At 47.1% G+C, this 71,779-nt stretch overlaps 1 long non-coding RNA gene across 1 annotated transcript; it reads left to right on the plus strand.

The window, feature by feature from the left end:
• The first annotated feature begins 876 nt into the window (after positions 1-876).
• On the plus strand, positions 877-42,106 carry LOC116949607 (uncharacterized). Its single transcript, XR_012942657.1, has 3 exons — positions 877-1,551; positions 32,733-32,906; positions 38,234-42,106. It is a non-coding gene; the product is annotated as an uncharacterized LOC116949607 (long non-coding RNA).
• The last annotated feature ends 29,673 nt before the right edge of the window (positions 42,107-71,779 follow it).

Raw genomic sequence — 71,779 nt, forward strand, 5'->3', positions numbered from 1 at the left:
CAGCCCTGCTTGAACATAAATTATGACAGCAAAGAATGGATGTCGAGGGGCTGCCGAGAGCCAAGACATGCAATGTAACGCCAAGACCACTTTCAAGTAGCTCGTTGAATAGCCCATCGCGAATAACGTTGACCCCATTATCCGCACGGTTATCCACAGAAAAAAGTATAGCAGATGAAAGAACAGGACCCCTGGATAATAGGAGTATTTGCACATCTAACGGGTTCCTGTCGTCGAAACTGCTTTCTGTGTTAAGCTTTACTGTGGTTATGTTTGTTGTCCTTATCCTACACCTCCGATTAGCGCGGTTGGCTGCGTACGGCGTGACAGAAAGTTCAACATGCACACACAACAACGCACGAGACCGCGATAGCCCCTGATTATCATGGTTGGCTACGTACGGTGCGAAAGACGTTCAGCACACGGAGCACACGTACGAGTGGCGGCTAATAGATGTGAGAAGTTCGGGCAAGGGGAGTTTACCCCGTTCGTTGGAGCCATTCGACACACACGTGTGACTTCGAGGCTGTACCCTGCGTCACGTTCATACAAAGAGGCCAGAGCCTTTTGCTTCGGTAACGTCGTCTGGTGGCGAGCAGTATTCAGTGTTTCCTTATCCTGCAGCGGGGGGGGGGAGGACACACACACACTGCTGTGACTGCCACCACTCGTCACAGAGTCGCATTTCAGAAGAACAGCGCGTCTCTCCCTGTTTTGCTCCGCATTCTTGGGTCCGGCGTTTTACCATTACCTGCCTTCGAAATTTCGGCAACTGTGCATAATAATTGTGTGAACCGCCAAGTGCTTTTGCGTGACAGTGGCACGCTGCTAAAGCTAATATAATTTAGTCTGCAGGCGTGGGGGCCAGACGGCGTTCGAGCAGACGCGTGCATACATTCGGATTCTTTTTTTTTTCCACACGGCACCCGTTGGGAGTCTTCCCATTGTATTCATACAAAATGGCTTTAGTGCTGCCCTTTGTCAAAAGGACAATTTTTCTTTCAAAAAAAAAACACCTGCTTAATCAATTTAGGATAGCCTCAGTGTCCTCCCCCAAAATAACAAATAATGGCAAAACCTGTAATCAAATTAGTTGACCGTGAGTCTTGAGCACCATGATCAGGCAGTGACACCGTTAACAATGTCTGCTGCACAGCAGCTGTTTTGAAGGGGTGATTAAGCGAACACATTTCTATAGGCATAAAAGCCACGGATTAGTTAATCAAATCAATTAATTCTCACTGCCCTTGTTATCCAAGTTTCATCGCCTTTCTTATTTAAAACTTGCCGCCAGCGTGTGGTGTTTCTCAGGTGATGTCATGGACCGTGAGCAGAATTGCCGCGGCGGGATTTTGGCCGGAACAGATGGTGACAAAAGGCTGTTGCCAAGCCTTGGCGGGAGGAATCTGGGAGGGTTAATGCCGGATTGTTTGTTCCAGGTTTTGCTGGGGGTAAAAACGTGGCCCAAGAAAACCGCCCACAGAGCCATGCGGTGCCTGCCCGCTGATTCTTTTGTTCGGCAAGCGGCCGTTCGTTGAGGCGCGGAGAAAGGTGGGTTTGGCGCTGGGTTTAATCTCCAAGCGTGGAGACTTTGTTTTTAAAAATGATGGCATACTGGGTATTAGCCTCTCCATTGCACACGGAACATAAGAGACAGTGTGCTGCATTTGGACGAGACTTCTACTCGGCGTCCGCTGCCTCCTGCTACGGCAGATTTTATTTACACGGTACTTTTATAAATTACAAATGGAACCATTATGCTTGTCATATATATTATTAAACTGCATTCGGCGCGAGCGCATTTATCAAGTGCAATTTACGGCATGGTCAGTTTCCCAACCAGAGCCCTCGCTTAAGAGGCGATATTGACGGCTACTTGTACCGAAGTTTGTACAGCACACCAGGCAAGATGATTTGGCATCACCGGTGAAGAAGCAGCTTGAAGTGTAAACATTCCGCAGGGCAGGCCATCTGCCATGGCCACAGTCAGCTGTCGCATGCCCCGATGCTCGCCAACCTGGTGGTCTTCAAGGCCTCCAAACCGAAACAGGTGGCCCCAGATTACTCGTCCTCAAGGTCTTCCAGCGCGAGCGTGGCTTCCTTGCCAGATTTCGTGCCACGTGTTCACTCGTAGACGACGCCGTCCATCTCGCGAGTGCTCCCTTCGATAGGGTGGAGCGTATTTACTTTTTTTTTTACACGAGAGCTGGCAGACTCCGAATCCATAATTCCTAAGCTTACGATTGCTCCACTTGCGTAGTAAGTATGATATTTTCACCTCTCGGTGTTTTTTTTTGACAATACAATTGTGACGCTCACTTCTAAGTTTGCTTCCATTCACTTGGTTCCCTCTAAGTATGACACGTGCTGTTTCAGCGGCTAATAATAACGCAGGCACTTATGCACGCTTTATTTATGCACGTATGAGTGTACGTGGCCATTTTAAATGAAATATATTTTAATCAGCAGGGATGTAGGACAAATCAAAACTTATTTGCCCACGGAACATCCAATTGAGCGAAAGTAGCTTGTGACTCTTTGCGCCAAAATATTCCATCGATGTTCATTGTTTTGCAGATGACCTAATTACTGTGGAGCATTGTTGAATTCCGCGTGTCGGGGTGCTTTCACTTCGTAACGGTGCAATGTATTGCCCTCCTCTTTCAACACAAAGTTATATACGCGGCGGAGGACATTCTTACGGTGATTTGCGTCATAAGGCGTCGCAATAACGCGTCAAGTGATTGCCTGTTTCGGTGATGACCGGGCCGTGTAAATGTGGGATGCTAATGCCCTCGTTTCGTTATGGATTGCCGTGTAGAAATTAAAATGCTGCGCGCGAGCCTCCCGCACACAATGGCAGCCGCAGGGGCTCGCAGGATGAAAGAGAAAATAAACAGCAATTCAGGCAGGGAGCAGCATCTAAGAGAGGTCAGGAGCTTTTCACAATTAATTGCTGGGTGCTAATTCTATGAACACAAAGCGAGTATAACACGGAAAAAACCGAGAACCTTGAACCATCAACAGATGAGACTTAAATCAACTTCATTGCACAAATAAATTATGGATAAAGACCTGCTTACACGCAATGAACTATGCTCTACTTTTTGACTCTGCCGGTTTTATATCCATTATTTATTTTGTTTACTGGCCACTAAAGTGGCTCCCGTTTCTTGGATTTATTACATTAAAAAAACTTTGCAAGAATTGCATAGAAAACATTGGCAACATTTAAAACAAAAATTTACATCCTTTCACGTGGAAGATTAAAAAAAAACCGTCCGCGGGGCCTCCTCGTGTGGGAATTGTTGCTCACGTTGGGGGGGGGGGGGACGTCACTCATTGAGAACCCAGGCGAAGTACAACGCTGTCGAGAATGTCAGGCCGGGCGCTGCCTTGGTGGTTGTTTGGTGGTGGTGTTGGTGATGGTGGTGGTGGTGCATCGCCCGTCCCAACCAAACGCCACGCGAGACAGGCAACAGTGGGGAGCTGACCCGTCGAGTGCCATCCACTCCGAGGCCTGACAGACCGAGTTGCCTTGTTGCTCGTGGCGTGCCAATGGGGCACTCTCTCTAGCCGTCGCGTGTCTCACGGACAGAGCGTTTATAACATCAGTTTAACACGCAGTAGACTTTCGCGACCAATATCATCCATGAGAGGTTTTTCGGGTTAGATCACGTAAATATATAAATGTCGTGTCGTTAAACCCGCCACCACCCGACACAGCCAACTAGCACGGGTTGTCACGTAACCAGAACGTGGCCAATTCGTCACGAGTACAGCAACACCGGTGTGTTGGAGAGCCAAGCCGCAACGTTCGACGTTTCGCCAGCAATTGCCGGAGCAGGAACGCGCCGCGCTCTGCTCCACGTCGCGCCGTCTGTGCCTCTGGACACGCTTTGACTTCTCGTTGTTACTCGGAGGATTTTGTCACGACATCGGTTATATCGAAGGGACTTGCGCGTACGCGATTCGGCGCGAGTGAAGTCACGGCAGCGACTGGAGGCTGCTGAACTTTTGCGTGCACGGACAATGTGAGACTCCGCCCTTTTTCCGCATGAACAATAAACTTGCAATCTATTCCTGAGGCGGTTCTTCTTCTAAGCGCACCGTTTCTCATGTTGGATGTAACTGCTGCATTGTTATCGTTACGTGCGGTTTGTTTTTGCTTGGGTGCTGTACTTTACTGCTTCGTAATAATGGCTTTTATCCTTTTTTGTTGTTATTTGCATTCTAACCACAAGTATTGTGGTTAATGCAGGCATGATTCGTCGTTAAAAAGGTTTCCGTTTTGTTGCCAGAAAAAAGGGGAAAAACCTATTCTGATATTTTGGTACTGGCAAAGGAGGTCCCATGATGTAGAAGCTAACCCCGAGCTCCCATTAATCTGATAGTGGCATTGTCTTTGTGCTGTGTACGCCTTTTGGCTTCCTCTGGTCTAACACCGTTTGAGACGAGGCTCAAAAGAAAGCTGTCTCTGGTGTGGGCCAATCAGTTTTAATGACAATGCATATATTATCAGAGTGGTTTTTTTTTGCATTCTGACCACAAGTACAGTATTGTGGTTAATGCAGACATGATTCCTCGTAAAAGGTTTCAGTTTTGTTGCCAGAAAAAAGGGGAAAACCCCTATTCTTATAATACAGTGGAAGACAAGGGAATGAATCAGCGTAAACTGGTGGATTGTTCGATGCGTGCATCAACAAGAGGGCAACCGGGTAACCCCGCAGTAAACCTGGGACAATTGGGCCAACCGTTGGGCCCAGTTGACCCAACGTTTGGTCAACTTTGGCCCAACGTTGGGTCAACTTTGACCTAACGTTCACTGGGAAGAAGCGTTATGCCATTTAAACTCAGGGCTGCACCTTTGTTCACGGACGCAGGGTGAGCATGCGGCGCGCTTGGACACAGCGTGGAGGGTCGCCGTCTCACTTGACCCTTTCCTAACCTTGCGGTGCAGCTCCTCAGACGTCACCACCACCATCATCATCATCGCCGCCGCCACCATCCATGGGCAGAGAGCCCCGAGTGGTTGTCCACTGCACGTTTCGTCATTAGCTTCCACTTTCCTCTCTGGCTTGTGCTGATTTTTGCTCAAGCTGTTGCCGCATCTTTCCGGCACAAAATCCTCTTATGTCAAGCCACGCACCGTGTACGGACACCTCCGAGTTATAAATTGAGCACCTCTCCGCATGGCCACTGCCATTGCGCCTGCTCGTGTGCCAGCGAAATCTGTAACGGTGCCGTGTGTGGGAAAACATTGTCGCGGTCCAACGTGCGGGTGTGTGGATGTGTGGGTTGTTGGGTGGGGGTATGCATTAGTGGACACGAGAAAACAGTGCTTCACTTGACAGATGGAAACGCGTAGCTGTCCCAGTGGGTTTACGCCGCAGACACCTGGTCGTTTCGAATTGCCTGCCTTACGCAGCACTTGTGGGTCGGTTTATGACTGCCACCACCCCCGCCTTGGGGGTGCTGTTAAAGCCCTCGAAATCCGTCTCGCCGCACCACTCACGTTAGAGTGCGCGACAAAGCGCCGCGCGCCTTACGGACACTCGACGGCCACCACGTGGCACTTCCCCCATGCGCGACCGTTCCTTCCACCTCCGAGACCTTTCATAAACGCGGCCATACATCAGACAGATTGATGACGCTTTAAATATTGTATTACTGATAATGTACCGGGGGCAGAGGGGCGGTGGGGGTGGTGAGCGATGCTCAGTGTTTTTATACCCAGTGACCGAAGTTCAATGCCCAGCCACGGCTAACGTCAGTGGCGTGTCATATCTGAACGGGTCTTCCGGTCAACCGAATGATGAATAAACTCGTACCTGACCAGCGTGGTGAAGTATGGCAGAACGAGCCCCATGAGCAATACGACGTGAAGACGCATCCCGCACCTCCGATGAGCACGGTGGGCTATGTACGGTGCGAAAGAAGTTCAACATACACATTCGTCTAGCAGTGCATACCCACAGGACTGTAAGTGTTAATAGTGCTGTGCTTTTGCCCGATAAGACGTTTTTGTTGTTGTATCGCTGTTTGCGAGTTTTCAAAAAATGAAATCGAACTTTTCCCTAAAAGTGTAGCACAGTGCACACCTCGGGCTGCCGTGCAGCGAGGGATGAGGCTGGGGTGGTGGAGAAGAAATTCGGACATTGGCTTCAAAACTGCACAGAGTGCACGGCAAATCGCAAGACGGACACACTTCACTCGAGCCAGCGTGCCACGACGTTTTGTGTCAGCTGCGGGAATACTGGCACGCTGAAATGCAGGGTGCTTAAAAAAAAATGTTGAACACTTCTGAGAATTTGCAACAATACCGCAAGAAATGTGCTGCTGCCTCCGGGCTCTGGAGACCACCTGGAAAAGATTCCAGGCCACGCGTTGACAACGATGGCGAACAAGTGGTGAGGCCTCTTGACTTTTTGATGCTATTAACATTACATTTGTTATCATGCTACAGTGTATTATCCGTTCTTTTTCCATAACAAACTATAGTCCCATATAAGTGGGTGCATTTTTTTAAGCATCCAGTACACTCAAGTGTCCACAAATGTACGAAGGACACGTGGAATCGTAGACCCTCCGAACGACCAGCAGTGTGAGCAGTGACTCTCTGTCAACGCGGCATTGTGTTCACTTCATAGCTGGAGATACAAGATGGTCAATTCTCAAACGCTTGCCTCTGTAAATGTCTCAATCTCTCGGTCAGGTACTGTGTTGTTGAAGTATACTGTAGCAATTCTTGTGTATACGCCTTTATAGAATGAAGTCTGCAATGAACGCCTAATTCAAGGTCTAAGGATCGCAACCCTCGTGGCTGTGACATTCCTCGAAGACACTGGTGGTGGAACCATGAACCACACCAGGACATCAGCATTTCCCGTAAATGGGGAATTGAAGACAAGCCACAGCATTGCGATTGTAGCCACGCAACCCAAACTATGGACCACATGGTAAACCACGTAGTCTGCGCTCCTTCGATGGCAGATTAGCAAAACCACACGAACTCTCTCCTGAAAGTTCTCTCGTCGTGGTCAGCAGACGTCGAATATTGCCATCTCGCTCCTGAACACATTGCCATCGTACACAGGAATAGAATAGAATGACATATGGCTGTTGTTGGTTCCAATATTAAAGCAATGAGTCATGAGTCCGTGCGTACACTACATTCCTGCGGCAACTTGTTTTCACAAAAATAGCAATGAATCTTCAACTACTGCAGAATATCATAAAGTACCGTGCTCTATACAACACTGCACTATACTTAATTTAGAATTTCTTAACTGTTTCAAATTACTTTGGGTACCATTAGTTACGCTACGATGGCACACCGCATATCTATAGAGACGCTAATGCAATGTATTGCGGACCCCTACAACACGTGTGTAGCTTCCTTTCCCCGTGTAAGAGGGACCAGGTGCTTGCGTCGGGTACGGCTATGAATCTGTTAGGCAAACTGGCAGTGGCTCCAAACGTTTCAGCTTGATAGAAATGTCGTGGTACACGATTGTGGCTTTTTGGCAGAGATAATTTGCAAGCACATTACGGGCGCTGCGACTGGAGTTTCACTCCATTATAATTTTCGCAAATTGGTGGTGGGGCATTACATTAACGGATATAAAATCTCCGGGTTCCACAAATCATGTGGGTACGGCTGTGTCTTTAAGGGGGCAGCGTAAATGTTTAACAAGCTGCAGCTGCCTCGGAATTAATCAAATAAGGAGTGATGAGCTCCCCCTACATGGTGCTGTAATTACATTGTTCCGACTACACTTCCAATGCCATTGATTTCAGATGAGATTATCTCCGTAAACATCGAAACCCTGTTCCACATCGGATGACAATTTTGAATAGAGAGGAGATGCGGGGCGAGGGGGCACCACGTGGCTCATTTAAGCGCGTATATATTTTTGTACGTATAATTTTGGTAGTGGCAATGATGGCATGCTTAACTCCAACCGAAGAGCTATCATCACCACCCCCAAAATATTTTAGTAATCCCTCAAAATTGTACATGACTATTATTATTACTACAACTACTACTTATTTACTCAGGAGAGTCTCACCGAGTCTCGACTCTTCTTCAGTAGGGGGGCGATGTTGACACGCGTTATCATCCCATCTGAGTAACCTGCAGGTGATTTAGCAACATTTGGGATTTTTTTTGGCCAGAACCAATGTGACAATGTATGGGATTTATTTATTATTATTATGGGAGGAAACAGGAAGACCCAGGGAAAACCCATTGCACATCAGCCGGAGAAGATACAAACTCCACACAGAAAGGTACCAGAGTGATGAATCAAACCCAGGTGCGTGTTGGTGTGTTGTGCAAGTGTTACGACCACTGCAGACACCTGCCACCCACAATGACAACAATGTCTCATTATTTTTGTTTTGTAGAGTGAATTACGGCTCATTAAAACCTTCATTTAATAGCTCTCGTTGTTACGGACGGTACACAAATGTCAAGACGTGTCAATGGAGATATATCTAACGCCACGTGACTCTGTGCACTCCTAATGCGATGGCTGGTGCATCACTCCCATTCGATGCGACACCACAGCAGCTGTTGCCTGAAAATGCAGTCGTGAGCTCCCAAATGAGCAGGGTGGCTCAGGTGTCAGACTCGGCGGTAATGTGACCCCGTGCACCAGATGCAGCATTTCACACATTTCCACGAGTACAGCTTTTGGAGACGTGCAGAGATAAAGTATATATTGTTTGCTGCATGCAAGTTTGTAGACATTTCTCGACGTTAACCTTGTTGTGAAAGAAAAACAGGAAGTGCGCACTTTTTTTTTTTACTAAATTGATTTTCAGTTGAATGTGCGTCTTATCTTGCCAGCATTGTCATTCATTTCCAGGCAACTTAATACTCCTATGAAATGTAATGGGTCAGATTTGTGCGTCTCCAAAAGCTTCCCGCTTTGCAGCGTGATAAATCGCCACCATTTCTAGACTTTCTAACTCTATAAAGGTTCCACGAGACTGCTCAGAAACCTGCATGCCAAACCTCTGAGCTAGATAATGAAAACCCCAAAAGGTTTTTTTTTTTTTGGCATTCTCTTCGGTTTTTTTCCCGGCAATGAATTGCCTGAAAGCCGCATTGTACGCCTACAAGGACACTTGTTGGGGAATACTTTAGCAGGGCGGGCGAGAATCCAGAGAAGGGCGGCGGACAGAGAACGGCGAGGGGGGAAAAAAAAAAAAAGGGGGGAACGGCAACCACGTGATGAGCCACATCCACGACTCGGCAGGTGCAATTAGCGCTCGCTTATGATTTACACGACGACGACGACGCCAAAGTGACCGGTCCTCCTTGTGGAGTTGAGAAAGGAGACAGACAGGGGCGCCTTTTGTGTGGTCCGGTGCGTTCGTCCGGGCAGTGTTCAGCGGCTGGCGCTGTGGCCGTGTGGACGTCTCGGTGCGACGGTAAATCATGCCAACGGTTGGCTGTTGTCAAGAGGTGGGGGGGGGGGGGGGAGGTGCATTGTTCAGTAGAGTGAAAAAAAAAACCGTGGCACTCCTTATTTTGGCGATAACGTCTCTCTGTGTGTGTGTTACGCAGATGATAACAGCTCCTCGGGAGATCTTGTGGGACGAGATGCAGGAGGGTTAATTGTGGAGGTCCTTGGGAATGGCTCCCCTTTAATAATGAGATGATGACCGAACCCCATGTCACATGCACGCAGCGCCGGCACCGCACATGCATTGCCCGCTTAACGGCCTCTGCACTCGCGTTGCCTGTCAGATAAACAGTTATCACAAAAGTGTCACTGACGTGAAGTATCGGTGAGCGTCGGAAAGTCCTCGGACAATTTGCCCCGCGATAATTTACAATCGATGGTCATTTGTGGATTATTACATAAATAAGCATTGTTAGCTGGAATATGTGCCCCACTTAACGCAATTATGGTATCGCTGTCAGTGTAAACAAGCAATTCCCCACGCGCCTCAATGGGTTTCAGGTGATACCGGCAGCGTATGAACCTCGGGGCCTCGGAGGCTCGTGGTGCCTCTCAGGTTTGCCCGCGATACCCCCTTAGGGTCATCCAACTTTGTCAAGCAGAATGAAAAGAATTCCCCTGACGGCGACGATGCCCTCCTGTTTCAGAGGCGTGCTCACACTTCTATTAATAATGCAAATAAAATAATCTTGATCGGCATCATTACCGTAAAGGTGCCATCCAAATTGTTTATTTTTTATATAAAATATTTCAATCGTCTGTTTCAAGGGGTAATTGTTTCTGCCATTGCGTCTGTTCAGCCACCGAAATTGTGAACAAATTTGAATGAAATCATTGCAGTGGACTTTGCATATATTTTCAATGTGAATGCCTATTTACAGATATTAAAATAATCAGCATCGTATGTATGTTGAACTTCTGTTTCGCACCAAACGTAGCCAGCCGTGCTAATCGGACGTGCGGGTGCTAATCGGATGAAGGCCAATCCACTGCTGGATGAAGGCCTACCTTAACCATCTACAATTCATCTCACTCCTGCACGTCAACTGATCTCGTTCCTCCCTCTCTCCAAAAAAAACCGTGCAACTTTTATTTGCGCTCGTAACGCATCAATGTCCAAACATTTGTTAGCTGGTCCTAGTGACACTCATGCTTTCAGAGACCTGCAATGGGGTTGCTACGCCCTGGCCACAAAAATAAGCACAGTTTCTCTCATTTATCTGAGAGAGAAAATAATTGTGCCAAAACTTAATTCCACAAACAGAAACATACTTTTTTTCATATAATTCCGCTAGAGAATCACTAATCCAAACTCAACTGGGACGCTAACATTTAAAAGTCTTGCATTTTCTTTCCCGAAGCATTTTAAGCAGAAACACTTTTACAATGCAAGACGAACAAACTATTGTGGGTCTGTGGCTCCTCTTCGTCCCTTGAATCTTAGGCCATGCGTTGAACCACCTGCGGCTGAATTCCGTGTGGTGTGGACTCAAAGGTGGGGGATGCTTGACAACTTTTGCCGGGTTGCTGTGAATTTAGTATTCTGTTCTGACTCTCAGCAACATTGTCATTTTGATCGCACACCCTGCTGCTGGTTGGGTAATGTAAAACACATGCTGCTCTGACCTTTAGCATCATCACAATGCCAAGGAAGTGGCATTTGTTGGAACATGACAGAGGATTTAATGAAAGCAGCTGACATTTCCAAGGCTATTAAACCTGTCTGCCACACTGTTGCACCTGGGTCAAACACCATCAAGTATTCTGAGCTCCGGCCAATGAAAACAAACCCTGTAAAACATCTCGGTTGGATACATTCTCTCCTTAATGGCTCTGCAAAAAAAAAGCACCGGTTGCAAACCTGGTTGTATCCGCAAAGGTCAATATCTTTTGTGATGCCACGTTGCTCTCGCCTTAGTGTGACACTAAATCTTTTACTGCTTTTGCATCGCTATCGATGTCTTTTTTTGTTGTTGCTGTAAAATTCAACCGCGTGAAGTGTAGAAAAAGCCACGTTTATCTTGATGACGAAACTTTTACATCAATTCTCTTTGATGGAAATACGATTTTGAACGTGATATTTATTTGATTGAGAAATTGCGTTTCTTTAAACATAATGTAAGGACCTCCAACGTAAGGAATAAGTAATGCACAATGTACACGGATTTACTTGTTACGTTTACATAATTATATTAATGACTACTACCTCAAACACTTTTATAATTACTGAATATTGTTATTGTATTTTAGTGATTATATAAAAAAAATCAGTGTCAATCCAAACAGACTTATTTGTCAATTGCAATCGAAGCGCTCAATTTTTTTCCCCCAAAGATATTTTTGTTTTTATAAATCGCAGGGGAATACATATTTCAGTTGCCAGAACAGAGTACTGCACAGTTTTTATTTTAATTCAGTAAACCTGTGCGCGTACAGTATACAGTGCACATTGTGCGAGCACATTTGATCTCTGGCTGCACCAACGTGGGGTTGTTACTGTTCATGAGGTTACAGGAATAATAGGAGTTTCCATAACACCGGCAGATAACAGGACCGTGCACAAGAACACCTGCGGCTTGGCAAACCCACACCTGCCTCGCTGGTCCGAGGCCGCCTGTATGCCTGTCGTGTGAAGGCTTGCCGCCTCTGAATGCATGAACTAACAATCAGGGCTCGAAAGATAGACACCTCACGGTAGCAAAACAATCGGCGAGGCCTTCAGAACCGCCCGTGCAAATGCTTTGCCTTGAGTGATTTTCAAAGTTCTCAATTCAGTCATTTGCGGCGTGATATTTTAATTGGGAGAAAAAATGTGCAACCTGATGCGGGCACGCAATGGCCAACTCTTGCGAACGGCGTCATGTGGGATCTGTGACGTGCGTAGCAATATTCTGGTTATTACACACCGCAGTGATAACCCGGGCGACCGCTGGATTCGAACCGTGAACAATCTGCAACAAGCTGTGAACGTGCTACCTCTAGGCCACGTCATAGTGCTTGCATTGTCTTCAGTGGTGTATTACTGCATTTACGCAATTGGCAAAATACAGGGCTTGCAGATTCCCCAAGAGTGCTTACCTGATCAATAAAAACAGGAGGACCCTGGAAAAGCCGGGAGAAAGTGGGCAACTCGAGCCGTGCTTTTACCTGCGAGTGGTGCCGGGGACTTGGGTGGTGTCTCGTGCCCAAAGGATTCCCAGCAGCTGTGCGCGCATCGCTCCGACAACACGACGTGGCCACGACGTACGACAAACGGGGCATGTTGCATGTATACGACCCCACCGTCGGTCGACCGGTGGATGCGGGTCTCCTCACACCACGCTCGTTGTGATAGACTCGTATCTGTCATCCGGCATTTGAAGAGCAATTGACGATTATTATTTGGCGACTGACAGTTTCTTCGACGGGGGGGGGGGCTTTTTGACCACCATTCGTCATTGCGCGGTCATTGCCGGTCCTGTGCCCTCTGCCGCCCGCCAACGTAGGCGCACGGCCCATAATTCCTGAACACCTGGTGTTCGTGGTGCTTGCACACCCAAGGCGCTGTCCGGGCTCTGTCCCGCTTAGCGTCTGAGATCTGACGAGATCGGGAACATTCACGGGTTTTATTTCAATCCCATATATATAAAAGAAAAGTAATGCATAGGGACCCTACGTTCGAAAAGACATTCAGCCCTGCTCATCTCTCTTAAGCCAGTGGTAGAAATTCCACATTTTTATAGCAGGGACCACTCTCTCCACGGGACTTCCCATACGGCCACGCTCGTTTGACACCGCTGGAGGGATAGTGGGGCTGCGTTGACCTCCGAGTTGACCTCACAACCTAAATAGTTGTACGTCACGCCATAGGGCAAATGTTATACGAAATGTAAGCTGCGTGGCGTTATCGAGGCGCTCGGGCATGCAAGATGTGTGCAGGCATTACGCGTTCTCGTTTCGAATGGGGATGGGACTTCTGAGAAGCGATTTGTTTCACTGGCCAGGGAGACTTCGGCTTGGATTGATCGTGGACCCTCGACCTGTTGTCATATTGTTCACTTAACTCCACAACCCCAGCCCCCTCTGCGGCCTTAGCACCTGATTGTCTCACAGGTGACGACATTACATTTATCATCCCTCTGTTTAAGGAAAGAAACAGGAGGAGTTGCCCACAAATCTGGCTGTCGCCTTATGATGCTAGTTGTAATTACTGGTGAAACGTCGTACACGAATTGTAAATGTTGTGGGTTTACTCTCCAACACACCGGTGTGCTGTACTCGTAACAAATTGACACATTTTGTTTACTTGAGAACCCTAACTAGTTGGCCGTGTCGAGTAGTGGCGGGTGTTAACGACAGATTTACACATTTACGTGATATAACCCCAAAACACCTCTATCATGGATATTGTTGGTCGCGAAAAGCCTAGCACGTGTTAATATTCGCTCTGTTGTTGTGTATGAGCACGGGTATTGTGTGTCTGAGTGGGCTCAGCTGTTTGTTCTGTATTAAGAGGATGGGATTAAATAGGTGAAGTATGGAGCATGCTTTGAACCGGCCAAGTGGCACAGCGGGGTAGAGCGAGGGGCTCGCAATCGGAAGGTTTGCGAGTTTGACTCGCGTGTCGGGGGACTGACTCAGCCCATCATCCATCTAGGATGGATAAAATAGGCACCACTTTGTGGGGGTAGCCAGTGGTGATTGTTCTGTGGATAGAGTTTCCCCTTGAGATAGGAACGCGGAATTTCCACCACTGGCTTAGGGCTGTAATCAGGACATGAGCACTGTCTCATTGCTCACATTAGCAAGACATCACTCGAACCATGGTTTGAAGACCTCGATGAATAATATCTACGGGACCTGTTTTTTATTGCCAGTATCAAAATGATGAATAAATAACAATAGGCTTTGCATGTTTTTGCCACAAGTACGTGTAGTTAATGCAGACTTGATGCCCGGTGTTTGGTGTTTCAACATCCTAACACCTCCTGTTGTATTGCCTATTCTTATCTTTTCCATCATCTCAATGCATGAATGGCATGTTCCAGCAATGAAGTGATAAGTTACGTGCAGGCGGCTCCTCCGGCGGAAAGCATGTTTGTTGTACCTTGTTTTACCTGTAGCAAAGCGTTATCATCACTTACAGTGAGGGAAAAAAGTATTTGATCCCCTGCTGATTTTGTACGTTTGCCCACAGAAAAAGAAATGATCAGTCTATAATTTTAATGGTAGGTTTATTTGAACAGTGAGAGACATAATAACAACAAAAAATCCAGAAACGCATGTCAAAAATGTTATAAATTGATTTGCATTTTAATGAGGGAAATAAGTATTTGACCCCTCTGCAAAACATGACTTAGTACTTGGTGGCAAAACCCTTGTTGGCAATCACAGAGGTCAGACGTTTCTTGTAGTTGGCCACCAGGTTTGCACACATCTCAGGAGGGATTTTGTCCCACTCCTCTTTGCAGATCTTCTCCAAGTCATTAAGGTTCCGAGGCTGACGTTTGTCAACTCGAATCTTCAGCTCCCTCCACAGATTTTCTATGGCATTAAGGTCTGGAGACTGGCTAGGCCACTCCAGGACCTTAATGTGCTTCTTCATGAGCCACTCCTTTGTTGCCTTGGCCGTGTGTTTTGGGTCATTGTCATGCTGTAATACCCATCCACGACCCATTTTCAATGCCCTGGCTGAGGGAAGGAGGTTCTCACCAAAGATTTGACGGTACATGGCCCCGTCCATCATCCCTTTGATGCGGTGAAGTTGTCCTGTCCCCTTAGCAGAAAAACACCCTCAAAGCATAATGTTTCCACCTCCATGTTTGACGGTGGGGATGGTGTTCTTGGGGTCATAGTCAGCATTCCTCCTCCTCCAAACACGGCGAGTTGAGTTGATGCCAAAGAGCTCCATTTTGGTCTCATCTGACCACAACACTTTCACCCAGTTGTCCTCTGAATCATTCAGATGTTCATTGGCAAACTTCAGACGGGCATGTATATGTGCTTTCTTGAGCACGGGGACCTTGCAGGCGCAGCAGGATTTCAGTCCTAGCAGGATTTCAGTCCTTCATGGCGTAGTGTGTTACCAATTGTTTTCTTGGTGACTATGGTCCCAGCTGCCTTGAGATCATTGACAAGATCCTCCTGTGTAGTTCTGGGCTGATTCCTCACCGTTCTCATGATCATTGCAACCCCACGAGGTGAGATCTTGCATGGAGCCCCAGGCCGAGGGAGATTGAGAGTTATTTTGTGTTTCTTCCATTTGCGAATAATCGGACCAACTGTTGTCACCTTAAATTTTGATTTAAAGCGTTCGTGACTGCAGTAATTCATATTCTTAGTTCTTTCGGTAAAGTCACGTTGAAGGGAAACAATAAAATAATAAAATATATATAAAACAATAAAAAAAATTCTCACGACGTTTCGACCATAACACAAACGGTCGTCTTCAGGTGTGTCGATTTGCATAAATTTATTTATTTTTGAACGGTGTATTTATTTATTTTAAAAAAAGTTAGCGCCACGCGCAGCAATTTGGCAATTTATTTAGAAGGACGAGTCCATCTTTGTTCTGAAAATAGGAGGGGGGAGACGAAAAATTAATGTATGCTGTCTGAAAGCCACTGTAAGCGTGAACAATCAATTAAGACCTTAAATGGTTTATCAAATCTTTCCAATGATTGCTAAGCCAGAATCCATCTTCTCGGTTGAAATTGTCTCTGTGCTTGTATATGTGGATAGCCTCATGAACGAATCTCTCATGGTAGCCAGATGGCTTACAAAGAACCTTTGTCTTGGAAAAGTCAATGTCATGTGAGCCTACTAAATTATAACAATGATCTGCCACGGCCGAGGTGTTGGTCCTACCGTGTTTAAGGTCTGCTTTGTGTTCACGAATGCGGTCCGAGACATGGCGTTTGGTTTCTCCAATGTAACTACTACCACAGAGGCAACTTAGTTTGTAGACACCAGGGTACTGTATGTCCGGAATCACATCTTTTACAGATGGAACCAGATCACGGATTTTATGTAATGTGTTGGATCTTGTGTTTATTCAAGATTTTGGAGATCTTTTTTGTGATCCCCGCAATGTAGGGTAAAGTGATGGTTTTGAAATGCTCATCAAGAGGGTCCTTCTTCATGGTTTGAGTGATAGCTTTGCGGATTGTATAGTCGGAGTAACCATTATCCTTAAGAGCTTGGTGTACGTGCTTGAGTTCACTGCCTATGTGTTCCTGGTCGGATATGCATTGGACTCTATGATACAGAGTCTTGATGAGAGAATTCTTCTGTGATGGATGGTGGTGGGAATCCGGTTTCAGATAAGCATCCGTATGGGTAGCTTTCCTGTAGACAGAGTGGCTCATTTAACAATCAGGTCTCTTTTTAATTAGGACATCCAAAAAAGGTAGCTTGCCATCTATTTCAACTTCCATGGTAAATCTGATGGCTGGGTGTATGGAATTGATGTGGTCGAAGAATTGGTCTAGAGCAGGCCGGCCATGTGGCCAGATGACAAAAGTGTCATCCACGTACCTCTTCCATAAGGTTGGGCGCAGAGTGGCAGTCTGGATGGCGTCAGTCTCAAATTTCTCCATGAAAATGTTAGCTATAACCGGAGATAGGGGGGAGCCCATTGGGGTGCCCTCAGTTTGTTTGTAGAAAGTTCCATTCCAAGTGAAGTATGTATTGGTTAAACAGTGTCTCACAGTGTCTCACCTACAAACTGGCTCGTTTTTTGTCTGAAATCCTGCGTCCTTTCACTGGAAAAACCACCTCTGCGGTACAAAATTCTACTCACTTGGTATCGACAATCAAGGGTATTTCCCTGTCCCCAGACGACCTGCTTGTCAGTTTTTATGTAGTTTCCTTATTCACCAAGGTTCCTGTACCTGACACCATTGCAATCATTGAAGACTTGGTTCATCAAGGACTAAACACTGAGGTACCCCCCCCCTGGTGAGACACTGTTTAACCAATACATACTTCACTTGGAATGGAACTTTCTACAAACAAACTGAGGGCACCCCAATGGGCTCCCCCCTATCTCCGGTTATAGCTAACATTTTCATGGAGAAATTTGAGACTGACGCCATCCAGACTGCCACTCTGCGCCCAACCTTATGGAAGAGGTACGTGGATGACACTTTTGTCATCTGGCCACATGGCCGGCCTGCTCTAGACCAATTCTTCGACCACATCAATTCCATACACCCAGCCATCAGATTTACCATGGACGTCGAAATAGATGGCAAGCTACCTTTTTTGGATGTCCTAATTAAAAAGAGACCTGATGGTTCAATGAGCCACTCTGTCTACAGGAAAGCTACCCATACGGATGCTTATCTGAAACTGGATTCCCACCACCATCCATCACAGAAGAATTCTCTCATCAAGACACTGTATCATAGGGCCCAATGCATATCCGACCAGGAACACATAGGCAGTGAACTCAAGCACGTACACCAAGCTCTTAAGGCTAATGGTTATTCCGACTATACAATCCGCAAAGCTATCACTCAAACCATGAAGAAGGACCCTCTTGAGGAGCCTTTCAAAATCATCACTTTACCCTACATTGCAGGGATCACAAAAAAGATCTCCAAAATCTTGAATAAACACAAGATCCAGGTCCGTTTCAACACATTACATAAAATCCGTGATCTGGTTCTATCTGTAAAAGATGTGATTCCGGACATACAATACCCTGGTGTCTACAAACTAAGTTGCCTCTGTGGTAGTAGTTACATTGGAGAAACTAAACGCCATGTCTCGGGCCGTGGCAGATCATTGTTATAATTCAGTAGGCTCACGTGACATTGACTTTTCCAAGACACAGGTTCTTTGTAAGCCATCTGGCTACCATGAGAGATTCGTTCATGAGGCTATCCACATATAACAAGCACAGAGACAATTTCAACCGAGAAGATGGATTCTGGCTTAGCAATCATTGGAAAGATTTGATAAACCATTTCAGGTCTTAATTGATTGTTCACGCTTACAGTGGCTTTCAGACAGCATACATTAATTTTTCGTCTCCCCCCTCCTCTTTTCAGAACAAAGATGGACTCGTCCTTCTAAATAAACTGCCAAATTGCTGCGCGTGGCGCTAACTTTTTTTTTAAATAAATAAATATACCGTTTAAAAATAAATACATTTATGCAAATCGACACACCTGAAGACGACCGTTTGTGTTATGGTCGAAACGTCGTGAGAATTTTTTTATTGTTTTATATATTTTATTATTTTATTGTTTCCCTTCAACGTGACTTTACTGAAAGAACTAAGAATATGTTGTCACCTTCTCACCAAGCTGCTTGGCAATGGTCTTGTAGACAATTCCAGCCTTGTGTAGGTCTACAATCTTGTCCCTGACATCCTTGGAGAGCTCTTTGGTCTTGGCCATGGTGGAGAGTTTGGAATCTGATTGATTAATTGCTTCTGTGGACAGTTGTCTTTTATACAGGTAACAAGCTGAGATTAGGAGCACTCCCTTTAAGAGTGTGCTCCTAATCTCAGCTCGTTACCTGTATAAAAGACACCTGAGAGCCAGAAATCTTTCTGATTGAGAGGGGGTCAAATACTTATTTCCCTCATTAAAATGCAAATCAATTTATAACATTTTTGACATGCGTTTTTCTGGATTTTCTTGTTGTTATTCTCTCTCACTGTTCAAATAAACCTACCATTAAAATTATAGACTGATCATTTCTTTGTCAGTGGGCAAACGTACAAAATCAGCAGGGGATCAAATACTTTTTTTCCCTCACTGTAGTGACTAGCCGTGGTTGTTATGCAAGCTAATGAAATATTTACATGCCTGGTTCAAGGGGTGTGCAAACATCCCTGTCTAATGGCATGTGCATTGTATATCTGTGTCCAAAAGCTCAGAGGCGAGTGCGCACGGTCTCCGTTTTCCATTGCGGAATATGTTCTGCTTTTTGTAGCCGATTTCACTCCTCGGATGTCTTTGACCAGAGACATGAACCTGATGTGCCTGATATGCGTCTCAATACATCTATTGATAACGCCACATTTGCATTTAGCTCCATTGTTTGTGATGGAAATGTGATGTTGATCTCAAGGGTTGTTTTAATTCCTTGTAAACTAAAGAGACTCATGGTCAAGATGAGTGACTTCCTGATCATGAGCCAATAGTGGAAATTCTACATTCCTATGGCAGGGGCAAGTATCTGCATCTCCACAGGACAAACGCTGTTGACTTCCCCAAAGTGGTACTTATTGTGTCGACTGCAGAGGCATGAAGGGGCTGAGTCAACCCCCAATCAGGATTTGAACTTGCAACTTTTAAATAGGTAGCAAAATAGAACAAAAACAAAGATCCCCCGTGTAGCCTTAACAGACTGTTGGGGCGAGTGCTGTTAGCGAGCACCTATGAAAGTCGGCACGGCATACGAGGGAGTGGGTGGCCAACACCACGCCCGGCCGCCTTTGTCTCCCTAGTAGCGATGTTCACACATCGCACCATGTACGCATTTGAGGCTGAGTCGACCTAGGGGAGGCCCAGGATCGGTCCAAATAATCGTCACTGGTGTTGGCCCTGAGCGGGAATCGAACCCGGGTCGCCAGGTTCGTAACGCAGCGTAGCGCTAACCGCTACACCACCGCTCCCAATAAGTAGCATCGCGACCAACATCAACATTGCAGTCGAGTGTCTATTCGGCTATAATCTGTTATGCAATCCCAGTTCTGTCCACCGTGTATGCGGTATTGATGACTGTTCTTCTTCGTGTGGCCTCCGATGTTGCGTTCGATCAACAACTATAACTCCACACTGCAGCGGTTGAGCGAGATAATTGCATATGGCGGAGTTGATTCGCTGCCATGATGCCTCCTCCTTCCTCCGCCGTATTTGTGAATTGGGCAATCGGGTCGTTATTTGCTCCATGGACTATTGTGGGTGATCACCACAGTCGCCAGCCACACTGCCACGGGAGGGTTCTTCACTTTCACATTTGAGCAGCAAGTGTCCGCGTCCCACTCCTGCCACGGTGTGTGTGCGGATGCGATGTTGGAGTTGTCACCCAAATTAGCTTTGCAGGAAGATCGAAGCCAGGGATCGCCTGCGTCGTCGGGGTCTTTGACAGAGAGCTGTCTGTTTGCGACCTCTTGTGAACTCCTTTCGTGCTTTCCAGGCATCGTCATCAGTCACGTAGAATGAGAATAAAATAATAAATTAATAAGATAAAATAACACAATAAAATTCTCACGACGTTTCGGCCACAACACAAGTGGCCTTCATCAGGTGAAGGGACGAGACTGTCTCGAGGACAGCGCTGGCCTTCATCAGTCTCGTCCCTTCACCTGATGAAGGCCACTTGTGTTGTGGCCGAAACGTCGTGAGAATTTTATTGTGTTATTTTATTAATTTATTAATTTGTTCTCATTCTACGTGACTTTACCGAAAGAACCAAAGAAGATGAATCCTTGCAGTCACGAAAGCTTTAAATCGAAAAATGAAATCGTCATCAGTGTTGAAGTTGCACCGTTGAAGATTAAGCACTATCGCTGTTGTCAATGCAACACGACTCAAAGAGACCGCACATCGATCATCGATCTGAAGCTGTACAGAGCTTCCCAATCTTGGTACAGTATGTATATAGATTTTTAAAAAGCGGTGTTTTTTTCCTTCAAATCATTGTGTAAGCTGCTTGGACGTATGACTCAACTCGGTGCGCTACGCGAGGCAGTTCAAGGACTTTACCAGAAATGTTTGTTTTAAGATATGTTTTTTTTTCTGCCCCCCTCCTCTCGTAACACCGTCGTTGATTCATCTCTGTAAATAATTGCTGACCAAGGTACTGAGGCTCAAAAGGACACTCAAGTTAACCTGCAGATGCGTACCTTAAATCCATTGGTTCACGACAGGACCGTATGTTATGCTTATACAATTAAATAAATAGCGCAGCATATGATGCACAGCTGCAGTTTGCATTTTGTGGTGGTGCAGTCGTGACTGCACTGCGCTATGAACTCAGCTGTCCCGAGATAGATACCCGGGCACGGCTAACATCAGTGGTGAACTGCATGGATCTGCCCGCCACTAACCCCCCCCCCGTCCCTTCGCCAACCTGCACTACTGAGCAACAGAGTAAAGTATAGGCAGACAAACCCACGTGACCAACATGGCACGCACGTACGCTTTGGTTCTTTTCGGTAAAGTCACGTAGGTAAAAAATAAAAAAAACAAAAATCACGACGTTTCGGCCACAACACAAGTGATCTTCATCAGGTGAAGGGACCAGGCTGTCTCGAGGACAGCGCTGGAGTGAAACACAGCCACGCTCAGACCGTGACCTTTAAGCTGTGTGCGAGGAAACAAGGTGCCTTGACAAAGGAATTATCATAAAAAATAGCATTTGATTGGCCGACTTAGCATGATGAACGGTGTAGAGGTGGTGTACATGCGGGTGAACATGCCGGTTGGCGTGGGGGGGAGGGGGAGTTTACCTATTGATGGTGTGAAAAGGGAATTTTTTAAGAGCTGCGAAAGTTTGGGGTACCACTACTTGAAAAATATACTGTACCATTGAAAATTAGTTTAATGTTTGGTTCGATTTAGAACATCTTTCCAATGGTTGCTTAATTTGAAACCGTCTTCTCGGTTGAAATTGTGTCTGTGTTTGTAGATCTGAATTGCCTCGTGAACAAATCTCTGATAAAAACCCGTGGGTTTGCAAAGAACCTTGGTATCGGAGAAAATTATATCGTGATCACCCACAGTGATCAGCTACGGCAGAAGAATTTGTTCTGCCGTGTTTCAAATCTGATTTGTGCTCGCGAATTCGGTCAGAGACATGTCGCTTTGTCTCCCCGATATAGCAATCACCGCAGGTACAACTCATTTGTAAACCCCGGGGTACTGTAAGTCAGGAATGACATCCTTCACGGATGGGATCAGATCACGAATTTTGTGTACTGTATTGAACCGGACCTGGATCTTGTGTTTGTTTAGAATTTTGGAAATCTTTTTAGTAATGCCTGCTATATATGGTAGTGTGATGGTTTGACTGGAGTATCAAGTGGTTGTTTCTGTATGGAGGGAGAAACAGCTTGGCGGATGGTACGGTCAGAGTATCCATTTCTTTTGAGGGCCAGGTGTACATGTTTTAATTCACTGGTCAGGTGGTGTTGGTCCGAAATGCAATGAGCCCTATAGTATAAAGTTTTGATGGGATAATTATTTTGGGCTGGGTGGTGGTGGGAATCAGGTTTCAAGTAGGAATCTGTGTGGGTGGGTTTTCTGTAGACAGAATGCCCCAATGAGCCATCAGGTCTCCTCTCAAACAGAACATCTAAGAATGGTAGCTTGCCATCTTTCTCCACTTCCATGGTGAATTTTATGGCGGGATGTCTGGAATTGATGTGGTGTAGGAAAAGGTTCAGAGCTGGGAGGCCATGTGGCCAAATGACGAAAGTGTCATCCACATATCTCTTCCACAGGGAAGGTCTGAGGGTGGAAGTCTGGATGGCGTCTGATTCAAATTTCTCCATGAAAATATTGGCTATCACTGGTGACAAGGGGGATCCCATGGGGGTATCCTCATTTTGTTAGTAGAAGGAGCCATTCCAAGTAAAGTACGTATTGTTGAGGCAGTGCCTAACCAGTGCAGGTGTATCGGGGTCTAGTCCATGTTGGACCAAATTTTCAATTATTTCAATGGTATCAGGTACTGGGACCTTGGTGAACAAAGAGGCCACATCGAAGCTGACAAGGATATCGTCAGGGGACAGTACAACGTCTTTGACTATAGAGACCAATTGGGCTGAGTTAAGTACTGCTGAGGCGGTCTTGCCAGTGAAAGGCAACAAGGTATCTGACAGAAAAAGGGCCAGTCTATAGGTAGGGGAGTTGATCGTGGATACGATGGGTCGTAGTGGGGTGCCTTCTTTATTAATCTTTTTGAAGACCATAGAATCTAGGGGGTCTTGCAGCAGAAGGTTTTAGGGAGGGACGTTTAGTTGCGTCGATTAGGGAGGTCGAACTTGTGATGATCTTGTTGGTTTTTATCGCTAGGCTATTGGCAGGGTCATTTTTAATTTTTGAGTAACTTCCATCGTTGAGCAGATTCTGGATTTTGTTGTTGTATGAATCTTTATCCATAATTACAGTAGCGTTGCCTTTATCGGCTGAGAGGATGACTATATCACTTCTGTTTTTTTAAATTCGCGAGTTCAGAGCGTTCATTTTTGCTGATGTTACTAATGGGTTTCTTAGCATTCTTAAGAATAGTGGCTATTTCAGCTCTCGCAACGTCTGCTTGGATGTGTCCTACGCCTTTGAGGGCTACATCGACCTGAGAGCTGATATCATCTACTGGTATGTGTTTTGGGGTGACAGCAAAATTCAGTCCCCTAGCCAGTACTGTTTTCAGATTGTCCGAAATCGGGGTGCTACTCTGATTAATGACGATTTTGTTGACGTCTAGTTTTGTTATACGTGGAACTGGGTTTCTTCTTTGATAGGTGGTTGAATTTAGAAATAAGGTTAGCTTTACATTTGACTGACAGTGAATCAGCAGAAGAAGCAGTCATGTTGTCTACGTGATTCCAATCAGAAGGAGAGTCCTGTCTAAAGTATCAAGTTCAAATCGGAGTAGCCTTATCCTCTCTGAGATTAAAGATAGGCTGGCCTTAAACAGAATCTGTTTAGAATTCGGAGAAGATACAGCAGCAGAAGTGAGTGTGAAAGCGATGGGTATTGCCTTGTGATTGCGGCATCTTTGAGGAAAGTCAGCGTCTCGCTGAGCTGTGACTTCTTGTCCTGTTGTCTGTTAAAAGCTCTAACAGATAGGTAAAAGCCCTCCCCGTAGAGGTTATCAATTCTAAATTTAAAGCTTTCGTGACTGCAAGGATCCATACTCTTTGGTTCTATTCGGTAAAGTCACGTAGGTAAAAAATAAAACAACAAAAATCATGACGTTTTGGCCACAACACAAGCGGCCTTCATCAGGTGAAGGGACCAGGCTGTCTCGAGGACAGCGCTGGAGTGAAACACAGCCACACTCAGACCGCGACCTTTAAGCTGTGTGCGAGGAAACAAGGTGCCTTGACAAAGGAATCTGCATAAAAATTAGCATTTGATTGGCCGACTTAGCATGATGAACGGTGTATAGGTGGTGTACATGCGGGTGAACATGCTAGGTAAACTCCCCATCCCCCCGCGCCAACCGGAATGTTCACCCGCATGTATACCACCTCTACACCGTTCATCATGCTAAGTTGGCCAATCAAATGCTAATTTTTATGCTAATTCCTTTGTTAAGGCACCTTGTTTCCTCGCACACAGCTTTAAGGTCGCGGTCTGAGCGTGGCTGTGTTTCACTCCAGTGCGAGACAGCGCTGGTCCCTTCACCTGATGAAGGACGCTTGTGTTGTGGCCGAAACGTCGTGATTTTTGTTGTTTTATTTTTTACCTACATGACTTTACCGAATAGAACCAAAGAGTATGGATCCTTGCAGTCACGAAAGCTTTAAATCTAGAATGGCACGCACGGGTAGGCATTCATCCAGCAGTGGATAGGCAAAGGGCTGTTCGAGTGGTACATTTTTCTTTTGTGTTCACTTGCTGATTAGATTTGGAAAGCAATCATTTAGGAGCAATCATTTAGGAATTTTCTAACGACAATATTGAAAGGCATTTTTTTTGTTAAACATGGAATACTGTACTTACTTCACGTCCAAGTAAAACTACTAACTGCTACTATTTTTGAGCTATGTACCTGTTTATTTCAAAAGCGACCTGGCCCACAAGCGATAGCTCAACGAAGTGGCTTACCGCGTGGACACTTCATTGCAGACAAACGCTCTGCACGCGTGACATCGACTCGAAACGCGGAGGGGGAAGAAGAAGAAACCCCGGATCATGGACTTCCACGTCCGAGTTTGAAGCGTCGCGGGCTATTACCCCGAGGAATTGTAATTGCAAACGATATTCATGACGGGAGCGTTGGTCGTTCTGAAATGCTTTACAAAAAAAAAGGGATACATTTGAACGAGCAGCAGCTAAACACCGCGCGCGTTACGTCGAGTCACCATTGTGCATTATTGTTAAGGCCCGTTCACGATGGGCCTGGTACAATCTTCTCATTTGTTACCCATTACATCGCGTGATCGTGAGAGATGGTCGCGGCTTGGGGAGGCCTTCGTCCAGCAGTGGATTAACCCATCGCTGATGATGATTGCTGTATCATTATTATTATTTTCTCCTACTCACATCATCACAGAGGCTGGTATAGGATCGATTGGTGGTAGAGGTGTTCGCTGCAAGGGACGTAACAATTCAGCGATTCGATGAATGATCACATTTTTGGGTTTTAGAAATTCCGATTCGATGATGAAATTGTGAACACTGGGGTGAATATAGCGGCCACTAGCGACTGCAAGGATAATTTGAACAAATTATTTCATGGGTGGCAGGGTAGCTCAGTGGTAAGCAGCATTTGTGCCTCACAGCAAGAGGAACCTGGGTTCGATTCCCGACTGGGGTGCATTCCTGTGTGGAGTACGTATATTCTCCCCCCCCCCCGCCTGTTCTGCATGGGTTTCCTCCCATGGATAAAATGCACGTAGAGAGTCATTTATTTTGGCCAAACTTCCCAATGCTGAAAAGATTTCGCTGCCAACTGCTCAATTGGGATTACACACAGCAGCTGCATCGCCCCGTACTGCAACAGCCTGGCAGGACCCCCCTTGAAAAAAGTATGTACTTTTAACGTATTCGCGCACCGTATACGTAGCCGACCGTGTTAATCAGAGGTGAATCAATCGATATCGGCCGATTATCTAAACTGAGTCGGGTCGCAGGGGCAGCCACTTCACCAAGGCCCTTCCTCCATCCTGCCCTGTCCTCCGCCAGCAGCATCAACTGTGGCTCCCGGATCCTCAGCCAGGCGCACCACCCCGGTCTATCCAGCACGATCGCGAACGGCCTCTGGCTCTTTTGCCTGGGGGACGTCCTTCGAACCTCTCCCGGGGAGGAGTCTTTCTTTCGGCATCCTTAGCAGATGACCCATCCACCGTAGCTGGCTTCGCTGCACGCTCAGTAGTGCCGACTGGACGTCGAGTCTCTGGCGCATAGCCCGGGGGAGAGAGAGAGAGAGCCCTGCCACCCTGCGCAGGAAGTCCATTTCTGTCGCTTGCACCCTTGAGCGCGTATCCGTCAGGATCCAGGTTTCGTGACCCTGGGTCAGGATCGGGACGAATATTGACCGATAGACCGAGAGCTTTGCCTGAAGGCTCGGCTCCCGTCTTGAGACCACAGACCGCTTCATCGTCCGCATCGCTGCGGTCGCCGCTCCGATCCGGGCTTTGATTTCCTTTTCCCTTGTTCCATCCCTCGAGAAATGCACCTCGAGGTACGGGAAGACTTCGACCTCCTCCACGACTTCCCCGTTGATGAAGAGGGACTCTGCCACTCCAGTCCGCAGCCAGAGCCATGGTCTTGGTTTTGACGGTGCTAATCGGAGGTGCGTAATAATAATAATGATACATGATGATGGTGGTGATAATAATCATAATAAACAGTGGAGCCCGAAAAGGATGAGGTTTAGTTTCTGGCACAGAAGCCAAGTGCAATAGAGGGCAGACACAGACCATCACAACACCACTTACTGACTGCTGATATCATAGATTCCTTTTCATGTTCGTCCTAACACATCGAGGGGTTTTCTGGCATAAAATCGTTGTTGTGTTTGTGCGCAGATTCACAAAAGGGGGCTGATTTGCTTCACGGACGGTTTGAGCGGGCAGCCAACGCTCTGGTAACAAATGCAGGCGGGCCTAATAATTGTTAAATAGAAAGTGTAAGAGCTCGCTTGAGACCAACGATTTTTCAGCTGCATTGTCGGCAACTGATGCGGTTTTTTACTGCTGCCTTGCTCCGAAACCCCCTTCTGAAACCGCATTCCCATAATGGCATGCAATGCTGGGTATAATGGAGTAGGCGGACAGGAGAGGCCGTTTATTGGTACGGTTTGACATTAACACTATTTCACTCTCAGACCCAGGCTTCATTGCACTTAAGCATGTTAACAGGTGAAGTGATTCACAGTCCATTAAGAGCACTTGTGAAGTGGCCTGGCCCAGACACAGCCATCGCGAACTGAGCCCCCAAAATCTCACAGAGCCAGACTCGCAAGCGGCAGCCCTTTTTCTCGCTCGGGGCCAAATAATACATTTTCGTCCTGGCTCTGCGCGACATCGCATGCGGCAGACGCACAGAACATACAGACACAAGCGTACGCCGACGAGAGTCCAAAAATGTGTAATCACTCTCGTGTACTTGACAACGTGTAAGGGAGCGTGCCGGGTGTTTTGCTGGACAGTGCGCGCGCGGGGTTGTTGGTCATCCGCTTGCAGAAGGAATGCTGTGGCTGAGAGATAGGGCCTGGTTCGCGCGCCAATTCTTCCTCCGAATATCTGTGGACGAAGCGACTCCAGGGAAGAGTGCTCGGGTTGCGCCTCGTCACAAAGGGCCGTTTCTTTCCCACGCGCCGAATATTTCATGGAAAGTTTTAGCAATGTCCCAGAAATGCCGTGGCAACGCAGCACAAACTTCAGATGCCCAAATTCATTGCCTGGAGTGAAACGTTGTTTTGTTAAATTAGCGCGCGGTACGCCTAATTGACCTACACGCGTTATGTTTAAGTGCCTTTTTGTTTATGTTGCGGCCCCGTCTTTGAAACCATCTTGATGGTTTCCAGCATGCCTGAATTTTCTTCAAATCGCTTCGTCCGGTGTATTTGTAGCCGGGTGCATAGCTCGTTCATGGAATACCGCACGGCGTTATGGGTCAGCTGCACTGGACCTGCAATCGAGAAGTCGCCGGTTTGATCTCCGGGCTCGGCAGTTGAAACAACTGAACGTTTCTTAAATCTCCCCGCTGCCTCTGTCCACCCTGAAGTTTGAAACTAAACTAAATATGTTTTTATTTTATTTTACCAGGTAAGGTCCGCTGAGTTTTATAGCTCTTTTTCAGAAGCGACCTGGCCACAAATGATAGCTCAACGAAGTGGCTTATCACGTGGACATTTATAGCGGCCAAATGCTCTCAACGCGTGATTCTAAATGTGGAAGGAAAAACCGGAGAACCTGGAGAAAAATACACGCGGCCACGCAAACTTCAAATATACAGCAGCAGGCGTCAGGGTCGGGATTGAACCCACTACCTCCTGCGCACCAGGCGAGGTAGTTAACATCTCCTAGCCACTGTGGCGCCAAATGGCTGCACCACAGTGAGTCGATCGGCAGGTCACGTGCGATGGGTTGCATTTGTGGGCACTCTTCCACCGCTTTCAGGATTCTGGCGGGCATAGATGAGTTGGTCAAATACTCTCCAAGAGGGGTACTCTTGAGCTCCCTCTAGTGGAGCCCCTTGCACCAGCCGTGGCACGAGCGATACATTGCAGGGGCCGCTTCTCTTATCTTCTAGCATTGAGCCCCTATGGATGTGAAATGCACGTGCCTCCCATGCCGCACACTGATTAATGCCACTTTTGAAGGTTTACTGGCCAATAGACGGATAGTGTTTATTTATTTATTTAATATATATCACGTAATATATCAACCTCCATGGAACAATACGGACATGATATGCATCAAACGTATTCTGGACGATCTCAATCGGTGCTCTAATTCAGATGTTGGCCAGGTCAGTTGGGTTTCTTCTGTTCTGATTTTCAGAAGGAAAAAAACCCCGTGCCAACCAACTCGCCTTTAAATACTCTTAAACACTATACTCAGGATGCAGGTGTTTCATTTATTAGTCTATGGGCCATAGCAGAAATTGGTACCAAAACATTCGCAGCACCGAGTTATTTACACGACCAATAATGGTGATTTGTGTGTGCTTAGTTTGCTGTTCTTTCCCCACACCTCCGATTAGCACGGTGGGCTACGTACGGTGTGAAAGAAATTCAGCATGCACACGATTGACGTAATAACTAGTTTCACGTCGTTATTGCATAATTCGCTGTTAACTGTCCCATAAACAAAATGTGTTACCACTCATGCCATGCCATCTCAGGTGGTACAAATTAAATGTGTGGTCTGGGCTCACGGGCTACATTACTTGGATGTGTATTGCAATGTGGATCTCGAGGAATTATTCCAGGCCTGACAGGCACATGGCATGTCCTTGTAAAAGGGACTTCGTGCCTCGGTGGGTGGGATTGTTGCCGGGTGAAATAAAGTTGATGGTGGTGGTGACGATGACAACGTGAACAAAATTGCTGAACTTGGATTCCACAAGACGCTGACAATCATTGTTTTTTTTGAAAAAGCAGTTCTTGAAACATATATACTTTTTTGAAAAAAAAATTAGAATAATAAATTAAAGTACTCTATGTGTAATACACCGTTGTATTATATTCACTTCAATGACCCATTGCACTGTGCACACGGCACTTAATTGGCGTAGTTGTCAATTGAGTATTTACAGTCCTGTGCACGTGTGGACCTTCCTATATGACGTCTTTCCAAAAATTCCAACTTATTCTTCTTAGGGATTCAACAAAAGTCTTGGGTTGAAACTCCTCTCATCCGCATAGATGTGGTGGGACGGGGGCTCGATATCAGTGAATGCTGTGGTCTGTGCCTTTCTCTTACAGTCATTCTTCTTATCTGCACATTTGCTCGCTGCTAAATGAGAATATCCCACACGACTCCTCTTATCTGTGAAAAAAAAACACACCGTTTCTAAGAGTGTTTTTTTTTAATTCCATTAGTTAGGGGGCCACGGATAATCGGAGTTGCAGATAATAGGGTCACGGCTGAGGAGATTGATTATATTCGATTACATTATTGGCTCTGATGTTAACAAATGCACCCGCCACGTCAGCTGTATAATAATTCTCTGGTGCGCTAATGCGCTACGCACTTCAATGCAATACATCGTTGGCTTTGTTTCGCTACCGTGCCAAAAATGAATTTATAATAGCCTTATATATATATAAAAAAAGTTCATAACTACGTACGACCGTGCTTTTATATCCATGTGCATCTGAAATATAATTTGGTGATAGATAATCTCTTTTCACCAAGGCTTACTTTTTAATAAAAAGAAGCACATAAAATCAATGTGAACGCTTGTCGAAGATTTAAAGGTGTATTTTAGGCTATGCATTGTTGGATTAATGGAACATTATACTTTTTGAAGATTAATTATGTTCCAAGCCGAGTAGTTTTTTATTAAGTACCGCAGTGGATTAATCAACTCTGTTAATTAGCCACTGCCGCAATATTTTACACGACTTTAATCAAGGCCGCATTTCAAATTTCCGATCCTTGAATTTTTTTTGTCATTTTAATCTAGCACTTAGGCAATTTGTCAACATGCAGCGTGAATTAGGACTGCAAAGCTGTCCACTTGATTTTTTCTTTCACTCCCAAGTTTATCTTGTCAGATGGCGGTGTGTCAAAGCGCCGAATGCATCTATCCTACCCAGCCCGTCGTACGACTGGCATCAGCGATGATTATCCATCTCATGGCGAGACTTGCTCCTGTCGTACAAATGTGGATTTTTTTTTCCCCTTCCATTTCCGAATCGAGGATCGCCAAGTGATGACAATTGCTATATTCTACGCCGGTGTGAGCAAAGAGGTTCTCCGAGTCTCCTGTTAGCGTCTTAGTTTTTTTTTTTAATATATTAATCTGAGTTAGAGCTCTGTAAGTGGCACATTGAGAACAAATAGCCAACGGAGGCGGGGGTGGGGGGGGTGGGTCTTGGGCTGTTTGAGGAGGCGCTGACTGCAGAAAAGGGCTACGCAGGAGCGCTATCGTCAAAGTTAATGTGCCCTGCTGCATGCGTGTAAGTACGGTGACTGTCTTTCGTCATCTCAGTCAGTCGTCCCGTGGCACCTGGGTCTGCCCCGTGACCTGCCAGCGGGCGTTCGACACTTCACGTGGCCTCAGGGTGCACATAGCCTGGCACAAGCGTCGTGGTGACGTCACCGCCACTTAGTGGCGAATGGCGGTTGTTGTTGTTGTCTTTCGTACCGTGCGTGGCCGACCATGCATGCTAATCGGAGGTGCAGGGCGAAGGCCAACAAACTAAACACGAAAAGCAATCTTGGATTTGAACGCTATCGTGACTGCAGGAATCCATGCTCTTTGGTTCTTTCGGTAAAGTCACGTAGGTAGAAAATAAAATATGTCACGACGTTTCGGACGCAACCCAAGCGTCCGTCATCAGGTGGGAAAGCGTGGTCTGCCGCAGATGATGACGGGCGCTTGCGTTGCGCCCGAAACGTCGTGACTTATTTTATACCTACGTGACTTTACGGAAAAGAGTCCGAAAAGCAATTATAAATAAAATTAATATTTTTCAATCTAGACTCAAAAGTGCACAGCTCCGGTGACTTCCTAATATCGGAAGGAGAGAGCGTTCCAGAAGGCCACAGAAGCGCACATGAAAGCGGGTGCGGCGGTGAGCGCCGTTGTTCGATGGCGATCCAGAAACTGCTGCTGCTGCTGCGAGGATGACCAGAGGTCGCGTGATGGATTATGCCCCTTGACGAGATTGTGGTTCATTTGTGGCGAGCACTTTGTGTTAAATGAGTGCAACCTTGATTTTCAAGAGAATGCCGGAAAACCTTTTCAAGTCCCGTCTTTGCCCTCTGAGCCACCCTCGTCCATGAAGCGCCAAACTCTAAGGATGGCGGAAATAATTTTTCCCACATTTATTTTTTGCACGCAATGTCGATATGGCTGCAATCATAATGCTGCTGTGGCTGTGATGGTAAACACACTTGGACTTGCAGTTGTCGCCGATTTGATCTGTTCTTCCGGCGTGGCAGTTGAAGAAATTGGAAAGCTTCTTAAAACCTACGGCGCCTGTCCATCCGGAAATATAAATGGGGTTCGTCACAGTTAGTCAATGGGGCCGTCCATAAATGACGTCACGCGATTTTGGACGATTTTTGACCCCCCCCCCCCTCGTCACACGGCGTCACAAAAAGTCAGACCCCCCCCTCAAATATGACGTCACAAAGCTTCCCCCCCCCAAAAAATATAAATATAAAACATGCTTCAAATCGCTTTAAACTATTGTCATTGCAGTGCGCATTTAAGGTGCCGCCGCAATCTGATGTTGTAGGAGAAAACATTTATTTAAAAAGTATATTTAATCAAGTAGAACGTGTTGTCTATATTTATCTAAAGTTGCGCATTTTGATGTGACGTCACATTTCTCAAACACCCCTCTCCCCCTCGTCACAGATCGTCACAAATGTCTGACCCCCCCCCCCCCACCTAGGTGCGTGACGTCATTTATGGACGGCCCCAGTGGACAGATGACGTGAGGTGGCGTTTCATGCGGGCACTCGCACGTCTTCCAAGACGTCTGGCCAGCGATGAAGAGTCGGCCAATGATTCTCTAGAGGGGATGTATTGAGCTCCCGTGCATGGAGGACCTTCATCCAGCAGTGGAGTGAGCAAGCAATTGCAGGGCTGCACCCTCTCATCCTTCACAATCGCAACACGGTGCCACATATATGTGGATATATCACCTTCTGCGACCTGTAATTTTGATTTGTTTTCACAGTTGTACTTGCCCATCATATCGATACAAAACATCAGTTATTTGTAAATGTTTGAGTCTCATCAGTGGGGGGAAGTATATTTCTTATAAAATTAGGTTTTACCCCTTTCTGGCAATAAAACAGTTGTGTTAAGATGTTAAAACACTGAACGGACTCCTTTCGCGAGCAATCGTGTCTGCATTAACCACAAATACTTGTGGTGAACATGCAAACAAAACACGTACTCTGGTAGTGTATAATGCTTTGTCGTTGAAACGGATTGGTCAACATCAAAGACAGCCTCGTCTCAAGCAGTGTTAGACCAGAGGACGCCAAAAGGCGAACAGCACGAAGACAATGCCACTATCAGGACATTAAGAGCTCAGGGTGAGCAGCTACACCATGAGACCTCCCTTTTTAACATCTGCACACAACTGTTTTATTGCCAGAAAGGGGAAACCATATTCCTATGTTATGATACTGGCAAGGGAGATCCCATGATGAAGTATTTATTGTAAAAAGAGAACTCCGATATAGATAAGCAACGTGTTTGTCACTTATTCGGCCAGGGCCGTCACTCACATACCACAGCCTCCCGATTTAACATGACACGGCCTCTTGCAGGCGCCCATTAATGATTTGCAGAGCAGCTTATGGCTCCGTGTTAATGGGCCTGGGGCTGGCCTTTCTGCGAGGCCGTGACGAATGGAGTGGCCGGGTTGGCGTTTTATTGACTGCTTCGCTCTGGAATCAAGGCGCCACTCCAGAGCCATTGTGATCCATCACCCTGCAGCGCACACGTGTGGGTGGGTTGAGACGCCGCTTTTTCTTTTTACTTTAGGACGGCAACTTACCCTACCGGGTGTGTCTTTTTGTTGTTGTTGTTATGACGTTGACATTCGTGGGCAATTTTACGATCGCGAATTGCCTCGACAAACCATCGACGTGGCTGAGCTTCGTCGGACGACGGCGTGAAGTCTTGAAATATGTGGAGGGTTTTTTTACAAATCATTTAAAGTGACTCGTGCCGTAGATCTCGTGTGCTAAGTCCGGGCAAGTGTCGAGCGATGCACGCGAAATGTTCCTGACGAAGAAGCCGGTCACAGTGACTCTCAGTCTGACTCCAGTCAAAGTGACTCTCAGTCTGACTCCAGTCAAAGTGACTCTCAGACTAACTGAGTCAAAGTGACTCTCAGACTGACTCAGTCAAAGTGACTCTCAGTCTGACTCCAGTCAAAGTGACTCTCAGAGTAACTCAGTCAAAGGGACTCTCAGACTGACTCAGTCAAAGTGACTCTCAGTCTGACTCCAGTCAAAGTGACTCTCAGACTCACTCAGTCAAAGTGACTCTCAGACTGACTCAGTCAAAGTGACTCTCAGACTGACTCAGTCAAAGTGACTCTCAGACTGACTCAGTCAAAGTGACTCTGAGTCTGACTCCAGTCAAAGTGACTCTCAGACTGACTCAGTCAAAGTGACTCTCAGACTGACTCAGTCAAAGTGACTCTCAGACTGACTCAGTCAAAGTGACTCTCAGTCTGACTCCAGTCAAAGTGACTCTCAGTCTGACTCGGTCAAAGTGACTCTCAGTCTGACTCGGTCAAAGTGACTCTCAGACTGACTCCAGTCAAAGTGACTCTCAGACTGACTCAGTCAAGGTGACTCTCAGACTGACTCAGTCAAAGTGACTCTCAGACTGACTCAGTCAAAGTGACTCTCAGTCTGACTCCAGTCAAAGTGATTCTCAGACTGACTCAGTCAAAGTGACTCTCAGACTGACTCCAGTCAAAGTGACTCTCAGTCTGACTCCAGTCAAAGTGACTCTCAGTCTGACTCCAGTCAAAGTGACTCTCAGACTCACTCAGTCAAAGTGACTCTCAGACTGACTCAGTCAAAGTGACTCTCAGTCTGACTCCAGTCAAAGTGACTCTCAGACTCACTCAGTCAAAGTGACTCTCAGACTGACTCAGTCAAAGTGACTTTCAAACTGACTCAGTCAAAGTGACTCTCAGTCTGAATCAGTCAAAGTGACTCTCAGACTGACTCAGTCAAAGTGACTCTCAGACTGACTCAGTCAAAGTGACTCTGTCTGACTCCAGTCAAAGTGACTCTCAGACTGACTCAGTCAAAGTGACTCTCAGACTAACTCAGTCAAAGTGACTCTCAGACTGACTCAGTCAAAGTGACTCAGACTGACTCAGTCAAAGTGACTCTCAGACTGACTCAGTCAAAGTGACTCTCAGACTGACTCCAGTCAAAGTGACTCTCAGACTCACTCAGTCAAAGTGACTCTCAGACTCACTCAGTCAAGGGACTCTCAGACTGACTCAGTCAAAGTGACTTTCAGACTGACTCCGGTCAAAGTAACTCTCAGACTGACTCCAGTCAAAGTGACTCTCAGACTCACTCAGTCAAAGTGACTCTCAGACTGACTCAGTCAAAGTGACTCTCAGACTGACTCCAGTCAAAGTGACTCTCAGACTGACTCCAGTCAAAGTGACTCTCAGACTGACTCAGTCAAAGTGACTCTCAGTCTGACTCCAGTCAAAGTGACTCTCAGACTGACTCCAGTCAAAGTGACTCTCAGACTGACTCCAGTCAAAGTGACTCTCAGACTGACTCCAGTCAAAGTGACTCTCAGACTGACTCAGTCAAAGTGACTCTGAGTCTGACTCCAGTCAAAGTGACTCTCAGACTGACTCAGTCAAAGTGACTCTCAGACTGACTCAGTCAAAGTGACTCTCAGACTGACTCCGGTCAAAGTGACTCTCAGACTGACTCCAGTCAAAGTGACTCTCAGACTCACTCAGTCAAAGTGACTCTCAGACTGACTCAGTCAAAGTGACTCTCAGACTGACTCCAGTCAAAGTGACTCTCAGACTGACTCCAGTCAAAGTGACTCTCAGACTGACTCAGTCAAAGTGACTCTCAGTCTGACTCCAGTCAAAGTGACTCTCAGACTGACTCAGTCAAAGTGACTCTCAGACTGACTCCAGTCAAAGTGACTCTCAGACTGACTCAGTCAAAGTGACTCTCAGACTGACTCAGTCAAAGTGACTCTCAGACTGACTCAGTCAAAGTGACTCTCAGAATGACTCAGTCAAAGTGACTCTCAGTCTGACTCCAGTCAAAGTGACTCTCAGACTCACTCAGTCAAAGTGACTCTCAGACTGCTCAGTCAAAGTGACTTTCAGACTGACTCAGTCAAAGTGACTCTCAGACTGACTCAGTCAAAGTGACTCTCAGACTGACTCAGTCAAAGTGACTCTCAGACTGACTCAGTCAAAGTGACTCTCAGTCTGACTCAGTCAAAGTGACTCTCAGACTGACTCAGTCAAAGTGACTCTCAGACTGACTCAGTCAAAGTGACTCTCAGTCTGACTCCAGTCAAAGTGACTCTCAGACTCACTCAGTCAAAGTGACTCTCAGACTGCTCAGTCAAAGTGACTCTCAGTCTGAATCAGTCAAAGTGACTCTCAGACTGACTCAGTCAAAGTGACTCTGTCTAACTCCAGTCAAAGTGACTCTCAGACTGACTCAGTCAAAGTGACTCTCAGTCTGAATCAGTCAAAGTGACTCTCAGACTGACTCAGTCAAAGTGACTCTGTCTAACTCCAGTCAAAGTGACTCTCAGACTGACTCAGTCAAAGTGACTCTCAGACTAACTCAGTCAAAGTGACTCTCAGACTAACTCAGTCAAAGTGACTCTCAGACTGTCTCAGTCAAAGTGACTCAGACTGACTCAGTCAAAGTGACTCTCAGACTCACTCAGTCAAAGTGACTCTCAGACTGACTCAGTCAAAGTGACTTTCAGACTGACTCCGGTCAAAGTAACTCAGACTGACTCCAGTCAAAGTGACTCTCAGACTCACTCAGTCAAAGTGACTCTCAGACTGACTCAAAGTGACTCTCAGACTGACTCAGTCAAAGTGACTCTCAGACTGACTCAGTCAAAGTGACTCTCAGACTGACTCCAGTCAAAAGTGACTCTCAGACTGACTCCAGTCAAAGTGATTCTCAGACTGACTCTATCGCTACTCTGCAAGTGCACAGTATTCAACACTCGCCATTCAATATGACGGACGTGTCTGCCCACGTGCTTGCCCTGAATCCTTCACGAGCACGTGCCCTATCGCGCGCCGCTAGTCACGTGTGATAAATAAGCAATGAGCTGTGAACCAAACAAAGGACGCCTTTCGGCGGTCCGCAGCGCATCAAAAGGCATACCTTGTTTGAAGAGCCTCGTGTAAAAAAAAAAAATTGTCCCCACAAATACCTAGAAGCCTACATCATTTTTAGGAATGAAACATGAAACGGAATTCGCATCCTACCGAACAAACCGATCGGAGTAATCGCGAATGCAAACCCTTCAGTTGCCGGGCGTCACACTTCAATATAACCAACGAGGCGTCATTAACGGTGGCCACTTCAATTACGGAACGCCACTGAACTTATTTTCTTTTGAGCCGCAGTCCTGAGCGTGGGACAGTTTCCGCGGATTGACGAAGGCTAATAGACTTCCTCGGCGCAGAGCAGTCTGAGCGGTTATCTGACTGGATGACTTATTGAGCTTCCCATCCATCTCCAAGCTCATTCATCACACACACACACACCTGGTGATAACATTTCGACGTTCAAGCAAAAATCCGCAGTGATATTAAGAGTGCGGCGAGTGCGCTCGTATTAATTAAGGACACCGTCTGATGTACGTGGATTTTGTGCTAATTGTTGTTGAACGTTTGGCATTGAGGTTGCCGTGGTGTAGCAGTGTGACGCAATGCTGTGTCATGAAACATTCATTTATTGCCATGAAAAGGCGATATGGAACTTAGTATTAATCTGCCAGGCGCTATTGTCTCGTTTACATTCAGCGTATTGAAATAGGGGAGGAAAATATATCCCACTCATAATTAAAGTTCTCTTACTGTCGTTTAAATGTACAGGTTTAATACCACGTTTACCAGTTTACCACAGCATAGGCTTGAGGGCTAAATATCATTAAAGCACTTTAAAACGCTGACAGTGAAAATGCGCGGTTATTCCTGGGGGGGGGGGGGATGTGTTTTATTCCCATATCAGAGAAGACGCGCGCTAGCGTTGCCAGGTTTTCAGCTTCCTTTCCGATGGCCACCTAATTACAGGCACTGTTTTAGCTTTGGCTTTTGCCAGTGTGTGGTTTTCTTTTTGTTTAACGGTGGCTGCAGGCTCCGTTGAAAGCGTGTCTGTGACTTCCCAGGGCTCCATGAAAAGAGTCGCGCGCGGAAGTGAAGTTGGCTCCCGGTGGCAGACGAGTTCAAGCAGGAGGAGGAGACGCAGATTTCCGGAGCGGACCAGTGCCCTCGCTCGGGAACGTTGAGTTTTAGCGATTCGCATTGATTAAAGCCACCGTGGCTCCGACGCGTTAGGGGCCACTCACGGCGTGGGCAGTGGGAGACAAATGACGTTGTTTTTGATCATGGAGCTCATCCACTTTACTCCCGACGAGCGCGCCGCAAGATGAGCTACTGTCAGGAAGATTAAAGGCCGCGAACTTGTTCGCTTGCTTCATTTGTCAGACTGCCCTAATTTAATAAGACAGGAAAGTCATATTTCTACAGTTTCGCGTTGCCAACTTGAAATACTAATGGGCACGATTTGAATATTTACACCTGTTGGGTTGCAATATGTGTTCATTTTTTGCAACGTTTGCGAAAAAAATCGTCGCAATTCAATCTAATTTCTCCGACAAATGTGTCACAAATGTTGTTGCCATAATAAATACGCTTATTTACCACCAGCCGACGTTTCACGCAAATAATATTCGACCATTAAAGCCTCTATCAATTCATGAATTCTTGGATTATAAAACCTCTCGAATGACGGTGGGGTAACCTCTGGGTTTGTAGCAAACGAATGGCTTTTCAAAGTGAACCCTAATTAGTCTTGCGAGAGACCCGCGTTAGCCTCCTCTGAAATCCCCCCAGAGAGACACGACCGTCCGTGAGCGCCACACCTGCTTCACCAGCGAGCCTAATTTATCAATTACAAGCAAGTCTCTATTTTATTGTCTAATACTAGAAATTACCGGATCGGATAATGCTTCGCCTGGCAGCTTACGGTGGGCCCATTAGTGAGACACGGAGATAGCCATCAGTGTAAGAAGCACTTCACCTGTAATTGTGGGCTTGGGTTACGGCCACTAAAACACCTGCGGGGTTGCTGCAAAGCGGCGCTCGACCGCATCGGCAGCGGCGCGTGTCACAGACACACACACGGACAAAACTTTCTCCCCAACCTCCCCACCCTTCCCAACAGCGACGCAGGCTCGCTCGCTCGCTCGGTCGGTCGCGCGTAGGAGGAGGGTTTCTGTGAGGGCCGCCAGACCACGATCGGCACTGACACAAACCGCTTTATTTAGCCCCGGCCGTCTGAAGCTGATAATCAAAGAATGCTCGCGAGCCATCAAAGAGAGCCAACCGCCACTGTTGTGACCGGTAACAATGGTGCATTGTTGATGGCTACCGACCGTACGAGCCTATGCTGTCATTTTGAACTGATGGACATTAATGGTGGAGTTGCCGGGTGCTTTCGTTGGCTAAGAGATTGCGTCTCTGCCTTTCAATTGAATTCGCTCGTTATTGAAGCGCCAAAAGAGGCGGGCGAAAGGCATCTTCGTGGCATCGAACGTCAAAAGTGCGCGTCTCCCTGCTCGACGAGCAACGGGGCCTAGAGCTGATCCTAGCGTTGGTAGCCTTGAGGCAGTGGTGGCTCAAAAAACAATCCTCGTTCCCATGACAGGACCCGGTTTCGTCAATGGGATGACGACCGTTGGACTTCCCACAAAGCGACGCTCTATTTCCATGGACCCGTGAAGGATTACGGGCTGAGTGGACACTAACCTTCCATTCGCCAGTCAAGCGCTCTGTCACCGCAGCCCTTTCCAAGTGAATTTGACAACAAAAGTATGAAAAGCATGGCCATTGTGTGAGCGGACGAGGGCAGACAGAGGAGCCTTCTGTTGCGACTCACGTCCGAACGTGATGTTTGCCAGTTTGCAAACAAGCCAAATTCATGTTTTGTTCCTTATCGACGGGAACGTTTTACATTCCCGAATTAAGGGGGATCACATTGAACACTGCGATAATGCAGATTTTTTTTAAAACGTCTATCTGTGACTCGAACGCACGACTCTGCCGAGCACACTGCAACAACCGAGAACTACCACGCTCACTCCAAACAGCTTTTTGCATTCAATTGGCACACTCCTGGACTGAACGCTGGCAAACGTGCCAGTCCTCAAAACATCGCTCGCATACTTAATCCCTTGTTCGTACGTCGTATCGTGCCATCATTGTTTGTATTAGCCTGCCAATGCAAGCCGTTCTTGCAGATTAATTCGGATGACGATCGTACGCGTTGTCTATCGATTTGCAGAACTCCTGTTTTCCGCAAATGCATTACCCACGACTCCTATTATCCGCGGCAGCCGCATATTGCACGGAAGCGCCTCTCACCTGTGGCCCTATTCTACCAGTTATATGCGACTATTTTCCGCGGATAAGTGGAGTAAAATCAGGAATATCTCAATGGGAAATTAAGTCTGGAATATTGGCCCTCTACTTCACGAATAGGATGAGTCATGTAAATACGTTTTTTTTCGTTTGTGGTAACATTTAGAACAAAGGATGTTTCAGGAGCTGGCGCACAAGGTCCCCACTGTTGGAGACACACGCTGGCATAAAAGGCAGCACGGGGAGTTGCTCACCGCTGAGAACGTTGCTCGGGAGACACTCTCCTTGCAACGCCAGGTGTCTGAAACGCCTGTACAAACACGTGTTGCAGTTTTGCAACATGGTGACACGCTGCGTTGAGGGGGTTAGCGGCAGGCGAGGGAGGAGTGGGGTAAGGATGATGGGGAGCTCCGCACCAAAAAAGCCAAACGCCCCACGCGTAGCATGTTTATTTCATTCCACTGAACTTGTCGTACGAACCAAGGAACTCGAAATGCAGACATTTCCCTTGGCCAATGCCAACTTGTCCTAGGATTACCGGGCGTTTGTTTTTGTGTTTTTTCTCTCGCTTGGGTTAAAAGGTGTGGGCGACGTACATTTACCAATGACATCATGGTTAATGTATTCTATTTCAAATCTCACACACGTTTTCATTACATGCTACATTAGCCACAGCCAAATTGTGCATTTGCCCTCCCGAATGTAGGGAAGAAAAATAAACAACAAGGCCTTTGGAACGATCTGTCTGAACGTGAATTATTGAAAACGGCTCAATCGCAACAAAAAAACCTACTACCAACAGAACTTTCCAGCTGAGTCGCCACTGTTGCGTCCGACTGATGACTCGCACGCCGAGCCAAGTACATCAAAAACAGATGCAATCAGAGCTCGGACGGGATAAGCGTGGCCGTATTGACTTGCGTAGGTGAGCGCCTTGGCATCGTCATCCGATACTTGTGAAAACAGAGCCGTGGCTGAGAACAGCATGACCTGTGCTGCAACAGAAGCCCCGGTGTTACGGGGAGGGCTGCAGCGACGGGACTCTGCGCAGACCACGGCAGCGCGTACAGACACACACGGGCTGGGTGGCACCACTAGCCGCTAACGACTCAACAACAACAACATGGGCCACGTAGCAAGCGTGGCGGTGTTCGCATGTTTCGTCCATGTGGCACGAGTAGCAAACGTGTGGAAGTTGCTGCCAAATTTAAGTTGCGGTTGAATTCACCCCTAAACCCCCCCCCCCCCATTTTTGTGTTCATTTATTTTCTAGGCCTTCCCTTCTCCACGCAAAAGCCTTCACAACCCCGCTCGCAGTCGTTGTGTCCCCCTACGTTGCCGCTCGAAGTTCCCACGTAAGCCCCCAATCTTGCCAGAACCGAGGGGCACCGACTTCGAACTTGCCCGCGGTGCCTTTGCCGTATTACGGTTCGTGCCTTTTACGGGGCTCTTGTCGAATAACTAAACAATTTAACAACAACAACAACAAAAGCCAGTTCGCCGGTGCTGCTGCATGCTGCCTGTGCTGATCGTCGCGTCCGCTCCACCCAAAAAACGTTGGCGCTTGACGACCGCCCCCGTGTAGGTTTGGGCGTGGGCCATTAACTTGTTTTGTTTTATTTTCTTAGTACAAACCTCGACGATGTTGAGCGGCGTGTTTTATTGTTGCTGTTACTCGGGAATTCTCGGCGTACATCGTCACGGGCAAAGAGTGAAACGGCACAGACAAGGCCCTGAGTGGGCTTCAATTTACTCGCTCAAATCACTGCGAACAAAATAAATGCACGGCTGCCAAACTTCGAAAGATTGTCGTCTTCTTCCTTCCGCTCTTCTTCTTCTACTTCTTCTTCCTGCACATATGTATTCGTGGAAGAATTAAAGCGTGAAGAGAATGCAGCGTCCCCCCCCCCCCAACGCGAAGAGACATCAATAGTTGTAAGCTTGTCTCTCTGTTAGCGCAGATGGGCAATTTGCCCGCAAACAAAAATCGTCATTTCATCTTTCCCCGAGACATTTCGGCGGCAATCGCGACTCGCGGGTGACGTTGGTTTACGCGTTCTTAAAATGCGAGTCTGCCGCCGGGCTTCACGCTCGTTAATCAAACGGAGCGTGGGACAGGAACACAGATCCACATCGCTACCCTGCGTTCGTCGCTGACCGCTCTGTTGCTTTCACCGAACTGACGAACTATGGGCGCTGCCCCGTTAAGTGATGCGTCGTGGTGTCATCGCAACGGCCGTCCCTCTCTCGCGCGCGCGCGCGCGCTCTCTCTCTCTTGTCTTACGATCAGAGGAAACGAGAAGATGATCGGTGTAGTCGGCACTTTGCTTCGTTCATCATTTCGGTGTTTTGTTTGTGGTTTTCTCTCGTGCTCGCATGAGTATTTATTTGGCAAATATTTTCCAATGAACGTTGTTAAAGCTGCAGTTGATCGAATTGCATGTTCGTGCGTAACACGTTAAGGATTTTCAATGTGGTCATATACGTTGTATGTCGCTTTACTGTCTATAAACTACGGCGGTAAGAGCACACCCGTGAGATTTAAACACATTTTTTTGTAATTCATGAGTGACAGCATCACTACCAGTTTCTGACTGAACAAAATGAGTCTGTTTGCATTTATACCAGACACTACGCAGTTGTAGTGATCTACTTTGTAGAATTAAAGACTATCATCATCATTATTCATAGCCATGATAAATCCACTGCTGGATAAGGTCTCCCCTAAGCCACCACCATCCCTCACGGCCCTGTGATCCAACAATCCATCGAGCACTTCATTTCATCGCTCCATCTCTGCGGTAGACATACTTTCAGGCATCGTGTCCTCCTTATAGGGGTTTTTGACTCATCCCATCATCCCTCTGGGGTGGGTAACATTAATTCCACTTTTTTTCTAAAGTCATAAGTATTTGTTATACGGAGAGAAATTGCCCCCAGTGTAGGAACGTGACATTTCCATCTTTGACTTAGGGCCATCAATCAAGGTAGTAAAGCACTACACCGTTGATGTTGCAGAGAACGAGTTACAGGATAATTAAGGAATATTGCACAACTAACAAGCGAGGTATTTGACGGTGGTTGCTTTGTATAAACAGACTGCCTTGCCAGCACAGGGAATTTTAACCGATTCAATGCAGTGGGGTCATTACTAAATACCACGCCTGCAAGAGGAGGGCATTTTCATATCCTTGTGAATGGTCATCGATATATATATCGAATATGAAGTAGCAAAGGAGATGGATGTAAGTTGAACGTCTTTCGCACAATACGTAGCCATCTGGGCTTATCGGAGGTCCGGGGGAAGGACTAACAAACTAAACACAAAAAGCAGTTCTAAAAAAGATCAGTTTTCACTAGATTTTAAAGTGCATAGCTCCAGTGGCTTCCTAATATCGGAAGAAAGGGCGTTCCAGACGGCCGCAGAAGCGCGTGTGAAAGCACGCGATGCAGTGAGCGTCTTCAGCACGGTTGTCTAAGCACGGTGCGAAAGACGTTCTCCTACTCCAGCGCTGTCCTCCAGACAGTCTCGTCCCTTCACCTGATGAAGGCCGCTTGTTTTGTGGCCGAAATGTCGTGATTTTTTGTTATTTTAGTTTCACCTACGTGACTTTACCCAATAGAGCCAAAGAGTATAGTGCACACTGCACAGGCGAGGCGCTTATTTGCGAGCACCGGAGTCGAATTGGCCCCCGTTTGCTCCGCGTGTAAACCGTCCACAGTGTGTGGAGGATGTTTTAACGTAGCGCTGCCAAAATAAATTACCTGTGGTGTGGAGCAATGGCATCCCAGAACGCCACCTCCTGGCCCCCTGTGGAAAACGACAAGGATCAACAAAAGGGAGTTCCTGGCCTCGTCGTGGATCACACGAGCGCGCATACACAGGCACACACACACACACCGGTGCATATAGATAGACGCCAGCTGTGGGCTGGGTTTTGTGTTCAAAGAAAGAAGAAGAAATTCGGGCATTTCGCCCGGCAACTTTTTTGAGGGCCCCTAACGATTTGTAGCTCCGGTGCCTAATAGGGATGCATAAAGCAATCGGACAAGCAAAGCGTAAACCTTCCGTTGTGGCTGCGTTTATACCACTCGTGATTTATTGACTTGTTTTAAATAGGCCGTAAGTGGATGATTCAGTGAACTTTTTTTGTGCGATGTGCAACTGGAAAAAAAAACATGCCGTTGGAAATTAAGTGGAGCAGATTAACAACCGGATGAGAGAGGGCGGACAGAGCACTCTCTCTCTCTTTCTCTGGGCGCATCGATTAGCTCTGATAGCAGTGTCTTCCCAGCACCAAACGCAACCTTTCCCCACCACCACGACTTCCAGCGACAGGACTCCAGAGAGGCAGGGATCTAGGAAGAGGGTATATCGATTGCCCGCGCGATGATTAATGCACTTTCCTCGATGGCTTTCTTTTTTTCTCTGCACGACACGTTCAAATGAAAGCGTATACAAAGCCGCATTTTAAAGCCGTCTCTAAACAAACTTGATTTGAAGCTTTCGCGACTGCAGGAATTACTCTTTGGTTCTTTCGGTGAAGTCACGTAGAAAGAAAATAAATTAAATAATAGAATACGACGTTTCGATTGCAACACAAGCAACCGTCATCAGGTAGAACTAAATTTGAGAGAGAGACAAAACACAGATACGGAGACACACAGACAGACGCACAAGCAGAGAGAGACAACACAGAGACACATTCGGCTCGCGAACTCAATGAGCTGAGATGGCATTCGCCCTGTGACTCTATCCCGTGAGTGTTGACACTGCCACTGACAATTTAAAGCACACGGTAAATAATGACTGCAGCGCTGCATGACGTGCGAATTACAATTCTCACGGACAAGCAGCGATTGCAAACATAGTTCTAATGAGTAGTTGTCACAGAACACCCTGGACATCTTCCTCTAACACTACCTTGAAAAATCATATTGGGGTCCCATCGCTTTAATCACGTGCTCTTGCCAATGGCATACGATAACCCGACAGCGTTAGTTTAGCATGCTGCCTCACTCTGCTGACGAGACCGAGAAAGTTGAACACTGGAGCCGAGTAAGTTTGTTTGCTTGTGCAAACGCTGCTGCTCTGGTTTGTTGATCTGGAGAGTCAATAGGCCCATGGACTTGAACGCAGCTTATATATATATATTTTTTTTACCGTGGAGACAAAGAACGGAGTTTTTTTTTCTTCCTTTGCACACTCTCTCATAAGCGGAGCTCGTTGCCTGGCAGGGTTTTAACGTCTCGCGGTGCGGCGGGGTCAGCCTCTGTTCTCCGAGTCTCGCCACCTGCACGGAAATTCCAGCCTCGGAGTGACCCTCAGATCTCACCGGGCGATAGGGAGCCACGTGAATGGAGCGCGGGTGCCCAGTGTGCTTCCCTGCCTGCCTGCCTGCCTCCTCCTCCTCCTGCCGCTGCTCCTCCAAGAATAACAGCTCCTCATCCCGTCCCGGGACGGCGCTCGCTCGCTCTCGTTCCTCTCTCGCACCTCCGTTTAGCAGCGCGGTTGGCGACGTACGGTGTGAAAGACGTTCAACATATACGTGTGTGTGTGTATATATACGTATCGATATATACACACATCTGGCTGTCCGCCTGATGATGCTAGTTGTAATTATTAGCGAAACGTCGTATTCAGATTGTAAATGTTGTGGATTTGCTCTCCAACACACCGGTGTGCTGTACTAGTGACGAATTGGCCACGTTCTGTTTACGTGACAAAACTTACTAATTGGCTGTGTCGGCTGGTGGCGGGTTTAACGACACATTTATATATTTACGCGATCTAACTTAAAAAAACCCTATATTATGATATACATACGTACAATCAGGTGGACCCAGTGCCTGTGCAGTCGTGCTGTGTATCTCGAAGTACATTTGCGAACCCGCGCGTATAATACATTATTTGCAAGAATGTAAAAAAACATAATAATGATATGCCCGGGGAGTGGAGGTGTGTTTGTGTTTCATTTAAAGGTGTTCGTAATCTATACGTCCCCGCTGGCTGCGAATAAACACCCCCCTCTCTCCTTCTTAACACGAAGGCCCAAAATGTTCCAATCATCTTCTCCATCTAACCAACTTTTGCCAGCGTTTGCAATGAAGCCACCCATTGTGGTATTATAGTGTATTTTGCCCGCTCATTCCAAAGTCGTTTGATTTGTTCATACATCTGTCCTGCTTCTTCATGGCCTGCTGTTGGAGAATACAGTATAACTGATTTGTAATATAATTTAGCTCCTAGGTTTTCAAGAGCCATAATATTAGCTGCAAAACTCTTGTCTGAAGTACAACAGGAATCCTAAAACTCTATGTTTGATTCCCAGAGATTAGCACAGTTGGCTAGTACGGTGCTAAAACAGTTCAACATACAAAGAGGCTAACAGTCCCATTATTCAATAATTATTGTCAACTGTCCCTCTGCGATAGTATCGGTTGCCTCTATTTCAATTTGTAGCGCTAAAGTTTGTTCCAATTTAATTGTTCTCAGTTTTGACTCCAGTTCCACAACAGCTGAATTCACCAGACAGAGCCCGCGTTTTGTTCGTGGCATTCATGAAATACAGGAGGCTTCCTGTTCACACACTCCGCCGGCTGCATCGCCTATCCAGCCGATGATGGCATTGCTGATGCACCCAGAGCAAATCGTGAGCGACTTCAGGGCATCGGTGATGTCTGCAGACCACAGAGCGCATTGATAGTTGATTCATTTAAGCGTTGCCTTTAGCCAATACCGATTTTAAGTATTGGTGAAAAGAATGCCCCTTTATTCTAAGTTGAGCGGAAAGGCCGCTCCTGCTGCTGCTGATTCCACCATTGCAGTTGCGAGTGCGCGCTCATTGACCGCACGCTGTGTGATCACTGGTGATGAACGGGAGGTGAAGTTGAGGTGAGAGGCTTGTGAAATGTGAAGGGGATGAGGGAGGGTTGAATGGGTTTTTTTGCCTAAACTGCAACAACAACAACAACAACAATCGATGTCACAGTTCAAAAGGGCAACTCTGGTGTGTGCGGCGACAAAAAAATATAAAAAAAATATAAAAAAATAAAAAATACCATTGCAATGAACTTCCTCGTACTGAGTGCAAGCGCCAGGCGTGCGACAGACGGTAGCGGACAACTAGCGGGTGTTTACCTTACGATGCCATTACAACAACAACAATAACAACACCAAAGGGTTGGCCTCAGAATTGTGAACAGCGATCGAAACAACAACGCGCACGGGGAGGGCTTCGCGATTCGGGAACAGATCGACAAATTAATTTCGACTCTTTTCGTGGCCCCTTTAACTTCTCCCGGTATCTCGCAGAGCAACGCGACAGCCTTTTCATTACCCCTTGTTTATTTTTTTATTTTTTGCCGTCAAGCTGCGCGGTTTTTGTTGTTGTTCTCTCTCTGGCAGGAAAGCGCCGATTCGTTTGCCGGCAACGAATGGCGTGGATCTGAGCTTCGTCGCCTCGCGGTATAGAACTTGAAGGGTAGCGGGAGGATGAAGAGACGGTAACTTATTGTGACAATTCTCAAGCAGAGGGGCCTCGAGTGTGGAGAGTGTCACAATTCATCCCATCACTTCCTGCCTGACACCAACCTCCACTCTGTGCTTCAAGGTCAGTAGCAGTAGAACTGTTTGCCTATATATATGTGGGCGCCACGGTGGCTAGGAGATGTTATCTCCCTCGCCTGGTATGCAGGAGGTCGTGAGTTCGATCCCGACCTTGACACTCGCTGTATACTTGGATTTTGCATGTCCGTGGACGCGTGGATTTTTCTCCGAGTCCTCTGAAAAATTAGCAGCGGTAGTTAAAGTTCTACCTACTGCCTCAAATGGGTTTAATTTACGTGCACTATTAGCAGAGGCCAAGCACTATTAGCAGAAGGGCTAATAGTGCCCAGAATGCGTCCGATGTCATCAAATCTCAGAAGCTAAGCGGCGTGAAGCCTGCACCGGGCACTGCAGGTTCGCTACAGGCTGCTGCGGGGCGACGTGGTGGTCAGTGCAGTGGCATCTATTAGGGTGTTTAAAAAAGATGGACCCAATTTCAAAGCAGTATATTTCACGATGGCAACATGTTACAAAAGTTACAAACGATTTAATGAGTTATCAAGTTTTATTAACCGTTTTTTGTAAATGCTCTATGTGCCCTCCACCTGCTGAATTCGTCCCAAACGCCTCTCAAAGTGTCTTCTTCCACTGAAGCCACCGCTGCCGTGATTCTGTTTTTGAGGTCATCCAGATTAGTCGCTAATGGTGGCACAAAAACACCACGGGTCTTTTACGTATCCCCACGAGAAAAAGTCGCAGGGTGTGGTGATGTCTGGGGATCTTGGGGGCCAAGAGTGTAGCGCCAAGTCTTAGGGTGCCGTGCGACCAATCCAACGTTGAGGCAGCGTTGTCTTGCGAATGACTGAGGCTAGGGGCTGTTTGTGCGCTGGGAGAGGCATCTTGCGGTAATCATTTGAAACTCTATGCCGCGCCCTTTCAAGTGGTTCGTAGCTGCAGAGATATAGCGATTTCAAATCGGGGCCATCTGTTTTTAAAACACCCCATATTGTACTCTACTTCCACGTCTATGCACCTTCACCAAACCACACCGACCAGGGCGGTGAAGTATGGTAATATAACCCCTACCACCAGCACGGCAGTGAGGAGGCTCATCTGAATTGACAATGGGCTGTACACATACACACACACACAGATGGATAGTTTATGGTAATGTTGGGTGGAAGAGAATTACATTGTAATTATTTTCAGAAAAACTGGCTCGTAGCAATCAGGTCCTGCGTGTTTATAATAACATCACCTGCATGGCAAATATAAACGTGCCTCATTTCAACCCATACGCTTGATCTTAGCTTCTCACGAGTGTCCCTACCACAATGCGCACATTGCTGTTTATTAAATTAGCGCGTACATCAATACATATACCGTAATTACGAATGGTCGTAATACTGATATGTTAAGTAAGGTTAACAGACAATGTAAAAAAAAATACGAAATGCCCACTGTGAAGGATTCATCGGAGCATTAATCAACATTACTCTCACACCAATGCAGCTACAAACAATCTCTCCCTTTCACGGCACAAAAACACATCATTCATCGCTTTTGGCTGCTTTATTTTCTTTTGTTGACCCTTTGGATATCGGTGAAGTGCTAAACATGCCATTACCCAATTACTACATACATGGTTTGCTCTGGGGGGGGGGGGGGGAATTGCTTTTTTTTTTCTAAACATGCATTTAAAAAAAATCCTGATTCATATAATTATGATAAAGAATGATCGTCTGCGGTACAATTCGTTTTACCCTGGTCGCCCTTGCAAAAATTGTGTCTCTCGATGTGGTCTGTTTTCATCTCCGTGTCAAGTAACGGATCGTTGTGTTTTATGTTGTGCTGCGTGTTTGGTAATGTTGGCAGGTTGGTGCAATGGTAACATTTGTGCCTCACAGCAAGCAGAAGCCTGGGTTTAAATTCTTCCTGACCTGGGCGTCTTCCCTCGTGGAGTCTGTATGTTCTCCCCCGAGTCTGCGTGGAAATCCTCTGGAGTGTCCGGTTTCCTCTCGTAGCATCCCTATATCCCTATACCATACCTGTCAACCCATGCGGTTTACCGCGTATTCTTCTACGGGGAAATTGAGTTTGCAGGTCCATACGGCGTACAGCCGTTTCAGTACGGGTCTTGTAGGATGAACGTTGAGATTTATATGGGGCACGGGGTGACCAAGAAAGGTCCGAATTGGTTTGTAATAAGGTCGGGCACTGATAAGGAGTTGACAGGTGTGCTATGCTGAAGAATGACCTGCAACTGACTCATTTGGGATTACGACGTAGCAGCAACTTCGCCCCCCATACTGCGAACACTCGGCAGGACCCTCCTGAAAAAGGCCCTCGAGACTCTGTGAGGCTCTGCTAGGTAAGCTAGCTTAATAAATAATATATAAACAACAGGACCCCATGATTTTTAGGGACGTGGAACCGTAATTATTACTTGGCTGTGATCATTTTTTTGGGACTGAATGGTTCGCATTTTGTTTAATGACATCATGCATCATTAATGTTGCTTGGTAATTAACGAATAAGTCGAGGCAAATTAGCAAAGTTTTGAGAGAGAAAAATAAATCCCCTCTGAGGAGTTCAAAAAACACTAGGCTGTGGTCAAACATTTTATAATTATGCAAAATATGCAAACTTATAGCTGGTTTATAAATATATCTTCTTTATTTCAAGTTACCACCAGGTTATGTACACATTATGTCCACTGTGCAGCCCTTTGTCAATCCACTGCTGGATGAGGGCCTCCCCACGCCGTCTTGGGTCCTGCGGGGTATTTAACCGTACTCCACCACGCCGATCGGTGCAAGTTGGTGAAGTTGGGGGAGCAATAGAAGTGCAGTACAACAGTGGACTTTGCTTGCACTGCCTTTAGATTCTTGCCACGTCGCCCCACAGCCTATCGCCGGGCAGTCAGTAGTGGCGCATGCCTGTAATCGAGCACCGTGGGGGTCGCGAGGGATGGTGGATCCCCACGCTCGTTGTGAAACTTCCTTCCCGTGGACATCGAGGGGGCATACCCTGGATTTCCAGATGTAGGTGGTACAGCAAGTTTGGCCTAATAATCTCCGTCCGTTCCACCTGCATGGGATAGAGCGTTGCCCCCTCGCACACATCGGTTTTCCTCCGGGTGCTCCGCTTCATTCCCACGCGTAAACACTCATTGTTTGCCTGACAACATGAACAATATAGTGGATCGCAGAGCTTGGGCAATTGTTGTCGCCGACTGGTCGCGAGGCTGCTGCCTTTCCCGCTCGTCTGTGGTTCCGCGTGCCTCTCAATCAATCAATCAAACTTTATTTTACGTGCCAATATTGCCCTCAATAAAGTAGGCATCAGTGCACATTAAAGCAGAACGGGAACGGTACCGGGGGGACGGAGAAACCGGGATGAAGAAAGATATCCGTCACTCCCTCAGCGGCTAACACCGGCCGAGCAAAGTCAATTGTGACCGCGCGCAAAAAAAAGTGGTAACCGCGCGAAATAAATTCAACACACACACACACAGACATAAGAAAGGTAAATAGTGATTACAAATAAATGAAAAGCAAAGAGACGATTTTTATTTTAGTGTGTTCACGTTACAGGAAGTCAAATTTGAATAGAAGTGCCTTTGGATTGGTTAAGGGCACGGGGAGCAAGAGGCATGGCCGGAGTGACGGCCCATTTACAAAGTTTAAATTGTTAGTAACGGTGGTCACCGATCCAAGCACTTGGCCAGGATCAACCCTGCCTAGGCTTCCAAGCTCCGACGAGATTGTGTGCAATCTGCTCGAGTTGGTTAATGAGCCACCGGATCAGAACTGCGGGGATCTTTCTTCCGTACTTGAAGATAGTTTAAGCGGTGCTATTGGGCCTGAGAACAGCCCCAAATGCGCAGAAAGCCAAGCAGCCAGCAACAAATAGCACCACCGAACACTAAATAGATGAGTGGTAATACATTCCTCGCATTGAGCAAGGTTGTAAGAACTTGGGCAAAGAGATGATGAGAGAGATTTCCCAAGACGACTATCACTTTGTCGGATACCTTTGGTGACTGTGCAATGGCGCTGAAGTGGCGATGTGTTAGCGACCTCGCCTGGTATACAGGAGGGTCGTGGGTTCGATTCCAACCCTAACATCAGTCTGCATGTTTCTCCCTGTGGTCGCGTGGAATTTTTCCCTCCGGGTCCATCCGTTTTTCCATCCACACTTCGAATCAACGCGCGTTGAGAGTATTTGGCTGCTATTTATGCCCACGTGATAAGCCACTTCGTGAAGCTATCGTTTGTGGCCAGGTCGCTTCTGCAAAAGAGCTACGTCGCTCAGTTGGCCTTACTTGGTAAGAAAAAAGAAAATGTTTGAAAGTTTTATCATGAATAACGTGGTCCCTGGCATAGGTATGTGAAAGTTCCAACACTAGCTTGAGATAAACACTGCCTAGCGCGTACTTGTGTCGTGATTGTCCGACACGATCCCTGTGACAGAGCAATGGAGAAGGCTGTGGAGCAAACGCTCCACGCTCTGGTCGGTTAAGGGCATGGGGAGCAAGAGGATTGGCCGGAACATTCAAAAGAGAAAATATCTGGGGGGTTGTAGCGAGTGTCAGGTGGGACGGCTAGGCCAGGCCGAGGATAAGAGAGGCGATGATCGGTGGAGACGGAGCGGGGGAACGAGGTGCGGAGGCAGGAAGAGGTTAAAAGATGGAGCGGAGTTTGGAGCGTTGCGGGAGAGAGCCCGAACGAAAGTGTGGAGCCGTGCCACGGAATAAAAAAAAACCTTTACCTTGCGGACAAAAAGAAAAGGCCAGAGCCTTCTTTGACTCGTGCAGGGAAACACTTTAATGTTTCGCTGGCCAGTCTGGGTGATATTTTTTTTTCCCCGGGGTAATTGAGCACGGAACAATTTTGGCTTGGGTTTCAGTCAGGTGAGCGGGTCAAAGGTCACTGTTTCTTCTCACGTGTGAGGAGTCGTCGCGTTGATTCCATGGACACAGCTGACGACGACACAAAATGCACTCCTGATGGGCGACACAGAATGAAAACACCTCACCCAGCATGGCCATTGATACTGCCTTCCAACAGACACACGTGTTACCGTGTGAAGCCAAGATGTAAAGCAAACGGCCTTTCTTCAGAACCTTGTGTGTGTTCCTCCGGGCATTACTGTGACTAACTTGGAGTTGGAAGATCCCTTGTTTTTTTTACAATGTGATGCAGTGAAAGCACAGGGCTCTTAGGATACACATTAAATACGAGTTTCTTTTCATATACCCTAACATATTCAGGTACAGCCCTACAACTTCTAGCTCAAGTCACTGTTGGTGGAAGGGCCTCTATTAGAGGAAACACTCTACAGTCTCTCTCGTCTCGAGAGCGGTGGTTCCCAGAGTGTGGTTCTCAGAACATGGCTCTCAGAGTGTGGTTCTCAGAGTGGTTCTCAGAGAGCGTGGTTCTCAGAGTGTGGTTCTCAGAGTGTGGTTCTCGGACCATGGTTCTCAGAGTGTGGTTCTGAGTGTGGTTCTCAGAGTGTGGTTCTCAGAGTGTGGTTCTCAGAGTGTGGTTCTCAGAGCGTGGTTCTCAGAGTGTGGTTCTCAGAGTGTGGTTCTCAGTGTGGTTCACAGAGTGGTTCTCAGAGTGTGGTTCTCAGAGTGTGGTTCTCAGAGTGTGGTTCTCAGAGCGTGGTTCTCAGAGTGTGGTTCTCATAGTGTGGTTCTCAGAGTGTGGTTTTCATAGTGTGGTTCTCAGAGCGTGGTTCTCAGTGTGGTTCTCAGTGTGGTTCTCAGTGTGGTTCACAGAGTGTGGTTCTCAGTGTGGTTCACAGAGTGTGGTTCTCATAGTGTGGTTCTCATAGTGTGGTTCTCAGCGTGGTTCTCAGAGCGTGGTTCTCAGTGTGGTTCTCAGTGTGGTTCTCAGTGTGGTTCACAGAGTGTGGTTCTCAGAGTGTGGTTCTCAGAGTGTGGTTCTCAGAGCGTGGTTCTCAGAGTGTGGTTCTCATAGTGTGGTTCTCAGAGTGTGGTTCTCATAGTGTGGTTCTCAGAGAGTGGTTCTCAGAGTGTGGTTCTCATAGTGTGGTTCTCAGAGTGTGGTTCTCATAGTGTGGTTCTCAGAGCGTGGTTCTCAGAGTGTGGTTCTCAGAGTGTGGTTCTCAGTGTGGTTCACAGAGTGTGGTTCTCAGAGTGTGGTTCTCATAGTGTGGTTCTCAGAGCGTGGTTCTCAGTGTGGTTCTCAGTGTGGTTCTCAGTGTGGTTCACAGAGTGTGGTTCTCATAGTGTGGTTCTCATAGTGTGGTTCTCAGCGTGGTTCTCAGAGCGTGGTTCTCAGTGTGGTTCTCAGTGTGGTTCTCAGTGTGGTTCACAGAGTGTGGTTCTCAGAGTGTGGTTCACAGAGTGTGGTTCTTAGAGTGTGGTTCTCAGTGTGGTTCTCAGAGTGTGGTTCTCATAGTGTGGTTCTCAGTGTGGTTCTCAGTGTGGTTCTCATAGTGTGGTTCTCAGAGTGTGGTTCTCAGAGTGTGGTTCTCATAGTGTGGTTCTCAGAGTGTGGTTCTCAGAGTGTGGTTCTCATAGTGTGGTTCTCAGAGTGTGGTTCTCAGAATGTGGTTCTCAGCGTGGTTCCCAGAGTGTGGTTCTCAGAGTGTGGTTCTCAGTGTGGTTCTCAGAGTGTGGTTCTCAGTGTGGTTCTCAGAGTGTGGTTCTCAGTGTGGTTCTCATAGTGTGGTTCTCAGAGTGTGGTTCTCAGAATGTGGTTCTCAGCGTGGTTCTCAGAGTGTGGTTCTCAGAGTGTGGTTCTCAGTGTGGTTCTCAGAGTGTGGTTCTCAGTGTGGTTCTCAGTGTGGTTCTCATAGTGTGGTTCTCAGAGTGTGGTTCTCAAAGTGTGGTTCTCATAGTGTGGTTCTCAGAGTGTGGTTCTCAAAATGTGGTTCTCATAGTGTGGTTCTCATAGTGTGGTTCTCAGTGTGGTTCTCAGTGTGGTTCTCAGAGTGTGGTTCTCAGTGTGGTTCTCAGTGTGGTTCTCAGAGTGTGGTTCTCGGAGCGTGGTTCTCAGAGTGTGGTTCTCAGTGTGGTTCTCAGAGTGTGGTTCACAGTGTGGTTCTCAGAGTGTGGTTCTCAGAGTGTGGTTCTCAGAGTGTGGTTCTCAGAGTGTGGTTCTCATAGTGTGGTTCTCAGAGTGTGGTTCTCAGAATGTGGTTCTCAGCGTGGTTCTCAGAGTGTGGTTCTCAGAGTGTGGTTCTCAGTGTGGTTCTCAGAGTGTGGTTCTCAGTGTGGTTCTCAGAGTGTGGTTCTCAGTGTGGTTCTCATAGTGTGGTTCTCAGAGTGTGGTTCTCAGAATGTGGTTCTCAGCGTGGTTCTCAGAGTGTGGTTCTCAGAGTGTGGTTCTCAGTGTGGTTCTCAGAGTGTGGTTCTCAGTGTGGTTCTCAGTGTGGTTCTCATAGTGTGGTTCTCAGAGTGTGGTTCTCAAAGTGTGGTTCTCATAGTGTGGTTCTCAGAGTGTGGTTCTCAGAGTGTGGTTCTCAGAGCGTGGTTCTCAGAGTGTGGTTCTCAGAGTGTGGTTCTCAGTGTGGTTCACAGAGTGGTTCTCAGAGTGTGGTTCTCAGAGTGTGGTTCTCAGAGTGTGGTTCTCAGAGCGTGGTTCTCAGAGTGTGCTTCTCATAGTGTGGTTCTCAGAGTGTGGTTCTCATAGTGTGGTTCTCAGAGCGTGGTTCTCAGTGTGGTTCTCAGTGTGGTTCTCAGTGTGGTTCACAGAGTGTGGTTCTCAGTGTGGTTCACAGAGTGTGGTTCTCATAGTGTGGTTCTCATAGTGTGGTTCTCAGCGTGGTTCTCAGAGCGTGGTTCTCAGTGTGGTTCTCAGTGTGGTTCTCAGTGTGGTTCACAGAGTGTGGTTCTCAGAGTGTGGTTCTCAGAGTGTGGTTCTCAGAGCGTGGTTCTCAGAGTGTGGTTCTCATAGTGTGGTTCTCAGAGTGTGGTTCTCATAGTGTGGTTCTCAGAGAGTGGTTCTCAGAGTGTGGTTCTCATAGTGTGGTTCTCAGAGTGTGGTTCTCATAGTGTGGTTCTCAGAGCGTGGTTCTCAGAGTGTGGTTCTCAGAGTGTGGTTCTCAGTGTGGTTCACAGAGTGTGGTTCTCAGAGTGTGGTTCTCAGTGTGGTTCACAGAGTGTGGTTCTCAGAGTGTGGTTCTCATAGTGTGGTTCTCAGAGCGTGGTTCTCAGTGTGGTTCTCAGTGTGGTTCTCAGTGTGGTTCTCAGTGTGGTTCACAGAGTGTGGTTCTCATAGTGTGGTTCTCATAGTGTGGTTCTCAGTGTGGTTCTCAGAGTGTGGTTCTCAGAGTGTGGTTCTCATAGTGTGGTTCTCAGAGTGTGGTTCTCAGAATGTGGTTCTCAGCGTGGTTCTCAGAGTGTGGTTCTCAGAGTGTGGTTCTCAGTGTGGTTCTCAGAGTGTGGTTCTCAGTGTGGTTCTCAGAGTGTGGTTCTCAGTGTGGTTCTCATAGTGTGGTTCTCAGAGTGTGGTTCTCAGAATGTGGTTCTCAGCGTGGTTCTCAGAGTGTGGTTCTCAGAGTGTGGTTCTCAGTGTGGTTCTCAGAGTGTGGTTCTCAGTGTGGTTCTCAGTGTGGTTCTCATAGTGTGGTTCTCAGAGTGTGGTTCTCAAAGTGTGGTTCTCATAGTGTGGTTCTCAGAGTGTGGTTCTCAGAGTGTGGTTCTCAGAGCGTGGTTCTCAGAGTGTGGTTCTCAGAGTGTGGTTCTCAGTGTGGTTCACAGAGTGGTTCTCAGAGTGTGGTTCTCAGAGTGTGGTTCTCAGAGTGTGGTTCTCAGAGCGTGGTTCTCAGAGTGTGCTTCTCATAGTGTGGTTCTCAGAGTGTGGTTCTCATAGTGTGGTTCTCAGAGCGTGGTTCTCAGTGTGGTTCTCAGTGTGGTTCTCAGTGTGGTTCACAGAGTGTGGTTCTCAGTGTGGTTCACAGAGTGTGGTTCTCATAGTGTGGTTCTCATAGTGTGGTTCTCAGCGTGGTTCTCAGAGCGTGGTTCTCAGTGTGGTTCTCAGTGTGGTTCTCAGTGTGGTTCACAGAGTGTGGTTCTCAGAGTGTGGTTCTCAGAGTGTGGTTCTCAGAGCGTGGTTCTCAGAGTGTGGTTCTCATAGTGTGGTTCTCAGAGTGTGGTTCTCATAGTGTGGTTCTCAGAGAGTGGTTCTCAGAGTGTGGTTCTCATAGTGTGGTTCTCAGAGTGTGGTTCTCATAGTGTGGTTCTCAGAGCGTGGTTCTCAGAGTGTGGTTCTCAGAGTGTGGTTCTCAGTGTGGTTCACAGAGTGTGGTTCTCAGAGTGTGGTTCTCAGTGTGGTTCACAGAGTGTGGTTCTCAGAGTGTGGTTCTCATAGTGTGGTTCTCAGAGCGTGGTTCTCAGTGTGGTTCTCAGTGTGGTTCTCAGTGTGGTTCTCAGTGTGGTTCACAGAGTGTGGTTCTCATAGTGTGGTTCTCATAGTGTGGTTCTCAGCGTGGTTCTCAGAGCGTGGTTCTCAGTGTGGTTCTCAGTGTGGTTCTCAGTGTGGTTCACAGAGTGTGGTTCTCAGAGTGTGGTTCACAGAGTGTGGTTCTTAGAGTGTGGTTCTCAGTGTGGTTCTCAGAGTGTGGTTCTCATAGTGTGGTTCTCAGTGTGGTTCTCAGTGTGGTTCTCATAGTGTGGTTCTCAGAGTGTGGTTCTCAGAGTGTGGTTCTCATAGTGTGGTTCTCAGTGTGTGGTTCTCAGAGTGTGGTTCTCATAGTGTGGTTCTCAGAGTGTGGTTCTCAGAATGTGGTTCTCAGCGTGGTTCTCAGAGTGTGGTTCTCAGAGTGTGGTTCTCAGTGTGGTTCTCAGAGTGTGGTTCTCAGTGTGGTTCTCAGAGTGTGGTTCTCAGTGTGGTTCTCATAGTGTGGTTCTCAGAGTGTGGTTCTCAGAATGTGGTTCTCAGCGTGGTTCTCAGAGTGTGGTTCTCAGAGTGTGGTTCTCAGTGTGGTTCTCAGAGTGTGGTTCTCAGTGTGGTTCTCAGTGTGGTTCTCATAGTGTGGTTCTCAGAGTGTGGTTCTCAAAGTGTGGTTGTCATAGTGTGGTTCTCAGAGTGTGGTTCTCAAAATGTGGTTATCATAGTGTGGTTCTCATAGTGTGGTTCTCAGTGTGGTTCTCAGTGTGGTTCTCAGAGTGTGGTTCTCAGTGTGGTTCTCAGTGTGGTTCTCAGAGTGTGGTTCTCGGAGCGTGGTTCTCAGAGTGTGGTTCTCAGAGTGTGGTTCACAGTGTGGTTCTCAGAGTGTGGTTCTCATAGTGTGGTTCTCAGAGTGTGGTTCTCAGAGTGTGGTTCTCATAGTGTGGTTCTCAGAGTGTGGTTCTCAGAGTGTGGTTCTCATAGTGTGGTTCTCAGAGTGTGGTTCTCAGAATGTGGTTCTCAGCGTGGTTCTCAGTGTGGTTCTCAGAGTGTGGTTCTCAGTGTGGTTCTCAGAGTGTGGTTCTCAGTGTGGTTCTCAGAGTGTGGTTCTCAGTGTGGTTCTCATAGTGTGGTTCTCAGAGTGTGGTTCTCAGAATGTGGTTCTCAGCGTGGTTCTCAGAGTGTGGTTCTCAGAGTGTGGTTCTCAGTGTGGTTCTCAGAGTGTGGTTCTCAGTGTGGTTCTCAGTGTGGTTCTCATAGTGTGGTTCTCAGAGTGTGGTTCTCAAAGTGTGGTTGTCATAGTGTGGTTCTCAGAGTGTGGTTCTCAAAATGTGGTTATCATAGTGTGGTTCTCATAGTGTGGTTCTCAGTGTGGTTCTCAGAGTGTGGTTCTCAGTGTGGTTCTCAGTGTGGTTCTCAGAGTGTGGTTCTCGGAGCGTGGTTCTCAGAGTGTGGTTCTCAGAGTGTGGTTCACAGTGTGGTTCTCAGAGTGTGGTTCTCAGAGTGTGGTTCTCAGAGTGTGGTACTCAGAGTGTGGTTCTCATAGTGTGGTTCTCAGAGTGTGGTTCTCAGAATGTAGTTCTCAGCGTGGTTCTCAGAGTGTGGTTCTCAGAGTGTGGTTCTCAGTGTGGTTCTCAGAGTGTGGTTCTCAGAGTGTGGTTCTCAAAGTGTGGTTGTCATAGTGTGGTTCTCAGAGTGTGGTTCTCAAAATGTGGTTATCATAGTGTGGTTCTCATAGTGTGGTTCTCAGTGTGGTTCTCAGTGTGGTTCTCAGAGTGTGGTTCTCAGTGTGGTTCTCAGTGTGGTTCTCAGAGTGTGGTTCTCGGAGCGTGGTTCTCAGAGTGTGGTTCTCAGAGTGTGGTTCACAGTGTGGTTCTCAGAGTGTGGTTCTCAGAGTGTGGTTCTCAGAGTGTGGTTCTCAGAGTGTGGTTCTCAGAGTGTGGTTCTCATAGTGTGGTTCTCAGAGTGTGGTTCTCAGAATGTGGTTCTCAGCGTGGTTCTCAGAGTGTGGTTCTCAGAGTGTGGTTCTCAGTGTGGTTCTCAGAGTGTGGTTCTCAGTGTGGTTCTCAGAGTGTGGTTCTCAGTGTGGTTCTCATAGTGTGGTTCTCAGAGTGTGGTTCTCAGAATGTGGTTCTCAGCGTGGTTCTCAGAGTGTGGTTCTCAGAGTGTGGTTCTCAGTGTGGTTCTCAGAGTGTGGTTCTCAGTGTGGTTCTCAGTGTGGTTCTCATAGTGTGGTTCTCAGAGTGTGGTTCTCAAAGTGTGGTTCTCATAGTGTGGTTCTCAGAGTGTGGTTCTCAGAATGTGGTTCTCATAGTGTGGTTCTCATAGTGTGGTTCTCAGTGTGGTTCTCAGTGTGGTTCTCAGAGTGTGGTTCTCAGTGTGGTTCTCAGTGTGGTTCTCAGAGTGTGGTTCTCGGAGCGTGGTTCTCAGAGTGTGGTTCTCAGTGTGGTTCTCAGAGTGTGGTTCACAGTGTGGTTCTCAGAGTGTGGTTCTCAAAGTGTGGTTCTCAGAGTGTGGTTCTCAGTGTGGTTCTCAGTGTGGTTCTCAGAGTGTGGTTCTCAGTGTGGTTCTTAGAGTGTGGTTCTTAGAGTGTGGTTCTTAGAGTGTGGTTCTCAGAGTGTGGTTCTAAGAGTGTGGTTCTCAGAGTTTGGTTCTCGGAGCGTGGTTCTCAGAGTGTGGTTCTCAGAGTGTGGTTCTCAGAGTGTGGTTCTCAGTGTGGTTCTCAGAGTGTGGTTCTCAGTGTGGTTCTCAGAGTGTGGTTCTCAGTGTGGTTCTCATAGTGTGGTTCTCAGAGTGTGGTTCTCAGAATGTGGTTCTCAGCGTGGTTCTCAGAGTGTGGTTCTCAGAGTGTGGTTCTCAGTGTGGTTCTCAGAGTGTGGTTCTCAGTGTGGTTCTCAGTGTGGTTCTCATAGTGTGGTTCTCAGAGTGTGGTTCTCAAAGTGTGGTTCTCATAGTGTGGTTCTCAGAGTGTGGTTCTCAAAATGTGGTTCTCATAGTGTGGTTCTCATAGTGTGGTTCTCAGTGTGGTTCTCAGTGTGGTTCTCAGAGTGTGGTTCTCAGTGTGGTTCTCAGTGTGGTTCTCAGAGTGTGGTTCTCGGAGCGTGGTTCTCAGAGTGTGGTTCTCAGTGTGGTTCTCAGAGTGTGGTTCACAGTGTGGTTCTCAGAGTGTGGTTCTCAGAGTGTGGTTCTCAGAGTGTGGTTCTCAGAGTGTGGTTCTCATAGTGTGGTTCTCAGAGTGTGGTTCTCAGAATGTGGTTCTCAGCGTGGTTCTCAGAGTGTGGTTCTCAGAGTGTGGTTCTCAGTGTGGTTCTCAGAGTGTGGTTCTCAGTGTGGTTCTCAGAGTGTGGTTCTCAGTGTGGTTCTCATAGTGTGGTTCTCAGAGCGTGGTTCTCAGTGTGGTTCTCAGTGTGGTTCTCAGTGTGGTTCACAGAGTGTGGTTCTCAGTGTGGTTCACAGAGTGTGGTTCTCATAGTGTGGTTCTCATAGTGTGGTTCTCAGCGTGGTTCTCAGAGCGTGGTTCTCAGTGTGGTTCTCAGTGTGGTTCTCAGTGTGGTTCACAGAGTGTGGTTCTCAGAGTGTGGTTCTCAGAGTGTGGTTCTCAGAGCGTGGTTCTCAGAGTGTGGTTCTCATAGTGTGGTTCTCAGAGTGTGGTTCTCATAGTGTGGTTCTCAGAGAGTGGTTCTCAGAGTGTGGTTCTCATAGTGTGGTTCTCAGAGTGTGGTTCTCATAGTGTGGTTCTCAGAGCGTGGTTCTCAGAGTGTGGTTCTCAGAGTGTGGTTCTCAGTGTGGTTCACAGAGTGTGGTTCTCAGAGTGTGGTTCTCAGTGTGGTTCACAGAGTGTGGTTCTCAGAGTGTGGTTCTCATAGTGTGGTTCTCAGAGCGTGGTTCTCAGTGTGGTTCTCAGTGTGGTTCTCAGTGTGGTTCTCAGTGTGGTTCACAGAGTGTGGTTCTCATAGTGTGGTTCTCATAGTGTGGTTCTCAGCGTGGTTCTCAGAGCGTGGTTCTCAGTGTGGTTCTCAGTGTGGTTCTCAGTGTGGTTCACAGAGTGTGGTTCTCAGAGTGTGGTTCACAGAGTGTGGTTCTTAGAGTGTGGTTCTCAGTGTGGTTCTCAGAGTGTGGTTCTCATAGTGTGGTTCTCAGTGTGGTTCTCAGTGTGGTTCTCATAGTGTGGTTCTCAGAGTGTGGTTCTCAGAGTGTGGTTCTCATAGTGTGGTTCTCAGAGTGTGGTTCTCAGAGTGTGGTTCTCATAGTGTGGTTCTCAGAGTGTGGTTCTCAGAATGTGGTTCTCAGCGTGGTTCTCAGAGTGTGGTTCTCAGAGTGTGGTTCTCAGTGTGGTTCTCAGAGTGTGGTTCTCAGTGTGGTTCTCAGAGTGTGGTTCTCAGTGTGGTTCTCATAGTGTGGTTCTCAGAGTGTGGTTCTCAGAATGTGGTTCTCAGCGTGGTTCTCAGAGTGTGGTTCTCAGAGTGTGGTTCTCAGTGTGGTTCTCAGAGTGTGGTTCTCAGTGTGGTTCTCAGTGTGGTTCTCATAGTGTGGTTCTCAGAGTGTGGTTCTCAAAGTGTGGTTGTCATAGTGTGGTTCTCAGAGTGTGGTTCTCAAAATGTGGTTATCATAGTGTGGTTCTCATAGTGTGGTTCTCAGTGTGGTTCTCAGAGTGTGGTTCTCAGTGTGGTTCTCAGTGTGGTTCTCAGAGTGTGGTTCTCGGAGCGTGGTTCTCAGAGTGTGGTTCTCAGAGTGTGGTTCACAGTGTGGTTCTCAGAGTGTGGTTCTCAGAGTGTGGTTCTCAGAGTGTGGTTCTCAGAGTGTGGTTCTCAGAGTGTGGTTCTCATAGTGTGGTTCTCAGAGTGTGGTTCTCAGAATGTGGTTCTCAGCGTGGTTCTCAGAGTGTGGTTCTCAGAGTGTGGTTCTCAGTGTGGTTCTCAGAGTGTGGTTCTCAGAGTGTGGTTCTCAAAGTGTGGTTGTCATAGTGTGGTTCTCAGAGTGTGGTTCTCAAAATGTGGTTATCATAGTGTGGTTCTCATAGTGTGGTTCTCAGTGTGGTTCTCAGTGTGGTTCTCAGAGTGTGGTTCTCAGTGTGGTTCTCAGTGTGGTTCTCAGAGTGTGGTTCTCGGAGCGTGGTTCTCAGAGTGTGGTTCTCAGAGTGTGGTTCACAGTGTGGTTCTCAGAGTGTGGTTCTCAGAGTGTGGTTCTCAGAGTGTGGTTCTCAGAGTGTGGTTCTCAGAGTGTGGTTCTCATAGTGTGGTTCTCAGAGTGTGGTTCTCAGAATGTGGTTCTCAGCGTGGTTCTCAGAGTGTGGTTCTCAGAGTGTGGTTCTCAGTGTGGTTCTCAGAGTGTGGTTCTCAGTGTGGTTCTCAGAGTGTGGTTCTCAGTGTGGTTCTCATAGTGTGGTTCTCAGAGTGTGGTTCTCAGAATGTGGTTCTCAGCGTGGTTCTCAGAGTGTGGTTCTCAGAGTGTGGTTCTCAGTGTGGTTCTCAGAGTGTGGTTCTCAGTGTGGTTCTCAGTGTGGTTCTCATAGTGTGGTTCTCAGAGTGTGGTTCTCAAAGTGTGGTTCTCATAGTGTGGTTCTCAGAGTGTGGTTCTCAGAATGTGGTTCTCATAGTGTGGTTCTCATAGTGTGGTTCTCAGTGTGGTTCTCAGTGTGGTTCTCAGAGTGTGGTTCTCAGTGTGGTTCTCAGTGTGGTTCTCAGAGTGTGGTTCTCGGAGCGTGGTTCTCAGAGTGTGGTTCTCAGTGTGGTTCTCAGAGTGTGGTTCACAGTGTGGTTCTCAGAGTGTGGTTCTCAAAGTGTGGTTCTCAGAGTGTGGTTCTCAGTGTGGTTCTCAGTGTGGTTCTCAGAGTGTGGTTCTCAGTGTGGTTCTTAGAGTGTGGTTCTTAGAGTGTGGTTCTTAGAGTGTGGTTCTCAGAGTGTGGTTCTAAGAGTGTGGTTCTCAGAGTTTGGTTCTCGGAGCGTGGTTCTCAGAGTGTGGTTCTCAGAGTGTGGTTCTCAGAGTGTGGTTCTCAGTGTGGTTCTCAGAGTGTGGTTCTCAGTGTGGTTCTCAGAGTGTGGTTCTCAGTGTGGTTCTCATAGTGTGGTTCTCAGAGTGTGGTTCTCAGAATGTGGTTCTCAGCGTGGTTCTCAGAGTGTGGTTCTCAGAGTGTGGTTCTCAGTGTGGTTCTCAGAGTGTGGTTCTCAGTGTGGTTCTCAGTGTGGTTCTCATAGTGTGGTTCTCAGAGTGTGGTTCTCAAAGTGTGGTTCTCATAGTGTGGTTCTCAGAGTGTGGTTCTCAAAATGTGGTTCTCATAGTGTGGTTCTCATAGTGTGGTTCTCAGTGTGGTTCTCAGTGTGGTTCTCAGAGTGTGGTTCTCAGTGTGGTTCTCAGTGTGGTTCTCAGAGTGTGGTTCTCGGAGCGTGGTTCTCAGAGTGTGGTTCTCAGTGTGGTTCTCAGAGTGTGGTTCACAGTGTGGTTCTCAGAGTGTGGTTCTCAGAGTGTGGTTCTCAGAGTGTGGTTCTCAGAGTGTGGTTCTCATAGTGTGGTTCTCAGAGTGTGGTTCTCAGAATGTGGTTCTCAGCGTGGTTCTCAGAGTGTGGTTCTCAGAGTGTGGTTCTCAGTGTGGTTCTCAGAGTGTGGTTCTCAGTGTGGTTCTCAGAGTGTGGTTCTCAGTGTGGTTCTCATAGTGTGGTTCTCAGAGTGTGGTTCTCAGAATGTGGTTCTCAGCGTGGTTCTCAGAGTGTGGTTCTCAGAGTGTGGTTCTCAGTGTGGTTCTCAGAGTGTGGTTCTCAGTGTGGTTCTCAGTGTGGTTCTCATAGTGTGGTTCTCAGAGTGTGGTTCTCAAAGTGTGGTTCTCATAGTGTGGTTCTCAGAGTGTGGTTCTCAGAGTGTGGTTCTCAGAGCGTGGTTCTCAGAGTGTGGTTCTCAGAGTGTGGTTCTCAGTGTGGTTCACAGAGTGGTTCTCAGAGTGTGGTTCTCAGAGTGTGGTTCTCAGAGTGTGGTTCTCAGAGCGTGGTTCTCAGAGTGTGGTTCTCATAGTGTGGTTCTCAGAGTGTGGTTCTCATAGTGTGGTTCTCAGAGCGTGGTTCTCAGTGTGGTTCTCAGTGTGGTTCTCAGTGTGGTTCACAGAGTGTGGTTCTCAGTGTGGTTCACAGAGTGTGGTTCTCATAGTGTGGTTCTCATAGTGTGGTTCTCAGCGTGGTTCTCAGAGCGTGGTTCTCAGTGTGGTTCTCAGTGTGGTTCTCAGTGTGGTTCACAGAGTGTGGTTCTCAGAGTGTGGTTCTCAGAGTGTGGTTCTCAGAGCGTGGTTCTCAGAGTGTGGTTCTCATAGTGTGGTTCTCAGAGTGTGGTTCTCATAGTGTGGTTCTCAGAGAGTGGTTCTCAGAGTGTGGTTCTCATAGTGTGGTTCTCAGAGTGTGGTTCTCATAGTGTGGTTCTCAGAGCGTGGTTCTCAGAGTGTGGTTCTCAGAGTGTGGTTCTCAGTGTGGTTCACAGAGTGTGGTTCTCAGAGTGTGGTTCTCAGTGTGGTTCACAGAGTGTGGTTCTCAGAGTGTGGTTCTCATAGTGTGGTTCTCAGAGCGTGGTTCTCAGTGTGGTTCTCAGTGTGGTTCTCAGTGTGGTTCTCAGTGTGGTTCACAGAGTGTGGTTCTCATAGTGTGGTTCTCATAGTGTGGTTCTCAGCGTGGTTCTCAGAGCGTGGTTCTCAGTGTGGTTCTCAGTGTGGTTCTCAGTGTGGTTCACAGAGTGTGGTTCTCAGAGTGTGGTTCACAGAGTGTGGTTCTTAGAGTGTGGTTCTCAGTGTGGTTCTCAGAGTGTGGTTCTCATAGTGTGGTTCTCAGTGTGGTTCTCAGTGTGGTTCTCATAGTGTGGTTCTCAGAGTGTGGTTCTCAGAGTGTGGTTCTCATAGTGTGGTTCTCAGAGTGTGGTTCTCAGAGTGTGGTTCTCATAGTGTGGTTCTCAGAGTGTGGTTCTCAGAATGTGGTTCTCAGCGTGGTTCTCAGAGTGTGGTTCTCAGAGTGTGGTTCTCAGTGTGGTTCTCAGAGTGTGGTTCTCAGTGTGGTTCTCAGAGTGTGGTTCTCAGTGTGGTTCTCATAGTGTGGTTCTCAGAGTGTGGTTCTCAGAATGTGGTTCTCAGCGTGGTTCTCAGAGTGTGGTTCTCAGAGTGTGGTTCTCAGTGTGGTTCTCAGAGTGTGGTTCTCAGTGTGGTTCTCAGTGTGGTTCTCATAGTGTGGTTCTCAGAGTGTGGTTCTCAAAGTGTGGTTGTCATAGTGTGGTTCTCAGAGTGTGGTTCTCAAAATGTGGTTATCATAGTGTGGTTCTCATAGTGTGGTTCTCAGTGTGGTTCTCAGAGTGTGGTTCTCAGTGTGGTTCTCAGTGTGGTTCTCAGAGTGTGGTTCTCGGAGCGTGGTTCTCAGAGTGTGGTTCTCAGAGTGTGGTTCACAGTGTGGTTCTCAGAGTGTGGTTCTCAGAGTGTGGTTCTCAGAGTGTGGTTCTCAGAGTGTGGTTCTCAGAGTGTGGTTCTCATAGTGTGGTTCTCAGAGTGTGGTTCTCAGAATGTGGTTCTCAGCGTGGTTCTCAGAGTGTGGTTCTCAGAGTGTGGTTCTCAGTGTGGTTCTCAGAGTGTGGTTCTCAGTGTGGTTCTCAGAGTGTGGTTCTCAGTGTGGTTCTCATAGTGTGGTTCTCAGAGTGTGGTTCTCAGAATGTGGTTCTCAGCGTGGTTCTCAGAGTGTGGTTCTCAGAGTGTGGTTCTCAGTGTGGTTCTCAGAGTGTGGTTCTCAGTGTGGTTCTCAGTGTGGTTCTCATAGTGTGGTTCTCAGAGTGTGGTTCTCAAAGTGTGGTTCTCATAGTGTGGTTCTCAGAGTGTGGTTCTCAGAATGTGGTTCTCATAGTGTGGTTCTCATAGTGTGGTTCTCAGTGTGGTTCTCAGTGTGGTTCTCAGAGTGTGGTTCTCAGTGTGGTTCTCAGTGTGGTTCTCAGAGTGTGGTTCTCGGAGCGTGGTTCTCAGAGTGTGGTTCTCAGTGTGGTTCTCAGAGTGTGGTTCACAGTGTGGTTCTCAGAGTGTGGTTCTCAAAGTGTGGTTCTCAGAGTGTGGTTCTCAGTGTGGTTTTCAGTGTGGTTCTCAGAGTGTGGTTCTCAGTGTGGTTCTTAGAGTGTGGTTCTTAGAGTGTGGTTCTTAGAGTGTGGTTCTCAGAGTGTGGTTCTAAGAGTGTGGTTCTCAGAGTTTGGTTCTCGGAGCGTGGTTCTCAGAGTGTGGTTCTCAGAGTGTGGTTCTCAGAGTGTGGTTCTCAATTGTGGTTCTCAGAGTGTGGTTCTCAGAGTGTGGTTCTCAGAGTGTGGTTCTAAGAGTGTGGTTCTCAGAGTTTGGTTCTCGGAGCGTGGTTCTCAGAGCAAACGCAGGTTGATCCGGACAATAATGCGAATGTTTTATTTTATATACCTTTTGTTTCAGACATTAAGTAATATTTTACTCGTGATATTTAATAAAAACATATATATATATAATTTAGTTAGGTAAACCACCCAAATTAAACGACCCTAACCGTAAGACCTAAATGCCACCCCCCGCCATAAAAAAACACATTTTCAGCGATTAAAAAAACTTTTATATTTCGGTAATATGTTATAGTGATATTTATACGTAGAGAGATACGTGTAGGCGTTTTGCCAACACTGGAGTGGAGGTTGTTTGCCTGCACGAGCCTCCCCCATAGACACCGCTGGATACCGGTCTTCGACGAGTCCACTCAGCTCCACATCCTCCTAAACCGCATCAGTCCACCTCTTTATCAGCCCGTGTCGCGCCCGGCAAAACAGAAGCTGCTTAAGCATGCGGTGGCTGGATAGGACCACATGCGTACGTACACACACACGCGCGCGCATACGCAGATAGTAAGACACGTACATTCAAAACAGACAACGATCAGTGCAGTTGGCGAGCACCTACGAAGGCCGGCACGGCACACGAGGGGGTGGGTGGCTAGCACCACGCCCGACCGCCTTTGTTTCCCGAGTGACGACATGTACACATCGCACCAGGTACTCATTGAGGCTGAATCAACCCAGGGGAGGCCCAGGACCGGTTCAAATAATCGTCACCGGTGTTGGCCGTGAGCGGAAATCGAACTCGGTTGGCCGGGTTTGTAGCGCAGCATAGCGCTAACCACTACACCACCGCTCCCCCGTGAATGCGTTGCGTCTCACGCTGTAGCACATGCACTTCCTCCACGTGCTTCCAGTACACGGCCATGTGTAACCAGTAGATGTTACTATGTATACACTACAGTGTATACATTAAATATCTCAGGTCATTCGTGAAAACATTTTGAATAGGACATATATGTACGTGTTACATATGTGTACGTGTTCAACTGAATATATGTACAGTAAATATGTATACCACTCACTTTGTTAATGTTTCTAGTAACGTAATTTGGAATGTATAAAAGTACTGTGGCAGAGTACAAGACTACTAAGTTAGGAATATACTAGTTCAGGACACAGAGCTCCCTTTCAACATGGAATGATCTCTCACTCACGCAACATTTGCAACTATTACAGTCAAGAGTACATTCCACGCATGGGAACCATTTAATTATGTATATATTGACGCGTTTGACTGGGTGGGATGGTCATTGTGTAAATAATGCATGCTGTGTAAGCTACAGATTTAACACGTGTGTATATGTGTGTGTGTTTACATTCGTGTAGTTGCGTGTTTGCTAAGCGCACGTGTCTTCTGACACCTTAGAAACCCCCCGTGCAAAGGAGACGTTATAGTCTTGATTTGAAGCTCTCTCGCCTACTTGCTGTGGTTGTTCCACCTGATGAATAATGCTTGTGTTGCGATCGAAACGTCGTGATTTGTTTTATTTATTTCTACCTACGTGACTTTACCGAAAGAACCAAAGAGTATGGAGACGTTCCATCTCTAAGGGATTATGCAGGCGAAATAAACGCATTCATAATATTACAGAACAGGAGGCAGTAGCGTACTGCAAGCTTACATTAAGTGTCGTATTCAAGTTTGATCATTATTTAACTAACTTTTTTTTTACCTTCTAAGGCTTCTCTCTTAGTTTGGCTCAATGAGCCAGGGGCCAATTCTACAGAATCTTAAGGAAATCCTCCTACCCCCCGCAGCCGCCTCCCACCTGAGCAGTTGTCTTTTGTGTGTGCTGGCTTGTGATGGATGAGGCCGATGGCTCTGGCTGTGAGAGAGCCATCCCCCCCCCCCCACCCCCTCTTGTCTCGCGGGTCGCACTGAGGTTTTGTGACGCTTCTGAGGTCTCACGCAGCGGGGGACCTGCACCAAAGGTTCTCGGGAGCTCAGCACCACTCTCTCGTGAGGCCCGACGTCTTGTGTTGCAGGTTTCTAAAGACCGTGGCACCTCCCACCTGCAGTCACCATCCCATTTTAAGCCTGGCATGTTTGTCATCCCTCTGACAAGCACCCCCCCCCCCCCCCCCCGCTGGCTCCTTCACGTGTGACCAAAACCTCTGCTTGCAAGTATCTGTCTTCCACATGCTGCACAGGGCTTTTTTAGTTTTGCAAGAATATTGTTTAATGCCCGTTGGCTGTGACCATTGAGGACTGGCGCCTTGTAGGTTGTAATATTGACCTTGATAACAGAGAGAATGTCCCCCACCCCCCCCCCCCCCACACACACACCTCGTAATTGCAGTATATTGCTCGAGTGTGGGCCAATATGTAACCGTACATTTTTGCAGCGGGAGGATTTTAATTTTTCAAAGAATGATAGAAGGGAAAAGGACAGATCTGCATCATTGACAAGGAATTTGCATATAAATTAAAATTATAACATTATTAATTTGTCATTTTCCCCCAGGGTCATTTAGCACGCGCCGGGACTTGTGCATTTCATGTGCTGCGCTGTGCAATTCCTTAACATTAATAAGGAAGTGCATCATTAAATATTTCCAAAGGCATTAGCGGTGTAAGGCGCTGCTCAACAGATTTAATTAGGAACTTTAAATAAATAGCTCGGTAATTAAACAAGGGTAATGTGACTTACTAAGCGCGCGTGAATGCATGCGCATGGTGCACCCGAAACGTTGACAATGAAGACTATCTGCGCGTTCGCAAACCACGTGCTTTTGAGAAAATGAACCCGAGTATGAAAAACAGCCGCGTGCTGCCTCGCGACTGGTGCTGGATCTGCTCATCGACCGCGCCGTTACGGCTCACTCGGGTGTGGTTCTCGGGTGGCACCGCGCGACGTTCGGCGCGACGTCCGACGTTTCGCTCCGTGTGCTGGGGAGCTTCTTTAAGGAACTAGATTTTTTTTGTTTTAAACCTGCGGGGTAGTGTATCTGCTACAGTGTTGTGAGCGCAATACTCCCATACCTCGAGATTTGAAGCTTTCGTGACTGCAAGGATTCATACTCTTGGGTTTTATTCGGTAAAGTCACGTAGATAAAATAAAATAATTAAACCACGACGTTTCGGAGGCAACACAAGCTTCCGTCTTCAGGTGGAAAAGTCAGATATTCTGTGTTGACTTTTCCACCTGAAGACGGAAGCTTGTGTTGCCTCCGAAACGTCGTGATTTAATAATTTTGTTTTATTTTATTTTATCCACGTGACTTTACCGAATAAAACCAGAGTATACTCCCATATCTGTCAACCCCCTATCAGTGCCCTACCTTATTACAGACCAATTCAGACCTTATTGGTCACCCCGTGCGCTTATACATATCAACGTTCATCCTGTAAAGTCCCATCACGAGGGCGAAACACAAACAAATAGACACAAAAATATTGTGCCCGCAATTTAAACGGCTGTACGCCCTACGGACCTAAAAACTCAATTTCCCTGCACAAGAATACGGCTAAACCGTATGGGCTGACAGGTGTATACTCCGGTTGAAATGATGAGGGTCTAGAGGGTATAATTACCCCCCCCCCCCCCCCCAACAGATGTAGGTTCAAAAATTTAACCCCTTTAAAAAAAAAAACTTTCAATATTTCTGCTTTCCATTCACTGGGCATGCCCTATCCCTTCACTGGCACAGGGAGGTAATGGCCACAACGCGAATCGGAATGCAAAGTTCAAACTGCCGGTCAATGCAAACCTCATGAGACAAATTGAAAATTATTGCTTTTTCTTGTGGGAAAAGTGTTTATAATTGTATTAACGTTTGCAACTAAACATTGTCTGTGTTACATCATGGCACCGCCTTTGCCAGTACCAAAATACGAGAATAGGTTTTCCCCTTTTTTCTGGCAACAAAACAGCTGTGTTAAGATGTTAAAACACCAAACTGAAACCTTTCACAAGGAATCATGTCTGCATTTACCACAATACTTGTGCTCAGAATGCAAACAAAAAACAGTCTGATAATACAGTATATGTGGCATTGTCTTTGAAACTGATTGGTCCACACCAGAGACAGCTTTCTTTTGAGCCTAGTTGAGACGAGTTGAGACGAGGCTCAACAGAAAGCTGTCTCTTGTGTGGACCAATCAGTTTCAAAGACAATGCAAATATTAAATTTTGATTTAAAGCTTTCGTGACTGCAGTAATTCATATTCTTAGTTTTTTCGGTAAAGTCACGTTTTATTATTTTGTTGTTTCCCTTCAACGTGACTTTACCGAAAAAAAACTAAGAAAAATGCAAATATTATCAGACTGTTTTTGTTTGCATTCTGAGCACAAGTATTGTGATAAATGCAAACATGACTCCTTGTAAAAGATTTCAGTTTGGTGTTTTAACATCTTAACACAGCTGTTTTGTTGCCAGAAAAAAAGGGGAAACCCTATTCTGATTGTCTGTGTTCTTTAGATATACGTACTCGCATGAATTAATGTTAATATTTTACTTGGATAATCCTTTGAGATGAAACATCTCATTTGTAAGCGTATCCAGGGTGTCGAATGGTACATACATAACAAAGATCCAAAGACAAAGATCCCAGGCTATTGGAGCAAGTGCTGTTGGCGAGCACTTAATCACGGCCAAGACGGCACACGAGGGGGTGGGTGGCCAGCACCACGCCCGCCCGCCTTTGTCTCCCCAGGGATGATGTTTACACACGAGGTACTCATTTAAGGCTGGGTCCACCTCTGGGAGGCCAAGTTCCTGTTCAGATTTTTGTCACGACACGCATACACACATTGCTTGTCTATAACGTATACAAAATACTCCACATTTATGCAATGGACATCACACTGCAGTCAAATGCCTACAGTACATAGACGCACACGCATTACATACTTAAGTAGTGCACACCAACAGTTCGTGTGGAGTGTTCTCTCGCAACAATAGTTGCAAATGGTGCGTCTTTTTCATTCAAGATTTTAATAAGTTGAGACTGGCAGCCCAAGTTCGGTGTGTCTGGGAGATGGCTCCACGTGAGGGCATCTCTGTGTCTAAACCAGAATTCACGGGGCTCT

The sequence above is a fragment of the Petromyzon marinus genome, chromosome 2, assembly GCF_048934315.1.
Source record: "Petromyzon marinus isolate PM22_M1 ecotype Great Lakes invasive population chromosome 2, UKy_Petmar_22M1.pri1.0, whole genome shotgun sequence".
Lineage (NCBI taxonomy): Eukaryota > Metazoa > Chordata > Hyperoartia > Petromyzontiformes > Petromyzontidae > Petromyzon > Petromyzon marinus.